Source organism: Chenopodium album, chromosome 17 (assembly GCF_948465745.1).
Source record: "Chenopodium album chromosome 17, dcCheAlbu1.1, whole genome shotgun sequence".
Taxonomy (NCBI): Eukaryota; Viridiplantae; Streptophyta; class Magnoliopsida; order Caryophyllales; family Amaranthaceae; genus Chenopodium; species Chenopodium album.
Window position 1 is genome coordinate 35,577,453 of NC_137850.1, and position 72,089 is coordinate 35,649,541.

The following is a 72,089-nucleotide window of genomic DNA, read 5'->3' on the forward strand; positions in this document are numbered from 1 at the left end:
AAAATCTACGATCTTCAGGATCCAAAAGCATTGTCTTTAGCCAATGGACTGCCTTTCTGGACCTGTTAGAGATTCCTCTTACTCGGTAATTTTCTTGATTCTGGTGGGGCTGTTAGGTTATTAGCTTTGGTATATGCATCGCATGATAGACTGTCCATAAACAAACTTGGTTTGAGACTTGTCGGTTTATCAGCGGTTTAATTTATCTCTTTGTTATCAACTACACTATTGAGTGCTTTTTCTGGAATACTTGTTGCCTATTTAAGTATTCATTAAAAACACTTATAGTACTTGCAGGATAACATTAAATCATGCAAAATAAAGTTCACTGTTATTAGGGCTGCCTGTTAATTTGTGTCACATTTTATATCTGCGCAGCTCTTGCATTGTCTAAACACAAGTACTGTTCAGATTTCAGATGGTAGAGAACTTGGCATGTTTTTTTTAATAGCTTGTCTTTAAGTGGAAAGGCTTGCTGAAAGACCTTGTCTATTGTGCTTGGATGTCGCTGCAATTTGATACGAAGGTGTTTACATCAACACCGTTTTCCAAATAATTTTTTATTTTATTTTATTGTGTATCTGAAGCTGTGTACTTATGATTGACTTTTATAATCTGATGTTGCTATCTTAAGTGATTGGATTTGTGTAATGTACATAGCTTTCTATGGATTGATATTTTTTTTGTACTCAGGAGTTACTTTGGCGTTTTTTTTTTGTACGCAGGAATAACATATCTTTTCTTCGCCTTGATGGAACCTTAAATCAACAGCAACGTGAGAGAGTATTAAAAAAGTTTTCTGAAGATAGTGATGTCATGGTTTGTCAAAATTTACTTTTGACTTTCTATTTATGCTCTTTACAACGCTCAACATTTTCTTAGTATAAATTGTTGTCTTCTAGGTGCTATTTTCTTATATTAAACTTGTATGTGGATAATAGGTTTTGCTCATGTCATTAAAGGCTGGCGGAGTGGGAATAAACCTAACAGCTGCTTCTAATGCTTTTGTCCTGGTAGGTGCTGAATCAGTATCTGTGTTTTGGTTGTTTGATGATTTTCTCGAACACAACAGTGATTATTTTTGTGTTATTGATACCTCTATATTTTCTTAGTTTCTGAATGTGCATTAATCTGAGAATACTATTGGATTTATATAATACTCCGTAGCAATTTTTAATCTGATTGGCAAATGCAATTCAGTAGTTGCTACTTGCTAGTTCACGTTACTATGCTTTTGGTGCCAATAGGCATTTTTTAACTTGTATATCCGTTAAATCTTTGATTCTACCTGGAAAAATGCATCTACATTAGCTGCTAGTGGGTTTTATTTTCCCTTTAATATTTATGTCAGTGAGTAGTTCTTTCTTTGCTCATCACATTTTATTTCTAATACATTTTATGAAACAGTGAAAGAACTTGGAGTTTTAAGAATTCTGTGTTTGATTAATATTATTATTTGCTTACTGCTAAGACATCATTTTTAGCGGAATAGTACAATTTATAATTGATTCTGATGTGCTGCCACGTGCATTTCATAAGCTGTTACTTACAAGACATGTCATCGTTTATATCACCGTGGAGATTATTTGAAGCTTGGATAAGTTGGATAAATTTGCTTTCATTTAGTCTTTTGCCTTATTTACCAACATGGTTTTCACATGAACATTTAGAAGTCAATTTATAATTGTACATGGTAAATCAACACTAGGGTTCAGTATATTGATCAGATTCTAGTTTGTTGGTTTTTTGTGATTATGAGGATAGTACAGGAAGGGAATAAGTTATCTTATAAATGTTTGGACTAGAAGCCTCTTTAATGTTTCGGAATGTATAATGTATGATTACACGGTAGGTCTAGTACTTGCATTATGGATTCTGCAACTTGCTGCAGCTACCTGACGCGAGAAAGCATTGAATATGAGAATATTTTCTATATATATAAAACTGAAACCACAAGTTCTGCTGGCTTTGTAAATTTGCATTTTCAATGTTACGAAAAATCATGGACAATGGCTGCTCGTGAAACTTGTGAATTTTGTTTGCTCTTGCATATTTTACTGGATTGTCCTTGCTGTATTCAGTCATGTGATCTACATCTTACTGTTGGTGTTGTGTATATAGGATCCATGGTGGAATCCGGCTGTTGAAGAACAAGCAGTCATGCGCATTCATCGGATTGGCCAAACTAAGCCTGTAACAATTAAAAGATTCATTATCAAGGTAATTTTTTTCATTTTGGACCTATTTTTTCCTTAAAACAAATGGGTTTTCCCACCATTCTACTGGCATTAGAAGTCATGTTTCATAAGCTGCCCATTTCCTATAGAGTCCTTTCTATGTTGTAACTACTAGAAAGTTTAATTATGGGATTTGCACTCCCAAGTGTTCTACAGGACCATTTACAGGGTTTGTTTATTGCTTTTACGTGGTCCAAACACTTTATCTTTGAATGTGCTATTCAACATGAACGTTGGTTTGACTTTCAGTATTTGGGTTGATTTTGAATGACCACTAACAATAAACTGCATCAGGGAACGGTGGAGGAAAGAATGGAGGCTGTACAGGCTAGAAAACAGAGGATGATTTCTGGTGCACTCACTGATCAAGAAGTCCGAAGTGCACGCATAGAGGAGTTGAAGATGCTTTTCACTTAGAGACAAAAGCAAGATTATGGAGTGGCTGCACATGCACTCAGTGCTCTTCAGGTTCCAGTTTTGGTGATCTTGTGTGGATGCACGAAACATGCCCCTAAATCTCATAACCTTGACTCTTTCTGGGTACCTTAAATTGGTGTTTTGGTCAGACATTGTTATCAGTGTAGGAAATTGAGGCTATAGTTCTAACTGACACCCGCAGGCGAGGGAATTTGTGCCGTTAATGGTTGTTCGATATTGGGGTCTGATTGTGGTTGTTCGATGTAAATTATATTGGCGGGGGAATTTGTGGTTTGTTTGGCGAGTCATAGGGAAGGCTTTTTGGAAGCTGATTTTTGTTGCATATGAGAATGAATCAGATCATTGCTTTAGTGGTTCGCACATATGATGTATATTTCTGATGTAAGATTATTAGAAGTCAATGAAATTCACTGTCATGTTTATTCTGTAATTTCTGCTCTTGCTATTTTTTCTTTTTCTTTTTAATTTTGTCAGAGTCCTTGATAGTTTATACAAATTCAAACTTGTAAAACAATTGCTAGGAAAATACTTAGTACTTGAAGTCATCACAAGCGTATGCTAGGATTTAGATCAGAACAGACTCACAGAGTATTCTAGAAAGGTACAGAAAAGGAAATTAGCTTAAGTAACCGATATTTGTATTGAAGATTAGTGTAATCAGCCATACAATCACCCTTCTTTCGAGAGGAAGAGAATCACAATATAATTTTTGCATACCCTCTTCACCAAGCAAACCTCTATTTAATACAAAATTCCTCATAACAAACTGACTTAGGGAAATAACAAACTAGGAATGAATTACAAAATTGCCTCCAAAGGCTAACAAACTCCATAACTGCTTATTCCAGCTCATCCATCAAGTTGATGCTGAGGCTGATTTAGCTTTCCTGTAGTATATGTAAATTGTATAGCAGGCCTGTACCGATTATTGGGCTGGTTCCTTGCAGCGTATACAAATGTAAACATCAATCCGAATAACCCTAAAACTGTAAAAAAATCTGGAAGAATACTCCTAAACTCTAAAACTATGCATTAACACTTGATAGTATACTACTTACTAACAACTATGATTGGACATTTAATTCCTCCAACTAAGATGAAAGCTGTATATAGCGAATGAACTCCAGAACATCCTTCATACAATGACTGCCCATAAGTATGGTGATTGACTTCAATTGGCTCACCAAACAGTCCGGTAAACTTGACTTGTCATCCCAAAAAAAATCAGTGGCTGCTGCCATATCAACAGTGAGTTTGAGGGTATCATTTTCAAAGATTTTTCCTTCAATTATTAGGCCATTGAACGCCATGATAACCTTAGGATGTAAGGTAATATCACTTGCAAACTTGAATAGATTCAGCGATTCCAAAATCGATAACAAGGGGCATAAGATTTTTACTTCCAGCAAATTGAATGACTTGCTCAAGACCTTAATCAGAATATCCAGTTTTGCATTCAAAATGAATTGGCACAAGTTCGGTGCATCGATAGTGATATTTGTTGGCCGACCTTGCAATGAAATATATACATCCTCAAGGCTGGTGCTTGCAAAATTAAGTTCCATATTGACGTCTTTCACCTCATCAAAATCATGAACACAAAGAAAATTTAACGACTCGCAATTTTTGAGTAATTTTTCCAAAATACCAAATTGTGAAAGAAAAATGTCTACTTCAAGGTTAAGTAGATACGGCAAAGAAATTGCTGCAGCATCATTCATTAGCAAACTAAGATCAAAGTTGTATAGTCCCAAACTCATTGAAGTCAAAGTATTGCTGTTAAACATTCTTGTTGGAAGCTTTAATCGTGCGGGCCCCAAGTCAATTAACTGTATGACTTTAACTCCTTTTGGCATTAAAATTCCAAAATAATCATCAAGGTAATTATCATCATTTGATGAACTTAAAACAAACCCAAAACTCTACATCCAGAAATTCATCATAAAAGAATTGAACAATATGTAATCCCTTCCAAAAAATTTTCCAACGCTTTGACAAAACTTCAGTTCGCACCGCTTCTTTAATGGGAATACGGCTCAAGATAAAATACAGCAAATCTTCTGGCAATTCGCTCAATCGGTTACGACCTTCCTCCATTGATGTACTTTCCAGCAACTTACTCAATTGATTACCACCTTCCTCCATTGATGTACTTTCCAGCAACTTACTCAATTGATTACCACCTTCCTCCATTGATGTACTTTCCAGCAACTTACTCAATTGATTACCACCTTCCTCCATTGATGTACTTTCCGGCAAAAGAACAGGATGCATTGTTGCTATTAAAGACTGCAGTTTTGATGGCCTCGACTCAACCGATTTAATGGGTTTCAAACTTTTAAATCCCTTTGAAATTCAAAAGGTGAATCAATCATCAAGATTCAAAGAATTGTGTTGAGCAAAAGAACAAGACCCAAACTTTCAAAATGCTGAATTGCTGAGTTTATATAGTGCGAGAAGTTTAAGTCGGTACTAGGATTTTGAATTTTGATTTTGAATTCTGACCGTTTGCTAAACCAAGATTTGTTTTATAAGTCTAAACCACGGTTTTTTAATTACTTACAAGTATTATTTTATTATTTAAAGGGTTCAAGCTTTCAAGGGTCATTCGTCTTAAAAAAAAGTCTAAGTGGTCAAGGCGTTTTTTTTTTTTTTTTTGTTTTGGTTTACTTGCGAGTTTTTTTGTTTAAATTTATGGGTTATTAGTTTTTAAAATTTATGGGTTGTTAGGGCCTGTTCTGATTGAATGAAATGAGCTAAATTAAAGTGAATTGAACTGAATTTATTTGAGCTGAACTAAACTGAACTGAATATTTTATAAGAGAAAAAAATTAAGATAAGAATTGAACTGAACTGAACTGAACTTATTAGAGCTGAACTAAACTGAACTGAACTGAAAATAAGCTGAAGAGAACAAACCCTAGTTTTTTTTTTTTTTTTTTTTTTTTATAAAGTTTTAATTTTTAATTTTTTACAACCTTGCTGTAATTATTGGTTTAATAATATCTATCGTACGAAGTATTATTTAAAGATAAAGAGAAATATAGAAAGAAAGAGCTTTTTGGGTGATAAATTGCTTGTTTCTAAAATGCCCTTCTCAATTTGCAAAATTACCTCTCTTATTTACAATTAAAAATAAAAAATTATTTAGCTCTCCCTTGAAAGAAAGGGTTTCCCTCCTTTGCAAGAAAAGCCGTTCTCCGTTTGCCGACTTGGACGCCTGATCTCCGGCAATATGGCCGAGGAACTTGCTTCAAAATGCTCTGCTCTTTGTTTAGAGGACGATGAGGGAGACTTATTTGACCTTGGATGCATAGAGGAACCTGAGACAAAAAATACCCTAGAATTGCTATTGGTAGGGAAATTAATCACCGAACGCTCGTACAATGTTGAGGCCTTTAAAAGAACAATGATGAAGGTTTGGAATCCGGCACACGAATTGGTGATTAAAGCAATTGGCCTTAATCTGTTTGCTTTCCAATTCTTTCACTGGAAGGACAACGAGAAAATTTTGAGTGGTGGGCCATGGTGCTGGGATTGTTGGAAGTTCTTGATATAAAATAAGAGAGTTGGGGAAAAACAAAAGAGAGGGAAAAAACAAATGAAAGGGGAAAATCCCACATTGGTTGGGGGAAAAGGTTTTTCCTAGTTTTTATATTGTAGTGTCTTAGCACTACTTAGTTGAGTGAGTGGGAGGTAAGTGTTACTCCACACACACACGCGCGCGCGCCGAGCCGGGTCGGGCTCGAGCCTCGGGACTTGGGTCTTGGGGAATGCGATGCGCGGGTGTGGGTCCTTGTTATCTTTTTGGAGAAATTTTATTTCCTTTTCTTTGTTAAACAAAATATTCCTTTTTGTCTTTTGGGATTATTCTTTTCCGACTGTTGGGGTTACGGAATTAAATCAGTCATTAATCCCTTGATTGTAGCTGCTGATTCAATTCCTTGTCTATTGCTTCTGTTGTTGACTGGCTTAATAAATCTGGTCGTTTTCTTAGCCAGATTCTTTCCTCGTTTTATGCTTCTTGTCTCCCTTCTATTGCCTATATATACTTGTTGCTTTTCCCAGTCAAAAATACAATAACACAATCACTCTTCTCTCTTCTCTAAAGTTATCTAAACACGAGTTCTTTCTGTTCTGTTTTCTGGGCAAGTATTCTGAGTTCCAGTCGGGTTTGTGAGTTCACATAAACTCCGACGCCGTGCTTATCCTGGAGGGCGACCGCTTCTAGTCTACTGCACCGGGAGGTAGCGCGGAATCGTCTTTTAGGTCAGTGGTTCTCCACGACGCGGCTATTGTAACTTTGGTTCACGCATCAAGAGATAAGTAATTTCTGTTTATTGCTTAGTAGTATAACAGGGAGAACCTATTGCTCGTGCTTAAGGAAATCAGGGGAGATGAACAACCAGAACAGGTCATGCTTGACCACTCGCCGTTCTGGATTAGGGTGTGTAAACTCCCTTTCAATTGCAGATCGAATGAAAGTATTAAAGCCCTAACACCCGGACTTGGCGAATTCATGGAAATATAAAAATTTACTTGCGAGTTTTTTTGTTTAAATTTATGGGTTATTAGTTTTTAAAATTTATGGGTTGTTAGTTTTTTTTTTTTTTTTTTTTTTTTTTTTTTTTTTTTTTTTTTTTTTTTTTTAAAGTTTTAATTTTTAATTTTTTACAACCTTGCTGTAATTATTGGTTTAATTATATCTATAGTACGAAGTATTATTTAAAGATAAAGAGAAATATAAAAAGAAAGGGCTTTTTGGGTGATAAATTTGCTTTTTCCTAAAATGCCCTTCTCAATTTGCCAAATTACCTCTCTTATCTACAATTAAAAATTAAAAATTATTTATTTAAAAACATTACCTATCATAACTACCCTATGATAACTACTCCATTCCTTCCCATAAACCTCCTTCTAAATGTGCTCATTTATGGTATTTTTTATTCTTCTTTCTTTCTCATACTTTTAGTAAATATTTTATCTGTATTATTAGTTTCATAACTCCTAATACACATGTTTTGTTTTTTGTTTTTTTTTTTTTTTTTTTTTTTTGAGATGATTTTAGGTTGATGTTAGGCGTTGCTTAATTTCTTTCTCTTTTTTTTCTTTTGTAATTTCCTTTTAATTTCTTATACGACACACGTATATCGTGCACCTTTTAGCTTGTATAATTAAATCCCTGTTCTATTCACCTTATTTTCACTTATTTCAGAAAAAATAAATTCATATAAGTTCAGATCAGGGTTAATAACTTCAGTTAAATTCAGATAAGATAAGTTCAGATCAGGGTTAATAACTTCAGTTAAGTTCAGATAAGATAAGTTCAGATCAGGGTTAATAACTTCAGTTAAGTTTAGATAAGATAACTCTAGGAAAAATAAGTTCAGATAAGGTGTGATAAGGGTTAATCAGGGCTACCAAAATTCAATTTATAACTAAAATAAGTTCTAATAAGGGCTAATAAATTCAGATTAGTAAAAATTAGGTGAATAGAACGCAAGTATAATCTTTTTAATTATTCATTTATATTTTATACATGAGTAAGTCTTGTGCACAACGGGTGTACATTAATTTTATTGTAAAACGGCCAGTTTGAGCGTAACTTTAACTGTTGGTAATTTTAACCACTTAAAGGGTAATTTTTAATTTGTCGTTGGTTTGAATTTTATTTTAATGTGTAATTTCTTATGGATACGTGATATATATATATATATATATATATATATATATATATATATATATATATATATATATATATATATATATATATATATTGATTAAATATTTAATAATGGTAATTTAATATTCGGATTTTCACCATATACCCCTGAGTAATTTTTTTATTCACCAAATACCCACAAAAATGTCACCAAATTCCCTTAATGACTAACAACTGCTAAATCTGTTTGTCATAGGGGTTAATTATGTGGCACTAGAGCTGTCAAAAGGTGAGCCGACCCGAAAAATTTACCGAAATCCGATTATTAACCAACCCGTTTGAACTTGGAAAAATGGTGACCCGAACCCGATATGACCCGACCTGAAATCAACCCTAGCCCCGAGATAACCCGAGTATTGAGACCCCAAACCCGAACATGAACCGGCCTAATAGAGTTGACCCGACCTGAATATAACCCGTAAATTATTGACCTGAACCGAGATTGACGTGTTTTAACTCGTCAAGACCCAAATTTAACCCAACCTAATTCAACCTGACCTAGTACTAACCCAACTTAAATTCAACTCGATCTATTACTAATGCGACCCGAAATCAACTCGACTTGTTATTGACTCGACCCAAATTCAACTCAACTTGTTATGAACCCGAACTGAAATCAACTCGACTAGTACCCGATCATGACCTAACTTGTTTGGACCCGAGAAAGTGGTGACCTAAACTAGAGCTGTTAAAAGCTGACTTGAACTAAAACTAACCCTAAGCCTGAGTTAACCCGATTCAGGCGACCCATTCCCGATATGACCCGACCAGAACAAACCCTAAGCCTGAGTTAATCCGAGTATTTGAGACCAGAATCCGAACATTATATGACATTTTTTACACTAAAGAGCTTATATAGTTAATTTCTAAACTAAGCCTATTTCCACTTACCTGAAATTATCTAAACTTATTAACTCGAGTGTAAACTAATCAGAAATTATTTCTTAAAATGAGTGGAACCAATGAAAAATGAATATAAGAATAGGGTCTTAACTTATCTTCCAAAAATATTAATTAAACCTATCTTATTGGAATTAATAGAACTTATTATATCTTATCTTAAATTTACATGAACTCATTAGTTGGAATTTGAATTTATATGAAATTATCAATCCTAAAATAAGTGAAAAAAATGTAATAAATGAAGTAATTTATAATGATTAAACGTAAAAGTCAATACATGAACTGTTAATAAACTAACCTAAAAAATGTACCCGAACCCAATATGACCCGATTTGAAATCAACCCGAGACCCAAATTAACCCAATATTTGAAACCCAAACCCGAACATGACCCGACCTGATTATAACCCGCAAATTATTGACTTGAACTGAATCCGACTAGAATCCTAAAATGACCCTAACTCGTTTTAACCCGTTAAATTAAAAACCCGAATTAAACTTGACTTATTCATCTGACCCAAATGTAACCCGATCTGCTATAGACCTAACCTAAAGTTGACCCAGACCCGACTTAAACCCGAATTAGTCTTGATATTGGAAGCAACAGCAAGAACGATATTGGAGAAAGTTTATGGTGGCTCTGAATGTTATGATTCTTATTCCTTAAGTTACAGCCTCTGTACATATATATACTCCTAGGAAGTAATCCCTAAAATGATCCGACCTAGTGACTTAGCTATTACAGCTGCATTATAAGACAACTAACATTACAGGACAAGCAAAGTAGATATTACACCTAGGAAGGATAATACATATCTTCATATTTCTTCATTACTCCCCCTCAAACTAGGAATGGTCAGACATAATTCCTAGTTGGAGAATGATGGCTGTTTCTGAGCTATGTTCATAGGCTTCGTTAAGATGTCAGCTGGTTGCTGTGATGATTGAACATACTCAGGTTGTATTTCTCCAGCGGTAACTTTCTCTCGAAAAAAGTGACAATCGAGTTCAACATGCTTTGTTCTTTCATGTTGAACTGGATATGCTGCAATTGACAGGGCCGCTTTGTTATCTACCTTCAAGATTGCAACACCTATTTTCTTCATGCCCAAGTCTTTGAGCAAGTGTTTGAGCCAAGTAACTTCACAAGTTGCTAGAGCCATAGCCCTATACTCTGCTTCTACTGATGGTTTTGCTACATGTTTTTTTGGATTTCCATGGCAATGGTGATGCTCCCAGAAGTATACAGTAACCCGTGGTTGATCTTCTAGTGATAGGATAGCCTCCCCAATCATTATCTGTGTATGCAGTCAGAATTGCAGCTGATTTAGAAGCTAGAAGTATGCCTTGACCAGGAGCTAGCTTTGGATATCTTAGAATTCTCTTTGCTGCTTATATATGCACTGAAGTAGGATGTTGCATGAATTGGCTCAGTTTGTTCACTGCATAGGTGATATCAGGCCTTATAAGCCCTAGTATAGGTATATCGATCGACCAATGAGTCTCTAATACTCAATTGCATTGGGCATTAAATCACCAGTTTCTGTTGTGAACTTCAAGTGAGGATCTATAGGGATATTTACTGGTTTGGCTTTCTGCATACCAAACTCTTTAATGAGATCCAGAGTGTATTTCTTCTGGGAGAGAAAGACGCCTTGTTCATATCTGTTCACTTCTATTCCCAAGAAATATCTTACATTTCCCAGATCTTTCATGTGAAACAGGGAGGCCATGAATTACTTTACCTCTATAAGGAGTGACTTATCATTTCCAGCCAGTAGTAGATCATCAACATACACCAGAACCACAACAAATGATTGTTCATGTTGTTTGGTGAATAGGGAGTAGTCGGCTTTGGATTGAGTGAACCCAAACTGTTTTAAGGCAGTGTGATAGTTTTGAGAACCATTGCCTTGGAGCTTGTTTTAGACCATATATGGTTTTCTTGAGCTTGCAAACTTTGTGATGTTGAATTGCCTTTTGCTATGAAGAATTCACTTGAACTATGCTTCTCCAATCAGTATATCCAGCAGGCATGGTCATGTACACATCTTCCTCCAAATCACCATGAAAGAAAGCATTTTTTACATCCATTTACCATACTACCCAGTTCTCAATAGCTGCTACTGCCAACAAAGATCTTATTGTACTCATTTTTGCCACCGGAGCAAAGGTCTCATCATAATCAATCCCATACCTTTGTCTACACCCCAACACAACTAGTCTTGCCTTGTGTCTTTCTATGGTCCCATATGGGTTGAGTTTTGTTTTATACAACCATTTGCTACCTATTTCTCTCTTTCCTGCTGGGAGGTCAGTGACATCCCAAGTGCCATTCTCTAGAGAAGATATCTCTTCATTCATAGCTATTACCCACTTTTCTTCTTTCACAGCATCTCTAAAAATGAGTGGGGTCACTTTGATTAACAACTTGAGTCAAAAATGCTGCAAATTGAGGTTTTATTCTGGCTGAATTTGAGGTGGAGACACAGGTGGCATGAGCCCTTTTCTGCCCCATATCATAATATGTGGTCCAAGTCTCCAAGATGGAGCTTTTCTTGCTCTAGTTGATCTTCTCAGATCAATTTGGACAGGTTATGGTTCATCACCTGCTTGATCTGTAGTCTGATCACACATCTCAGTCTGTCCTGTTCCCAGAGTTGGAGTGTCATTGTCATCTGCATCTGCTTCTAGCTGGTGCTCTGCAACTGTTTCATTTGGATCTTCCACATTTGCACCATTTCCATCTTCATTTTATTCTACTTCCTCTTCTTCTGAACTAAGTGCATCCGAGGGAAACTGCACTGGCATTGGAGTCACACAGTTCTGGGTTGATTTCCCCTTACTATAAGGGAATATTTTTTCATAGAACTTAACATCTCTGGACACAAACAGTTGTTGATTCATAAGATTCAACAACTTGTATCCCTTTTGATTATGAGCATACCCTAGAAACACACAAGGAACACCTCTGGCAGCAAACTTATCTTTATTCAAGGTTGGGTTATTGTAGGCCATGGCAAGGCACCTAAACACTTTCATATGAGAATAAACAAGTTTCTCACCAAATATTTTTTCATATGGTGATTTGTTTTTATCAATTATGTTTGGAATACTATTGATGATGTATGTTACTGTTAACACATAATCACCCCAAAATTGTAGAGGCAGACCTGCTTGAAATCTCAAGGCTCTTGCCATTTCAAGAATATTTCTATGTTTTCTCTCCACTCTTCCATTTTGTTATGGTCTATCCACACATGATGTTTGATGAACTACCCCAAGATCATTGAAGTATTTCCTGCATTTTTCATCATCAAATTCTAAAGCATTATCAGACCTTGCTACCTTTACAGTTGCTTGGAATTGAGTTTGAGCAAACTGTATAAATGCCCAATAGCAGTGTAAGCTTCTGATTTCAATTTCAGCAATTGAACCCATGTGGCTTTAGAACAGTCATCAACTTTTGTCAGGAAATACCTGTAAATTCCCTTTATATTCACCCCGTAGGGACCCCATATATCAATATGTATCATTTCAAACAAATTTTGAGCATGAGAATTACTAACAGGGAATGGTAACTTTGTAAATTTAGCCATAAGATCTAACATACAGCATCATCAACAAATTTAGAGTTAGATACACAACCAGTTTTCACAATTTTGCTCATAGGAGCATGTCCTAGCCTATTATGCCATAAACTGCATAATTCTAGACTAGAATTATTACAGACAGAGTTGTTTGCATCTCCAAGCATCTCCTTCTCATCTACACTTTTCTTCAGCTGCTTATTCTTGTCACCATTCTCCAAGTAGAACAGCTCACCTCCAGCTCTACTTGTTGCTCTTACTTTCTGAGTTGCACAGTCCCGAATAATGCACAATTTAGAGCAGAATTCAACTTCACAGTCATTGTCTTTCATCAGTCTTCCCACTGACATCAGGTTATGCTTGAATTCAGGCATACACAACTAACACATTCAATAATTTCAAGCCATTTTTCAACACAATGTAACCTCTACAGGTTATAGCTGCAGTATTACCAGTTGGCAGATTTATTTTAGCTTTACCATTCATAGGTGTACATGAGTTTAAGAGTTTAGCATCACAAATCATATGATGTGTTGCTCTTGAATCAATTATCCACTCATTCTTAGAACTACAGACATTATAGTAAGTCTAGACATCTACTTTTGGCCTTCTGTCCCGATAGGAAGTGCAATGACGATAAATAAAACCATCTTCGTGTTGGATCAACGTGAAGAATACTTATGGATAAGCCGTTAAGGTATCATACCGGGGAGATGTCTGATGCTGATGAATTACGCAGAAGATTTGCAAAAGGTTTTAAAGAGCATATTAGAAAAAGAACCATTACTAATATGGATCAAGCTCCTAAACAGTAAACAGGACTGATTCTAACTTCCTAGTCTTTCAATAATTTCATTTTTAGGAAAACTTTTTACTACTTTATTTGTTCTTCATCCGGATTTAATCTCTGTTCTATGCTTATTTTATTTACTAGCAGGGCCGGCTACTAGGGGGAGCTCATTGAGTGATCGCTCAGGGCCCCCCTTTTGTAGGGCCCCCTTTGTTTTTTTTTTTATATATTTTTTTAAAAAAAAACTATTCTTTGATAAATTATTGAAATGTAGTACTAATGACAAGTATAACTACTTCTTTTTAATCTAAAAATGAATCAAAAGATTAATTTAGTTAGCTTAAGTGATTTTTTTGGGTTCAAATGGAGGAAATGAAGAAGCACTAAAGCAGGGGTTTAGTTTATTTGCTTTATTTTCTTTTTGTTTTGTATTTTTAGATTTTCATTTTCTCTTTTATATGAGCTTTCATTTTCCTTTTTTCTTTTCTACTTTCTCTTTTAGTTTATTTCTTTGCTTTAATTACCTAAATTCTACTTCGTATTATGTTAGCTTTAATTACTGAACTTCTCTTCTTTATTAATTTTTTTTTATTTATTGGTTTTAAATTCTTGACATTTTAAATAACATGAGGTATTGGAAATATAGCTTGTGAGGGTTTGATTGATGAATTTGCTTTAAATAAAATGCTCGGAGGATCGATTATAATCAATAATTTTGGTGAACTTTATAATATAAAAAATTATAAAATACATTCTCATAATTTAGGGGCCTTTTTTATGATTTTGCTCCGGGCCCCTAAAATGTCCAAGACGGCACTGTTTACTAGTATTATCTTTGTAAGATTATTGCATTTTTGGTTCTTTTCTCTCTGAATCGATTTGCGTCAAAATTTGGGCAACTTGATCTAAATAAATTCTAGTCCCTCTATTATTGAATTTTAATTTGTCAGTTCATGAGATTGGTATAATGTGAATAAGTAGGAGAGTTAAAATATAAACAATCCTCGGCAATTAGGCTCTAGCGCCAGTTTAGGACCCTTCGCTAGGGATTACCCTGATTAGCATAGCATCCAAACGTGGCTTTTTCGGACCTATTTTTGAAGTAATACTTTTGAGGCTCAATCTCCACAAAGTACCCCTCAGGTTGCATTTCCGGTCTTTTATCGCTTCCATTTAGACAGCTTAAACTTACCGGGCTTACGCCCAGGGTCCTTACTTGAGCTGAGCTTTAGGAGAATACTTTAAAGCTAAAGCTCCATCTCTCAATAATGGGCGTTACTTCACGTCCTTTCAAACGGGCGTATACACGGCGTTAAAGCTCTCTTCTTTTTCCCTCAGATGTCCAAACGAATCTGTACTTAAGTGAGATTTTGAGACGAGCGGGGCCGCAGCATACATGCTGTTGTTGGAAGCGTAGGAGAGTTAAAATATAAACAACAATAATTTGATGTTGGAAGAGTAAAAGGTGCTCTTCAACACTAAAAAAAATTAAAGCTAATATCAGGTGCTCTTCATGGAAATTATTAGAAAGTATTGAATCTGTGCCCTTCTCTTGACTTCTTGAGTATAAGGTTTGAGGGATGATAGCTGCAAAACATCTGTTGGATCATCGGCCAGTTTTCACCCCGGCCCAGGCAGTACTGAGAGAAATATAAACAGTAATCTGTTGGAAGAATAGGGGAGTTAAAATATACTGAGAGAAATATAAACAGTAATCTGATGTTGGAAGAATAGGAGAGTTAAAATATACTGAGAGAAAATATAAACAGAAATCAGATTTGCCACCAATGTTATGTAACTTTATACACAACATTTTTAAATAACATCTTTGCCAATTGATTCAAAACTAGCGAGGGAAGGACTGATAGCATGCTCAACACCTTTTCTCAATGAAGTGATGAACAACATACCAATTGTATGCAGCCTTTTTCCTAATTAGTGTTCATGGTGGCGAGGCTGTTGAGTGCAGGAAATTTTGGAAACACGTGAGAAAGAAAAGCAGCACATTTGGTCTTTTAGGACACCGGAAGAATCAGCTGTTAAATGGCAACAGTGGTACGGATAATCAGCATGTGCTACTTGGACATATGAGATAACCAAACTTATTGACTTCAATAGGAACACCTTAGCAATAGAACAAGGGAAGCGTTTTTACCATACATCACATGAATGATTATCTCCAAAAATGAATTGCAAAAATGAATTTCAATCTTATATAATAGAGTACATAGAATACACTGTACAATCTACCTAATTATATTTTCTGTTTTAATGCCATTGTAAATAGGCTATCAATGAAAGAATTTAGTACTTCTGAGGGATAATATACATGTTTGTACTCTAGGACTATGATCATGGAATTGGCATCCATATTAGCTTCAATGAACATATTGAAAAAAAGAAAACAGATTATGTATATTTAGCCAAGTAACTTGATAATGATTTCCAAGTACTGTTTGCCACTGAAGACAGCCTCAAAGAATCAGAAAGACGATCCAAGGATTGCACGGCATTAGAATCCAGAACTATCTGTCTGGTTGCTGCAAAGACTCCAATTACCATAATCAACGAGAAAACAAATGCAAGGATGAGATTTATCCAAAAAATGCAACTTCTTTTGGATGGTTTAAACGTCATGTTGAAGAAGATGACAGGCAGGATAAAATCGAGGGGCACGAAGCCAAATGCCCCGATGAGTGCATTCACATCGCCAAAAATGGAAGCAAGCCGGCTATGGTAGTGGCTATCATCACGGAAATGGACCTTGAGATTACTCTTGATGTCACATTGCGGAGGGAAAATGGTTTACATGTTGGATCAACAAACAATTTCTCCAGAAGTATGTTAGCTGGTTGCAAGTACACCTGTTTGAAGCAAGAAAGTAATTACTTTAAGATGATAACGAACTAAGGCTAATACGATCATGACTTTATAAGAGAGATGTAAAGTAATTACCCCAGAAACAGCGGATACTTGTAGGATAATGAAGCTGATTGTGGTGATAATAAACCATTTAGGCAGCAAAACATTGCCATTTTTGTCAACGAAATTGTCGATTAAAAAGCTGTTAGTGCCATTGCCAAAGGCCCAATACCCTGAGGCTGCAACACTGAAGAAAGTTAAGATCACCACTGTATAACAAAGACTTAGCCCCTTGAACATCTTCCCCTTCACTGGTGCTGCTATCGTTGCCTGTAAAATGTAAAATCTTTGGTTAGAAAAATGTACTTACAGACATTACAGTCGTTGTGTCTTTGTTTCAAATATAGAAGAGGAACAAACCTGAATTTCGGGGATGATTCCATTCCCAAATGACGCAGCAATCATGGTGATTGCTGTGAAAGATCCAAATATCTTGTTTTCAGTACTTCCAACTATTGAGTAGTCTTTTGGTTCAGGCGACGAAATCCCTGAAAACAAATTATAATTTATTAACCACTAATGCTAGGATCAAATCCTCAGATTTTTAGAGCAAATACTAGTATAAAGTTGAACTATAGGATGATTATTAATGTACCTATGTAAATGGCACCAGCTGCAGCAAATGCACTGTAGGCGAGGCATAAAACTAGGGAGACTAGGTTAATGTGTCGTAACGAGTGGAACGAAGGTACTTGAGCCACCAAAAGTACTGCACCTCCATACATCATCACAAATTGATAGACTTCCATTTCGCCGTTTGGCCATATCAGAGAGTAAATTGTCTGCAGATAGGCAAAACTAACAGCATTAGTTCTCTGAACTCTGAGGTAGTAGTATACTAATATATCAGTGTTTTACAAGCACGCTAAAAATAAAGTGAAGAGAACAAGGCCATAGTAATATGGAATAGCAATAACCTTCATGCATTGTCCACCAAGTATGATCAAGCCAACCACAGAGCCATAGCATACAGCAAGCTGGAGCGGCCCCACGAAATATCGACCCCATGCCTTTCCTGTTATAGTACTTGGTACATTAGATTACATAACAAAACCTCATCACCTGAAATGTCTCAGAAAATGTTGATACAGAGGAAATAAACAGAGTATTACACTAGGTTGATCTACTTCCTTCACATACTTAAAAACTTTGTCAAATTCATAGTTATTGTTCAAAGGCCATATTTACACATTTCTTCTTAATTTATTACTGTCATTATTTACGGAGTAGCTTTATAATATTATATGCTAGTAATATATACTTCCTTTGTTCTACAAATATTGCAACAAAGATGAAATTACGCATCCCAAAACACATTTTATACACTAAATATCTATAATTATGTAAGAAAAATTATAAAAAGTTTATACTAAGAACAAGTCAAGATAGGAATGCTGTTATGAAAATAAAATTGGATGGCCTACTTCAGTTACTTTTCAACGCGAAAATATAATTTGCTAGATCCACTAATAGTCTATATCATATTTTTCTAGATCCGCCACTAGTCTATATCAAACAGTCATCAATATTAAACAGATTAATTATTAATATCGAATCTGTTAGTGGACCAATTCAACCAAAAGCTTAAACTGATGGTTGAGGCCCAAGAATATGTTTTATACTCTATCACGCCCCCTCATACGAGAGCCCGTTTGGGCTAGAAGTGTGGATGCAACATGGGCCCTCCTCATACCCAACGCTTAATATTCCACTTGGAAGTGGGGGTGGATGAGATTCGAACCCGTGACCTCTGTGTCACGCTGGCTCTGATACCATGTTAGTGGACCAATTCAACCAAAAGCTTAAGCTGATGGTTGAGGCCCAAGAATATGCCAGATATCAGGAAATTTCAGGTGTAGGGGAGTTAGTCTTACCAAGAATATGCTCAGCAATATCTTGAAATCGAAGAAATCGGAGACCTTTAGATGCATAATGCTCCAGAACCATAGATAACAAATTGTAAGTGTAAAAAGTTACAAGAGCTCCAATAATAAGATACATCATTCCTTTGTTCCTTCCAAGTAAACAAACAGCATAAGGCAAGTTTAGAAGAGGTGGAGCTACTATTGATGTTGTTAAATGGTATCCACAGTGTAGCCATGTTCCTGTAACAACATGAAAAAAATGTTAATCAGAATATCAATTACATATCGACCTGTCAAAACTGACTCATATTTGATTACTCGATAATAACAATGACTCGATGACAAAACAAAGATGATAGAGTTGTAATTACCATGAGATTGCATATCATAGAGAGTAGCATCAACATCATCAATTTCTTTGTTGGGAAGAAGAGGAACTACTAAAGATTCTGCTTCTTTACATGTTCTTGTTGTTGGAACACTCTCACTGCCCATTTTTTATTTTTATTTTTATTTTTTATTTTTTATTTTTAATATTTATTTTTTATTTTTTTCTCTCAATTTTTTTTCAGATGATTTTATCTTTGTTCTTTCACACTTTTCTTGTAATGGGAACCCATCTTTTTTTGGCTTTGCTTTTATATGAGTTTGTAGTTATTTGGACGCAATGATAAGTAGTCATTAAGTCAACAACTAACCTATCTTCCACGATCTCACACTGCAAACACGCGAGGAAATTAAAATTAGATATATATAAATACGAGTAATATTAAATGAAATAAACATCTACAATAAACTAAAGGTCCCACTTTGAATTTATCTGGATTATAGAGTACAATGAAGAAAAGTCAGATTATGTATTGTTGACCAAAAAGAGTGCGTGTATAACGAGCATAAAAAAGAACGAAAAATAAATTAATCAAGGGAACAGAAATTTCATTAAACTTTTTAAGAAAGCCAATTATAGACACCTAATGACCTAATTCCTAATATTTTAAGCATTAATATTTATAAGTTTGAAAAATAGAGGTGTAAATGAGCTAATACCCCTCTAAGTTATTGAGTGATTGTTATATACTGTTCTCATTTTGATGATTGTTTTTTTTATTTAATCATCAAATGAAAAACAAAAACTAACCTTGGGTTAGTTGGGTGTACGGTGCACCCGGGTATATATAATAAATTTCACAAATTACTTGGTTAAAGTTTATTTAAACTCATTCCCTTCCAATAAAGAGTATAATATTCCTATGCATTTATTTATTCACTTTTTTTTTTTATTTATTTTTTTTTTTTATTTTTTTTGCGTAGCTAATATGAAGAGCCTTATATGGCTAGATCCCCAAACATGGTAAGGGAATCTCACACCCAAATAGTCATTAGTGGGGATTGAATCTCCAACCTCATAATTAGAATGTGCTCTATTTTTCACTAAACTAAGCTTAGCTTGATATATGTATTTAATATGGAACTTTTTTAATTGCGATTTCTACATTTGATGGGTATATACATACTCCATAGTATATAACAATGTTCGATATCTTTGATGTTAATAACTTCAAGACATTTGGCTTCAAAAAAAGAAGGAAAAAAAAATGTTTAGTCATTTAGTTAATCTATAAAAACGTTTAAAAACTTTAAACCATTTCCTCAAAAAGAACAAAAGAAAAAAAAAAGGGCTATAAACCATAGTTATATAGCTATGGTGACGACCCCCTTAAAATCTTTTTGAGCTAGTTATAGAAAATACATTACCCGTATTTATATTAAAATATTATACCACAATGTTTTTTTTAGACAATCCGTCTTGTGTGTGGTTGGCCATACCGTGTGACTACTTATAAAAACCAAAGTAACCCCTATAACACTGACTAAGTAACCCATGTAATACTGACCGAGTAACCCCTATTACACTAAACAAGTAACCCCTTTAACATTGACCAAGTAACCTCTACTAACAAAATAATCCTTATAATAGTTGGATACACGGTGTAGCCAACCACACATAAATTTTTTTGTTTTTTAGATTTAAGATGTCAATGTGATCTTGTACACAATATTATAATTATTATTGGTTCTTATAAGGTTGACAATTATAGTTAGCTAAAAAGTTCTCTTTTTTTTTTTTTTTTTTTTTTTTTTGGGGGAAACATGATGTTTAGTTAGTGGTTGTATATATACTTGCTCATTTCATATTTCATAATCATCAATAACTTAACTATGTAGTAAAAGATACATCGGTAATGACACGTGTCATTTTCTGGTGTGTCCTAAGGTTTTTTATTTTTTTTTGAATAAAATTTAATTAAGAAAACAAATCTTATTTACAAAAATTCCCTAACCTTACACAATATAATTACTTAAAATAAAAAAGGGTTGACATATCTTTAACACAAATACTTATATAGCTAAAAAACAAAAAAAATCTTAAAATAATTTTGCTCATTTTCTACATCAGTTAATATCTAACATATCTTTCGTAATCCTTTATTTTTCTAAAAATTTGTCAACTATATTTTTAGATTTTTTTTTTTTTTTTTTTTTTTTTTTTTTTTGTTTATAAAAACTAATTATAATGATAGTTTAATAATAGTTATTGAAGATTACCGTGCATGGCACGGGAACTAACCTAGTAGGTGTATATAATATAGTTTCAAAAAAAATTGGCAATTATAATAAAAGTAATGATATACTCCTTTCGTCCCGTAATTAGATGCCTACTTCTAGGGAGTATGTAGTAAGTTGGGATTTTATTACAAAATCACACGTAGATCGGTAAAATAAATGTTAATTTATCCATAATATTTTTTTTTTGTAGCTTCTTATACAACCTTAAGGAATATGTTTATCATTTTCCTTATAATAATTAGCATTTCAATTTTCACATTGTTTTAACCAAAATTAAAAACATTTATCAACTTGCAAGCCGCCAATTGCTGGTCCTTAACCTTTAATTCAACAAGTGTCAATTCACATTTATCATTCCACTTGATCCACTTTTAGCATAACTTTGTTGAATAGTCCTTACTTTTGGGGGGTTGTTGGCGTTTTCGGAGTAGTTGCCAAGGACGCCAATTTGACAATCAACTTGACCTTCAAAACTACTCCGATCCGTACTTGGTACAAAATAATTATGGCGGGTCCAATATTACTAGTATAAGTGGTTGTCTAGTACGAAGTATTCATATATTTTCGAGTATAACTTAGAGTTGTATATATTCAAAGGATCGGACAAGGTCATTTATGAACTTATGCTTATTTAGAGTTATCCAAGAAAGATAAAACCTAGGAACAATTAATAATTTGTAGGTCCGTTGGGTGTTTAGATATTTATGTGTAACATAGTCTATTGCAGGCTTACCTACGTAAGCGGGGCCGAGGACAAGGAGTTCTACTTTGTTTATTGTAAATGTATATGAGCTCGAGGTTTACGAATGTACATGTTAGTTTAAGGACAATTAAAGTATAATTGTAATATCATGAAAATATACTTGTATATAGTTTCATATGGAGTAACCTCTCGAATTCAAAATACTCGTATGTGATTTAAAATTTTGAAACCACTTATTTTTCCCAATAAACATTGGATATATAATACTCCATAACTAGATAATATCTAAACCCTATAAAAGGAAATAAAAGTTAATGAATTATTATGCAATTCTGGTCAAAAAAATAAAAATAAAAATAAGAAAATGAAAAATTATACAATTATCACTTGATGAACATTTTTTTTTATTATTAACCACATGAACTAGAATATCTCTATAATTATTTATTGTATAAACCTAGTTTTTCTTCTTTTAGCCTTTTGATTTTTAATTGTTACAATGAACAACTACATAGGTTTATATAGACACGTTTTAATTATAACCTGAACTTCATAAAAAAAAAAAAAAAAAAAAAAAAAAAAAAAAAAAAAAAAAAAAAAACTCATCGAAAAAGATTTATGTAAACAATTTAACACTTTGTATGCTTTATCTAAGAAACAACAACATCCCCTTTCAAATCCAATTTAGAAGCTTGAAATATGAACTCAAGCTTCACCAATTCATCGAAATTTTCATACATTAGCAAACAATTGATAAGATTTAGCATCGAGAATGATTTGCCATACAGCGGCCACTGATCCAATAACAGCTAATATGGAGAAAACAACGGCAATGCTGAGATTCAACCAAAATATGAAAGTACGTTTTGAAGGCTTGAATGTAAGGTTGAATACAATGGCAGGCAGAACGAAGTCTAGAGGAAAGAAACCAAAAGCTCCAATGAATCCATTTATGTCTCCGAAAAATGGTAGCATTGCTGATGTTATTGTTATTATGGTGACTGAGAGAGACCGCGATATCACCCTTGGGATCACATTTCGTAGAGAGAATTGACCACTCTTCGGATCAGCCAATACTCCCTCTAATACTTCATTTGTGGGTTGCAAATATATCTGCACCAAAAAAAAAAAAAAAAAAAAAAAAATATCACGTAAAAACTTGTAAAATATGGCAATAACCCTACTTTTCAAAGGTCAAATAATCTTGTATGTGTGATAGAGTATAAAACATATTCTCGAGCCTTAACCATCAGCTTAAGCTTTTGGTTGAGTTGGTCATCTAACATGGTATCAGAGCTAGTAGTGTGACACAAAGATCACGCGTTCAAATCTCATTCACCTCCACTTTTCAAGTTGAATATTTCGTGCAGGCTGGGTATGCGGAGGGCCGATGCTGCATCTACATTTCAAGCCCAAAAGACTCCCGATCATCTGAGAGGGCGTGATAGAGTATAAAACATGTTCGTGGGTCTCAACCGTCAGCTTAAATTTTTGGTTGAGTTGGTCCTCTAAAACTATGAAGGTCTCATGATTAGTAAGTTATCGTGAGACAGGAGATTATTTAGTGGTAGATAAACTTGTTACTAAGAAGTATTTGCTTTAGGGCATAATGTTAGTGTAACAATATATTTATGGTGGGGAAGACTGAAGTTGTTACGTACCACACCAACAGCGGCAATTTGGAGAATGACAAAGGCACTAGTCATAAAAACGAACCATTTAGGCAGTAAAGGGTTTCCATTTACAACAAAGTTGCTTAATATCTGGCCTTGGGCTTGGTTCCCAAATGCCCAATAACCTGTCACTGCGACGCTAAGGAATGTCGTTGAAACTATACTGTAACACATGGTTAGTCCCTTGAGCATCTTCCCTTTCACTGGTGGTGCTATTGTTGCCTAACAAATTTATTAGTAAAATGTATCATATGCAATTAGTGATGTACTTATTTGATTAAATTAAGGGTTAGCCAAAAACTTAAGTTGAGTATATCAATTCAAATAACCTGAATTTCTGAAATAATTCCATTTCCAAAAGTTGTTGCAATAACCGCTATTCCATTGAAAGCACCAATTAAGCGATCCCATGAGTTGCCTACTAGTGAATAGTCTTTCTTTGGTCCTTTCGATGTATGTCCTACATGTCACAATGCAACACATTATATATGATCATTACTCAATAGCAACATTAGGATATCATGTCAAAAAAAAAAGAAAAAAAAAAAAAAACTTTACAAATGTAATAAATGCCATGCATGAACAAAAACTCAAATACTAAAAATTACATCTCTTCCTAGTTTAGGACTATTTGATCACATATATTAGTAATTTAGTATTCCGTATCTAATTTATATACATGCATGCTATGTAGTTCTAAATTTATACAGTAATATATATACATTATTCATTGTACAAGAATAAGTAAAGATCAAGGGTATATTAGGTAATTAACGTGGCCACCACACTATCTCACATTCTCACCCCTACTTATATAATAGTGATAATATATGTAGAACATAATTTAACTGTGTTACATTTAAGATATCAGGTGAAATCAAGATTTTTTTTGTTTGTTTGTTTGTGTTTGACGACTGTGTTGTTTGTGTTTGACGACTGTGTTGTTTGTGTCATGTGCAACGGTGTACACAGTGACGGATCTTGAAACTTTTTTTTAATCAAGGGTCAAAAAATTTTAACATGATAAATCATGCATGACAATATTTATAATAGAGTTAGTCAATTAACCTATACTAAAAGTGAACCTAAAATGACACTTGTCACGACGTCATTAATAATTTTCCCTCCTTTATGTACTTTCCTTTTTTTTTTTTTTTTTTTTGCCAAATTTTAATGACTTCCATTTTATAAGCTACAATAATACTTATTTCTATTTTGACAACATATCTAATCCAATCATACTCAATTAATTTTTTTAAAATATATTCTATATACTATTAATCTTTTAGTTACAAATATACTAACATAGATTAAAAATAAGGTATTGAAATATATCATTGTCCAAGATTATTATAATATTAATAAGGAGTATCAATTTTTTCCTCCAATATTAATCATTTGACAATAAAATTTATTTAATTAAAAATAAAAAAATCATTTTGGTAGCGTAATTTGTATGAATCTTAAAATTATACATAACGTTTATACAAACAACTGAACAAAATTATTTTATTATATTATACTCCCTCCGTTTTTTATAGGCTAGAGTTGGATTTGCACTTTTGCCGAGACACAACTTTAATTATCAACATCTTTAATTAGAGATTATTAAAAATTATGATATATATAAAAGCAGACAATATGACAAATCCAACAACATAATATATGATCATATTTATATTGTATATTGGTAAAATAAATTAAGTAAATGATGACACATGAATAGTGTAATATTTTAACTCAACATATATTGAAAACTTCAATCTAATTACTCTACATATTTTATGCAATGTGATTATTAAAATTAAAATAAAAATCGCTACTACTCACTATAAATATATTTTTAAAAAATTGATTACGGAATACTAATTATCCTAAAGTAATATAAAATCAACTAAATTTTCATTTAATGCCGGTCAAAGTGTGTCAACAAAAATATAAGGACAAATGTATGTATATGAGTTCGTATACGGGTACTAACCTTTTATTTTTTTTGAAGACATATACGGGTACTAACCTAAGCTTATATTTTCATTTTCTTATATAAAACCTAATAGCTTCTAAATTTCTATTACTAAATTATTTTTTTTTATAAAATTCAAAATAATAACCTTTACGCATTTGGTATAAATTAAAATTCAAGTTATTTTTTCACAAATATTTTTTTTTTTTGGATAAATTATTGTTAAATTAACAACCATTCTTTATTCCCCTAAAAAAAAAAAAAAACCATTCTTTATAATTTTTGTTGTAAAGTTTAATTATAATCGTGCATGGCACGGGACTTAACCTAGTATTATATAAACTTGGATCATGATACTCCATACTAATAATGATTGAGTTATTTTGCCTAAACCTTATCTTATTTTGCTTAAATAATCTTATGTTATTTTAGTAAAATAATATGTTATTTACTTATTTAGTTCAACAAAAAAATAGCATACAAATATAAAATAACATATACTTATTTAAAAATAACATATATATAAATTGAAATATTAAGAAATTCATATAAGATAACATAGATTTTATAAACCTAGAGTACCTTGTGCATGGTACTCCAGGAGTAAGATAGAAATCGCTCAATAGTAAATAGCACAATTAATTTATGTTTTTTTACTACCTCCGTTTTATATTTTTTGCAACTTTGGAGTATTATTTGAGAGATATAAAATATTTCAAAGTGCAAAAAAAATACGAAACAGAGGTAATATCTTTTTTATATGGTGTGTTAAAATATGAATTAAAGAGTTTGATACCAGTGAATAAATTAATTAAGAAAAAAAATCATATTATAAATAATAAAAGAATAGACGTATTGCTAATTTGGGCTTAAATGACAATGTAGTATATTTGAGCTTTAAGTTATACACCTCAATTTATTTACAAAAACCTTTTAGGGGCCAAGCCCTTGTGAGCCTTCACAAAGGTCTGCCCTGGGTGTACTAGCTGGCTATCAATGGTGTGACTAGTGTTTTGCCTAGCTAGGGTTGAGAATGTTTTCCCTCATCACTATTTAGTTCGATTTGTGTTACTGATCTTACTATTGCTTTGATTTTCAATTCATTACATGGAATTTGTAGCTTTTGTCAAATAGAGATGTATATAGTATACTCGAGCACCTATGAATCTGTTGTTAACATGATAATTTCACTGAATAGAATGTGTATGATAGGCTATGGTGTGTGAGATTAAATGGTACGAGCATGCATGATATTTTTGAAATTGTTAGGTGCAATGTACCTTCTTGTAGATATATAATCAAGGTGCAATATAGATTTTGTGCGTATAATCAAGTGTAGCTTGGACATGTGGTAGCCATATTCACTCTCATTCCTGTAATACCTTACATTTTTAGGTGGACATGTTTGCTAACACGTTAATTTGACTCAATATCTCTTCAAGTGTATTTATCAACAAAAATTGGATAATTTTAAAATACACAACAAAAATCAGCAATAGTCTCATAATACGCTACATTTTATCGCTGAAAATATATCATCAAGAAAGCATATAAATAACATTGCAAAAAGTAAAACCAGGTAAGATATATGAGACGAGGGGGTACAAAATCAATCACGTGTTTAATTTCATCAAGATAAGAAAAGGCAACGAATGATTTACCTATATAGATGGAGCCAACAGTAACAGCGGTACAATAACTAAGGCATAGTGGCAGAGAAATCAAGTTAATGTGGCGGAGAGAGTGAAATGAGGGCATTTGGGCTAGGATTAGCATTAGTGCTCCGAATATGGTTATGAATTCATAGAGCTTCATTGTACCATTTGGATTGAACAACAAGTAGATAGCCTGAGGAATTAAGTTGCATAGTCATGAAGTTATTAGCACGTGTGACTATATCATTGCATCATACAATAGTTTGAATGGAAAACATTGTTTGAAATAAGTTAAAATAAGGTGAGAATAAAGCCTAACCTTCATGCACTGGCCACCCAAAAGACAAGCGCCAACTACTGCTCCATAACAAACTACAAATTGAACTGGGGCCACTACATGCTTTCCCCATCTTGGACCTGCCAATGTTAACAAATTTTGTAACTCCCATTCTCCCAAAATAGTAGCCTCATCTCAATGTCCACAAATGCTTTTGCATAGTTTTTAAGACACAAATATCATTTGAAATTGGATAGTCTCACGATTCATTACCGATTATGCATAAAATTCATGACTTGATTTTTTAATTAAATTTATTTATTGCATATTGTTTTCAAAAGACAGCATGAATTATACTTTCTCCGTTTTTTTTAGTTGATACCGTTTGACTTTTACACTATTCTCACAACACGTTTTGACTCACTTTGTGGTTTAAAGATACGATAAAATATATTCATGTGGGATCTTATTTAATCGTTTTATAATGTTGATAATTAGAGATATTAATCGTTAAAAACATACGTTGGCAAGCGTGATATAGAAAGATGTCAACTAAAAAAAAAACAGAGAAAGTATATATAATGGCGGTAAGGCTTATATTGTTAGAATTGAAATTGGGGTTCCATGTTTATGTCTTATTACTTGAAACACAATTATACTCTCTCCGTCTCCTTTTGATAGTCCTTCATGGGCATTTTTCATGGGAATTAATAAACACAAATAAGAATAGTTAAAGTACATTGAAAAAGTAAATTGATAAGTAGAGAGAGAAAGTAATAAAAGTACATGGGAAAACAAAATTTACATTAAAGTTAAATTTGCACAAATATTGTTGCAAATTGGAGGGAATTTTGGTAAAAAAATTAATATTAAGTTGGAAAAAGCAAATGGGGTGAACATTTTGGTACTATAATTTGTCCATAAGGGACTATCAAAAGGGGACAGAGGTAAATTGAGAGACGACATTGAATGATGGAGAATGGCGCGTGACATGTGAGCTTTCATAAGATCACTTTTTAATATGTATATATCGTATACATATGGTCTTAAACCTATCTTTCATTGTTTGTTTATGTCTCATAACGCCATGTGACTCTCCCTTTTATTTGTTTTAATTACATGTTATGCACTTATAATAATAAAAAAAAAGTTCACCATAAGATTTGAACTCAAAACCTCTAATTCTAGAACTAATTGCCTTACCACCAACCTATGTGATTTTTTGAATACAAAATATTAATATATAACATATGACATTATGAACAACAAATTTAATTAGAAGAAAATTGAATCATAAATTACAACATATATTATTGATCAGTTCCATGTAATAATCCGGGGCATCACTTGGGCCCAAAAACTAGTGAATATATTATAAGAAGTTGATAAATTACAAATACATATTGATTATTCATATGAATCTAACAAATCCGCACACATAATATTTTCTTATGTTTTGATGAGAATTAATGTTTGGTCAAAATTTGTAAAATTGGAACTTAAATAAATCAATGTCATGCTTCAAAAAAAAAAAAAAAAAAAATGAAAATCAATGCCAAAGCTTTACCCAAGTTGCTATAATCACTACTCCTACTAATAAAAATGTGAAGTATAACTACAATTAATTATCATGGCCGATATATAATAATAGTGTTTATATATTACAATAATTTGTTGCTTGTACAGAAGCTAAATTTTTGGGACGTTTTGGACGAATATAAACTAGAGCAGGAGCAATTTATATAGTTATATACTTGTATTCTACTGTGTCATTTTTCAAAAAATGACACCATAAGATGATGATATGTAAGATTATGAATGGTCAATTTTTGATTTATTTTTAAAAGCCTAAATATATTATACATGTATATTTAATTGTAAATACATGTATTTTTTTTTTAACAATACGTAATTATAGTTTTTTAAATTCTATTTTTATCCTTTTAAAATCATTTTCGAAAAATTAAATTATAATTAAAATTTAGAAAATAAAAAATTCATCATTGTTCAACAATGTTCTTCATTCATGTCATAGATTAACCACCCATTCCCAAAATCATTGTTATTTGTTAAAGTATACTCAAATCCGGCCTAAAATCCTCATTAAAATTCGTAAATGAATTGTGTTGTAGAGTTTCGTTTTTTTTTTTTTAGTTTTGATTTTTAGGTCTTGTTCATAAAAAAATCTCAACAACAATCTCATTTGTAAGTATTTGTTAAAGAAGAATTATATGCATAGGTGTTTTGCAATATCATAGTAGTCGGCGGCATAGTGATTTAGGTTGAATGATTGGCGTTCTTCCAACTGTGTAATCGGAGAAGATGACCATTTTTTTTTCGAGTCCCATCAGTTTGATCCGCACAAATTAATTAATTTTTCGCAAACTTGTTTGTGGATTAGGTAGTGACCTAAACTACTTTTGGTCATTACATATAAGAATTATATGCTCTGTTTATATTTAAGGCATTTACCTATGTATACTTTGGGCATGACCTCATAATTATATACAAAACCGTAGCATTGATGGCTACAAATCTACATCAGGGGGTCAAAGGTATAAAGTAGGAAAGAATATCTACAGCCAACTAATTTACAATTATACAAGTCATAGGCTATAAACTGGGAAGGAAAATAATAGACCTAATTAATTCACGTTTACAAAGATATATACAATATATTTAGCATACAATATATTTAACACTTCCTACCATAAATCATAATGGTTTATTGACGGAAGGTATATCAATTATTATTATTACCGAAATTTATCCTACTATTAAATATCAGTTATAATCTTATAGTTTATTTTATAATAACCAAAATTATCCCTATTTAATATAATAGTTATTTTCCATTCAAAAAAATATATTAGTTATTATCCTATAATTAGTTTAATATTGTAATTAACAGAATTTATCCTATTTTAAATTATGTTTCATAATTCTGTGAATGAATAAAAATAGAATGTTTAATTCATGATGAAATTTATATTGTAATATCTTTGTGTCGATAAAAATAATAATAATAATATCACTATTTTAACTAAATAGGAGAAACAAATTAATGCTAGACAGTAGACATGACCTAATATAATAAAATTTATGTAATTTTCTTACTTTATATAAGATGGTTGAATATTTGTTTTAAAAATGAAAAGAAAATTATGTAGCGTACTTACATTATATAACACGGTTCCATATTTATATATTTGTACTCCAGGTAATGACCTAAACATTTATAAGTCATAAAATTTTTATTTAATGTTATTTAATTAGTGTATCCCCGTTCTTAAAGTATCAATTGGAAGTCTAATAGATGTTAGTTTAACACTTTGTAAATGAAAATGTTATCATCTTTAATTCATAGTTGTAACACTTTCCTAAAATAGATTTGTCACAATAGTTACAACACACTATAAAAAGAAGGTTTAGGGGATTTTTCTGTGTGACTGGCCACAACGTGTGGCTGGGGTTACTCGAGTTAGTCTTGACCGAGTAACCCTTCAAGTAACCCCTAACCGAGTAACCCCTGACCAAACCCCTCAAGTAACCCCTAACCGAATATTCTCTTGAGTAACCCCTTAAGTAACCCATGACCGAGTAACCCTTGATTGAGTAACCCCCTGAACGAGTAACCCCTGACCAACCCCTCAAGTAACCCTTGATTGAGTAACTCCTGATCGAACCCCTCAAGTAACCCTTGATTAAGTAACCCCTGATCGAACCCCTCAAGTAATTTCTGACCGAGTAACTCGAGTAACCCCTAACCGAGTAATTTGAGTAACACCGGCCACACGGTGCAACCAGCCACATATAAAAATTTGTGTTCAAATTGAAGAATGTATACTATTAATTCCAAATATAAATCATAGTAGGCAATTATATTATCTCAGTGTCATGAAAGACAATTAACAAGTTTGATCTTATTAGATTTCTTTTATGATAATTTTTCAAAACATCAACTTTTTTAAAATTTTACTTATACGTAGCCAAAGTTATTAATGGTCAAAGATGTTCATTGGAGACCATACAAATGTAAAGTGAATCGAAACATTTAGGAATTGAGGGATTATATCAATTCTCAAAATCTTAAGACCATAATACATTCAATGCAGCTAGTCCTTTTTCCCAACCATTATAGTAGTAGTAGTAATAACATCAACTAAAAGGTAATGACCTATATTTTGTCATCCCATTACCTGAATTTGTTATTTAAAACAATTTTTTACTCCAATAAAACTTATTAAATAATTGTCTTTCATGACACTGAGATAAAAAAAAATTGCCTACAATGATTTATATTTGGAAGTAATTGTAAACATTCTTTAACTTGAATCGTTCATCATTATTAGACTCTATAAATAACATGTACATGATTATTCTATTTATGTGATTATATATATTTTTTTAAAAGAAAAAACTGCATACTTCCTCCATTTCTTTATAGTTATAACATAAACTTTATCACGGTAGTTAAAAAAAGTGGACCTCACATGTTATAATACATTTAAAATGGGATTAAGAGGTTGTTAAGAGCATAATCAAGTGGGTCATGAGTTTTAGATAAATGTAATAATACAATTTTCACCATAAAAACCTAGCTTAGCTTCCTATTATAGTGTATTGCAACTATTGTGATAAATCTATTTTATGAAAGTGTTGCAACTATTAAATAAAGATAGTAATATTTCCATTTATAAAGTGTAAACTAATACCTATTAGACCATTAGACATTCAATAATTCATACTTTAAAAAGGGAATGCACTAACTAAATAACATCAAATAAAAATGTTATGACTTATAAAAGTTTATGTTATTACTTGAAATACTTATAGATAAATATAGTAAGCTACATATATCTTTTTTATGTTTAAAACAAATATTCGACCTCCTTATATAAAGTAAGAAAAATACATATAGTTTATTATAGGGAAATTCTCAATGGTAGCTATAAACTTTTGCACATTCTCAATGGTAACAAAATATTTCACAAATTCTCCCAAATAGCATTATTATTTATTAGTTTCTCTATTATGACATTTTTTTTATAATTAGTAACTAATTAGCTTAATTAAACAATAATTAACAATCTTGTAAAAAAAAATTATCAAAAAAAAAAAACAAAAAATGTACAGACCCCTCTTTGCCAGCCACCCCACGTCGCCGCTAACCCAACAGAACCCACCATCACCTTCGATATTCATACAACTGTACTCGCCTGAACCTCCCACCCTTTCCTTCATTTTCCTTTCCCCTTTCCTCTGCTGAATTGATTCCTCATTAGCCTAGAAATTTTTATTTCAGATTTTAAGGGTTTTCGATTTTTCCCCAATTGACAATCTTCATCAGGTGCAATTGGTGGTGGTGGATTCTGGTGGACAATCGGCGGCGTGGGTGGGTTCGTAGGGGTTTAGGCGATCTTTCTGGTGGTGGACTTTGGTGGCTATTCGGCGGCATAGGGTGGGTTCGCAGGTCCGTTTAGGCGAGCTTGGTGGAGGGTTCGCAGGGTTCTTTGAGGCGAGCTTGGTGGTGATGGATTCTGGTGGCTAGTCGCAGCGTGGGGGTGGGTTCGGAGGGGTTAAGGCGAGCTTGGTGGTGATGGGTTCCAGTGGATAGTCGGTGGTGTGGGGTGGCTGGTGAAGAGTATTGCACAACTTTTTTAATTTTTTTTTTAAAAACCATATAATTAAGCTAATTAGTTACTTAATGTAAAAATATTGTCGATTCAGAGAAACTAATAAAAAATAATGCTATTTGACAGAATTAGCCAAATATTTTGTTACCAATGAGAATGTGCAAAAGTAAATAGCTACCATTGAGAATTTTCCTTTATTATATTAGGTCATGTCTAGTATTAATTTGTTTCTCGAATTTGAATTAAATAGTATCAGTATTGTCATATTTATCGACACAATTATATTGCAATATAGATTTAATAATGAATTAAACATTCTATTTTTCATTCTCAGAAGTATGAAACATAATTTAACATAGGATAAATTTTGTTAATTAAAATATTAAACAAATTTTAGGATAAAACTGATATAAAATAGGTATAATTTTGGTATTATAGTATTTAAAATAAATTGTAAGATAATAATTGATATTTTTAGTAGGATAAATTTCGGTAATTATAATAATAAATAAATTCTTAAGATAATTTTTTCAAAAAATTAAAAAATAAAAAAAATTCTTAGGATAATAATTGATATACTTTCCGTAAAAAAAAAAAACCCACTACCAATTATGTATGAAAGTTGTAAATATATTGCATGTTATATATATGGTATATATCTTTGTAAATAAAAAATAGTTTTATTGATTCATAATTATATACAAATCTGTAGCTTAACTAAAAGCTACAATCAAGGGGGTCAAAGCTATAAACTAGGAAAGCATATCTACAACCAACTAATTTACAATTATACAAATCAAAAGCTATAAACTAGGAAGGAAAATAATATATTAACTAATTTACATTTACAAAGATATATATAATATATTTAACAATATATCTAAATGGATCTAAATGGAAGTAACTAAAACTACAATCTTAAGACTCCATAAATAACGTGTAAATAATTGTGGGTTGATTGTGCTTTTATGTTATATATATATATTCTTTAAAAAAATCTACATATTATTTATATAATTACGTCATAATATATTTTCAGGTAATGCCTAAAGTAAACATAGGTAAATGCCTTAAATACAAACAGAATATATAAAACCCTCATTTCCTATGTAATGACCTAAAGTAGTTTAGGTCATTACCTAATCCACAAATAAGTTCGAGAAAAATTAATTAATTTTTACGGATCAAACTAATGGGATTCGAAAAGAAAAAAAAAGGGTCGTCTTCTCCGATTACCAGTCGGAAGAACACTAATCATTCAACCTAAATCGCTATGCCACCGACCATCTATCATGATATTATAAAACACATATGTGGGTAATTCTTCCTTAGCAAATACTAAAAAAATGAGATTGTTGTTAAGATTTTTTATGAACAAAAATCTAAATTCAAAACTGAAAAAACGAAATTGTACACAATAATTCACTTACTGAAAAAAAAACTGAAACAGAACAACACAATTTATTTATGAATTGACAATTAACAATGATTTTGGGGATGATCGCAGTGGCTAATCTATGACATGAATGAAGAGCACTGATGAAAATTAAAGAACAATGATGAGCAATTTAAATTTTTTTATTTTTTAATTATAAGTATTATTTCGAAAACTAATTAGTTTTTTAAAAATAGATTTTCTAATTTATAATTATGTAAATCTAAAATAATATATGTATTAAAAAGAATACATAATATAAATACAATGAACATTAAAAATATTCAAAAAGAAAATCAAAATACTAAATATGGGCCAATCAAATTTCGCCACGTAAGCAAATTGTGGTGCCTTTTTTGAAGAATGACATTGTAGAATTTTTACTCCTTCAATCAAATGCCATGTCATCTCAATTCCTTTATATATATATATATTTATATCTCCTTCAATCGAATGCCATGTCATCTCAATTCCTTTATATATATATATATATGTGCGTGTGTGTGTGTGTGTGTGTGTGTGTGTGTGTATATATATATATATGTATATATATATATATTTTGTTGTATTTAATTCATTATGTCTTGCGATCATAATAAAAAATTAATAGATGGTTCCCGGAGGCGTATGCACCGTGTAAAGGTGGGCATGGGTCGTGCCGGCACGTGGGCGGCACGGGTCCGGCACGATTCTAGCACGGCCTGACACGGTACAGCCACTGACACGGCGACCTATTTGTGGGCCGTGGGCCATGTCGTGAATAAAAAAATTGAAATCCGGCACGGGCACGGTGGGCAGCATGTTCGTCGACCCGTGGGTTGACACGCCGGCATGGCCACCAGCCCAACACGTGGCACGGCCAGGCATGGCAAGAGGCCCGCCAGGCACGGTCCGGCACGACACGGCCCGTGCCCTATAGCCATTTTCCCAACAGCCATAAAATGGCTAATTTTTGGCCCTTTTCCCACCCAAAACTCCCTATAAATACTTTATTTTTTCCTCCAATTTTTTCACAATTCATCAACTCATCTCTCCTCTCTTATTCTCTCTAATTCCTACTCTCTTTTGTGCAAAGAAAAAAAAAATTTCTACTCTCTTATAAATTCTACTAGTCTACTACTCAAAAAAAAAAAAAATCATATTTAAATTCTTTAATTCTCTCAATTATAAAAATTAATTACAAAAAAAATTATAAGTTCGGGAAATTATTTAGTGCAAAGCAATCGAAGCGTCATTGTAAGATCTAACTCAACTTTATTTTAATTTGTTATTATTGTTGTTGTTGTTGTTGTAGTTGATAATTTGGATTGTTAGTGAGCTCTGTCTAAGGCGGGACTTGGGCTCTGGATATCGTCGTTCCTAACCTCTTATACCTGGGATCTCACTGACCCCACGTAATCTACTATTGTTATAATAATAATAATACTAATTATTATTATTATTATTTTTAAAACTTAATTTATATAAAAACTACTTACTATTCTTATTGTTATTGTTATTATTATTGTTGTTAATTGTTATTATTATTGTTAATTTGTTATTATTATTTGTATTATTATTGTTGTTGCTATTATTATTGTTATTGACTTATTGTTATTATTATTAAATATTAATCATGACGTCAAACACGAACGCTTCCTCCTCCTCTAGGAAAGCCAAGTCAAAACGTAGGGAATCACCAAACCCAAACACTTCAATGCCCCCCTACAATACCATTTCTGATCCCTCCCCTAACATGCCCTTTCCAAACACTTCAACCCCTTTCTTTCATCCCCAAACCACGGGGGGGTTAGAACAAATGGATGATATGTCTCCTTGGACTATGTCTAGTTCGGGATTCAACAAAACCAATTCTCACCTCATTTATATGGATCACAACATGAATTTTCTATTCCTATTAGCCAAGGTAGCCAAACACAAGCGTCCGGGTCGAGTGAACAATCCACCCAATTGCCAAACACCCAAATTCCAAACCCATTAGACGAGTGGTGTACCGAAGAGGAATTTGCCTAAACCAACCGAAAGAGTAATGTTTGGTCACATTATCAATTAAGTAGAGATGGAACCAAAGTCAGGTGTAAGACTTGTAGGAATATTTACTCGGCTGACACCAAGGGAGGGACGGGACACCTTAGTAGGCATGTAAAAAAATGTGGTGGACCATCTAGTGATCCAATCCAACCCAAAATTTCTCAATTCCATCCACAAGGCTTCACTTATAATTATGAGAGAAATAGAGATGAACTTGTGTAGACACCTAAAATGTCTCCCCAAAACCAAACCCGATGATGAAAAACCTTTCACCGCCATTATTGGTCGGGTTGAGTATTTAACCTTTGGAGTGCTTAATCCATATTTCCATTCAATACATTTCATAAAACAACTCAATTCTTAGCCCATTTTGCTAAATCATAACTTATTTTTCACTTTCGTATCCACATCACAAAACTGAGAGAAACTGATTTTGTGGCACTATAATTTTGATCCAATTATTATTTGGTTGGATAGGCCTTTCAATAAGCTTTCCAACGATATATCATAATCCCAATTCCAATTTAAAATGAAGAAGATATGAGCAAAATACTAAACTCGGCCCAAACCGATAAGCTTTCACTAAAACGGCCATATCTTAAAATCTACAAATTATTTTGACCTGATTCTTATTGGGTTGGAAAGTAGACTTGATAATATTTCCAATGATATATTATATGCCTTATTCCAATTTACGGATCAAAAGTTATCATAGTTTTAAAAATGCATAAAAAACTGGAATTACCGTGCAGCATCTGAAATGCCACGTCACGGCAAAAGCTGACATGGCACGATGCATATTTCCGTGACACGGTATTTTTCACCGTGTCACGATGCTTTTTCCATGTATTTTCCGCGTGGACATTTCCGCGTCGCGACATTCTTTGCTGTGTCACGGTACACATACCGTGACACGGTGCTTTTCCGTGTTTCTTTTGGTAAAATTATACACCGTGACACGGCGCCACGTGCCACGCCATGGTGGACATTGCCGCGTCACGGCATTTTTTGCCGTGTCACCGCACAAATGCCGTGACATTCCCGTGTTTTCTCTGCGTACACAACTGCATGTGCTTTTTCATTTTAGGGCAAAATAGGGCACTGCGACACGACAATATGTATCGTGTCACGGCACCCATTGTCGTGTCGCGACAGACACTGACCGTGTCACAGTGCCCTAAATTAGGGTTTTTATCTTTTCTAGGGTTCTGTGTGATCCCCTACTCATTTCCTCTATGAATACCCCCTCTTTTCTGCAGTTCGGGGCATCAAATAATCTCGATTCTATCTTCTATGCTCTAGCCTAAACATTAGCCTACCTTATTCTTTTGCCATACTTCCCCTAAGTACTCCAAGGAGTCCGTACTTTACCCGAGGTTTCATCCTTAAACCAAGGCATGAAAGGTAGAACTGTTTGAGGGTTTGGCCCCAAATTAGATTTATTTAATTTAATTTTAATTATTGTTTTATTAATTTTCTTGGAGTTACTAACACGTTTATAATTTTGTAGTTGCAAGCAAACAAAATCAAAGTAAGGAATCATGTTCCTTTTATTTCTATTATTTTTCTAATGATTTTTGTTATGCTTGTCATATAGTAATTGTTGGATTATTGTTGAATTACTTCCAATATTAATGTTTATTCTATTATATATTTATTGATCGCCATATTTCATGTTTAAAGGGAATATGTAATTGAAAATCACGCCTAATAAGATAATTTGGACGACCGGCTTAGGTTCCTTTTTAATCTTGTTGTTAATTCAAGTGATCACGATATTTTAGAATTATATGTTGCATTAATATTCAACCAATTTAGCCTAATAATAGTTTGGAGCAAATTGAATCTTTGTTTGCATGCCTTTGGGATCGCAGGGAATACTTTTCACTATAAGAATCGAGTAGAGGCCAATACGGGCGAATGTGGCTCCATGACTCACTTTTTACCATCATCCCCAATCCTCCTTACGTGGTTCCGAACCATATGGAATAAGTAATCTCATGGATTATGGATGGGGTGTAACCTTCACGGGTCAATCGTTGTTGCCTATCGTTGTCCCTTTATCGTGGTTTCCTTAAATGATTCGTGAACGGTTTACAAGTTCCTTAAAAACTTGTTGGCGGCTCCCTACTTTCCTTGTCCTTAATCGTATATGTCAATTTCCCACTTCCTATGAGTGCCAATCGTGTTCACAACATGCTTAACGTAGCCGCACTTCAAATGACGCCTACAACTTGGGTGAATGATAGTACATGCCGAACAATTTTTTCTTTTCGCCGAAAATGATGCCTTTAACAATTACATTAACCGAGCACTACAACCCCAACACAAAAAAATCTCCCGAAAAACCGTTCGATCTGCTGCCATGAAGAATTTTCAAGGGTACAAATTGAAATTAGAAAATGAATTGAGTAATCTTCCTAGTAGAGTTTCTTTAATTGCCGATGCATGGGGTAGTGGTTACGGGACTTCACTATTTATGTGTTACTTGTCATTGGTTGGATAATGATTGGTTGTTACAAAAACACATCATTCATTTTAAAATGCTTGAATACCCTCATACCAGTCTTAATATTTCTCATCATTTAATGCAAGCTATTGATGCATATAGTCTTAGGGATAAAATCATGTCTATGAATTTTGATAATGCAACTCCTATGGCATTTAGTGCAAATTTGGTTAAACCCCAATTGACCGATGTACTATTAGATGGAGATACACTTCATATTAGATGCATTTGTCATATTCTTAACTTGTGTGTGAAGGATGGAACACAAGCAATTGGTCCATTTTATCACAAAATTAGAAATGCTATTATGTCTATTAATAGCTCTAACTTGAGATTTCAAGAATGGAAAGGTTTTTGCAGGCAACGAAGGATAAAGGCTATAAAAATAGCACCGGATTGTCCAACTAGGTGGAACTCCACCTATGAAATGTTGAGTAGGGCAATCGGGTACAAGGTTAATTTAACACTTTTTTATATGATTGGGCTAATTGTGAAAAATATATAATAAAAAATTTCCACAATTTGCTTTACTAGAGAATGATTGGGCTAATTGTGAAAAATATATGCAGTTTTTACAATTACTACATAGTATGACACATTGTTTTTCTTCTGTATATAATCCTTGTTCCCATTCTCTTCTTAGGAATGCATGTTTACTTGCACAACTTTTTGCCAAACACCGATCACAACACGATTATGATGGATATTGTAATACCTCGTATTTTTATACGTATTTTATTTAAAATAAGTATTTTGAGAAGTATTTAATTGAATTTAAATGTTTTATTTAAAGTATTTTATTTATTTATTTTAATAAATTGGAAATATTTTATAAAAGGAAAGTTTATTTAATTAATTATTTTAATTAAGTTGGGGTTTAATTTAGGAAAGTTTATTTTAGCAAAGTTTTATTAGGGATGGGATTAGGAAAATTAAAAAGGGAAAGTTTAGGGAGAAGGGTTGTAGAGAAGGGGTATAAATATCCCACATATGAGGCAAATCAAACTTTGCCCAGAGTGGAGAAAACCCAAGGTAAACTTCTCTCTCCTTTTCCTTATTTTCTTTTTTTTTCTTTCTCCTTTCTCCCCTTCCCTTTCTTTTTTTTCGGCCACCCCCCACCACAACTGCCAGCCACCGGCAGCAGGTGGCTGCCCCCGCTAGCAGCACCAGCCGCCGGCAGCAGGCGGCCACCGACGCCGGCAGCAGGCGGCCACCGACGCCGGCAGCCGGCGTGGTGGCTCTTACTTTTTTTTTTCTCTCTCTCTTTTTCGAATAAAAAAAAAATTATTATTAATTTTGTTTTAAAAATCAATTTAATCTTAGATCTAAATATTAATTATAGGTTTTGTGATTTGATTTTGATGTTTGATTAAAGGTATTATGTTAATTAATTTTCAGATTATGTTTTTAATTAAAAAGCCCCAATTTTTGAAACCCTAGGTTCTTGATTTATAAATTATTGAAGGATTATGATATATAATGGTATAAACCTTTGATTAGAGTGTTTTAAGACTAAATTACAGCAAGATTTAATTAAAATAAAGTGCTGGAATTTTTGGTAAAGCATTAGAAATCAAGTTTCTTTAAGGAATTTTAATTACCCATTAATTGAGATTTAATTATGATGTTTTAAATATAATTTCAGCTTATTTTAAATAAATTATGAGGCATTTTATAATAGTATATATTGCTGGAAATTTGTGTAGAGTAGGTTTTAATATTCTTTTATGATTTTAAATTGTAGGAGACTTTGAAGTGAGTGATTTCTATTAATTGTGGCGATATTAAGATCGTATTCAAGGTATGTTCGCGTACTTAGCATAATTAGGTTGATGTAGTAGCATGCTAAATGTGTTTGATTGGTTACAAGTAGTATCATGCTAGGTTTTGATTGGAAATTATGATTTGGATGTTATTGGTGATTGGATTATGAAGCATGATTTATTTGTGATGGATTATTGAATGGAAAATAATAGCTTGGAATATTATTTATGAACCACATATTTATTTATGGCATGATAGAGAGCATATTTAATTAAACTAAATGTTTAATTTGGTTTGGAATATTGAAAAGGAATGTTATTATGGTTCATATAATTTTTATTCATGCTTTAAGCATGAGGAAAGGAGCTATATAAGTGTCTATGTACACGAGGAGTAAATTGTATGTTGGTGCCTTAGTGCACTTAAGGTGTTTTAAACACCGAGGAATAGGATTTGTGGTGCTTTATGCGTTTAAGGTGTCATTGGCACCGAGGTAGAATTAAAAAGGGTTCAACATTAAATATTATGTGGTCACTAATTATTCAAGAATTAAATTGATATATTTGATTGTTTGAATAATTAATGTTGATTGAATGATTATGGTTTGAGAGCCATCACCAAGTTTAATAATCGGTAAATAACGTAAAGTGAAAGAGATTATGCACCAAAACTCTTGGAACGTATATACCTTGAGTATGAACATATGGGGGAGTTATGAGGTTTTATATTTAACCATAACTTCTAATGGAGTACAGGACGCTGTATATTCCTTTTTATTATTATTTTGGGCAGGAATTCCGCCACCTATGTGTGGTTTTTGATGCTGGCACGGTTAGCTCCCGTGTCAGTAACCTCAATTTATTGGGGGAGGCTAGGGGGAAACCCGTTCGATGCGTAATCAATGCTAAATAAATTATTTAGTGTCTAGTGAGAATTTTTATTGAATGTGGTATGCTTGAAAAATAGGTGCAATAAGGTAAGTCGTGTGTTGATAGGAAATTGTATGTTAGTGTGTTAATTACGTTTATGTACTCAGCTTTGCTGATTGTGTGTTTTGTGTGTTTGTTGGCCTTGTCTTTATCTTGGCCCTATGATGACCCATTTATAATGGAGAGTAGTGGAAATAGGTAGAGATAAGCTTTTCAGGTGTTGAAGCATATTCATGAATGGGCATGAGTGAAGAGCGTATCATGCTAGTTTCCATAAGTTTATGATGTGTTATCGCTTTAATTATTTATGATAATATTATTATGCGTAACTAACAAAGAGGTTTTGAGTTTGGTTTGGTTTTAATAAGGGCCTATAATGGTTCCAAGTTGTAGGTTGATTTTATTTTATTTCGTTTGACTTTACTTTCGTTGATTTACTTTTTAAGTTGACTTGTTTTGAAAGGGTTTGAAATTAGTCTTCCGCTGTGTGTCTTTGATAGTTGCCTTAGCCGTATTCACGGTGGCGGTAATATCTTAGATATTCCTAGTTAAAGTTTTAAACAGAGCAAAACATGTATTTTAAAAGAAAGGAATTTCTAGGGTGTTACAAATATCTTCCATCTATGGAGGAAAAATGGCGTAAATATTACACTAATATTCCTATGATTTATATTTTTGCTTCTATTTTAGATTCAAGGCAAAAGTATGATGGTACTTTTTTTATTAATTGATATTTGTTTTACTAACATGGATTTTGAAGATGATGTTGAAACTTTTAAAACTAAGGTGACTAATGATTTTTTCTCTTTATATAGAGTTTATAAATCTAAATATGGAACTGTGTCTCGATTTGCCCCTTCTCAAACATCCAAAAACATAAGTAAAAGGGTCAAAGGTTTATTTACACAAGCTGCTAACATGATGTCTAAGTTTTCTAGTACGGAATCATCATCATTTAGGAGAATACAAAGCGATGTTTTTGAGTTGCAAATGTACTTAAGTTACGACTTCATGAAAGGCATGGACGATGAAGAGAATTTCAGCCTCGACATCCTTTATTGGAGGAAATCACAAAGCACGAAACATCCAATTTTGGTGGCAATGGCTCGTGATATTTTTGCTATCCAAGTCTCCTCCGTTGCCTCCGAAAGAGCTTTTAGTGCGTCGAAACGGGTTTTAGACGATAGAAGAACAAGACTAAAACCCGAAACACTTAAAATGTGTGTTTGCTTCAAGGATTGGTTGGATGCCGAAACTCGTTCCGAAGATCGTACTTATGCACAAAACGACAACGATGAAGGAACGTCGTGTTCTACTAGTTCTCAATCAATTCAATTGGCCGATGAACTTGAACAAGAAGAAGACGAAGAATAATAATTACATATTTACATTAAATACTATTGTACAATTTTTGTATTATCGAACCTCGTATTCCGTATAATAAATGAAGTTATTCACCAATTATTGTGTGATTTTTAATTACCATTATTTTTTGTATTATCGATTTATCGTACCGGCATATAATAAAATAAGTTGTTCATCAATTTTTTGTGTTATCGGCTTATCGCACTCGTAAATTTTTTTAATTATATGCATTGTTGTTTTTTGCTAAATTAATAAAATTATTTATATAAACTTAAACATAAATGATATATATAAACTTAATTAAATTAAAGTTGTTCAAAAAAAAAAAAAATTAACATTAACATAAACATAAATTAATAAAATTATTTATATAAACTTAAGTTGTTCAAAAAAAATATATATCGATTTTTTTTATATACATATATATATTTTAAAAAAAATTCGGTTGGCCCACTGCCCAGCATGACAAGGCCCGCCAGGCACGTGGGCTGTGCCGTAGGCTGGGGTATGCCAAAATTTGGCACGACACAGCACGGCCCGCCAGGAAGCCGGCACGAGTCTCACCCAGGCATGGCCCGCGACGGCCCAACACGGCAAGATGCCCATGTTTAGCACCGTGCTTGGTGCATACGTTTCATTAAAAAAAAAAAGCGAAATGAACATATAGTTACAGTGAAAAAAACGTACTATTAAAATGCAATAAACATATACCTAGAGTGAAAAGAACATACTATTATAATGTAACGAACATATACCTGGAGTGAAAAGAACATAATGTTAAATAATGTTCTTTATCTCCATGTGCTTTTATTGTCAATATAATGTACTTTTATTTGTGACAGAATGTTCATTGTTAATTTTGAAATGTTATTTGAATTTTGTCTTTAGATTATGATGGTTGAATAAAAATAATGTTCATCACATTATATTATCATGTTCATATGGTCTTTATTGATTTAGAGAAGGCATATGACAAGGTGTCAAGAGAGGTGCTTTGGTGGGCAATGTTGAAGAAAGGTATCCCACAAAGGTACGTCGACCTAATTAAGAATATGTATCGAGATGTGTCACGAATGTGAGGACATGTGGAGGGTTGACTAAAGATTTTCCTATTACAATTGGATTGCATCAAGGATTTGCATTAAGCCCTTTTCTTTTCACAACGGTTCTATGAAATAACTAGACCAATTCAAGATGAAGTTTCATGTTATATGCTGTTTGTGGATGATATCGTTTTGGTGGATGAAACTAAAGATGGGATAAATTCCAAGTTAGAGCGATTGAGGCAAAGGTTGGAATCTAGAGGTTTTAAGTTAAGTCGGAGTAAGACTGAATATTCGGTATGCCGCTTTGGTACTTAGAGCGGGACAAGCAATGATGTGGTGAGTTTGGATGGAAAGGACTTGACCAGGAGTAAATATTTAAAATATTTGGGTCAACCATCTAGAAAAATGGGTATATTCATCCAGACGTGACCCACAGGATTAAGTCAGGGTGGCTTAAATGGAGAACGGTGATATGTCTATTTTATATAGTGTTTTACCCTCGTCCCTTGGTCATAATTGGTAGTGTTTTTGGCTCTTTACAACCACTTTTATTACTAATTGGTGTTTTCTAGTGTCTTCGTAGTTTTGGTTGAGTTTTGTAGGGAATTGCACATTTAGAGCATTTTCCCGGGATTTTATGGAGCAACTACGAGCATTGGAGGAGCACGACCACTTTTCGTAGCCCAAGGCAGTTTAGAGTCATCGAACTGGTGATTAAGGGCTCGACATATGAGATACCGAGGCATTGGACACTAAGTATTAAAACCCCAAAGAGGAAATCCGGATTGGGCCGAAGAATCGGAGCCCAATCGAAATCCAATCCCACGCCCAAGAACCTCGCCCGACCAGGCCGCCCTCGCCCTAAGGCGCGCCCACCGGACGGGGCGGAAGAAGAAAAGAACCATTCGCCCGATTTCGCGCCTGGCCGGGCGCGAGAGATGTTTTACGAAGGAAAAGGTGCGCCCGACCGGGCGGTGTGGCGCCCGATCGGGCGCGTATTTCTGGAAGAAGATTAGGCGTCGTTTTAGTTCATTTAAGCTTAGGATTTTCTAGTTTAATATAAATACGTTTTTGTTAAGAAAGTTTGGTACTTCTTAGATCTCTTCTCTTAGCTTTTCTCTCTCTACTTAGTTTTTCGATTAGAATTCTCTCATTGTTTTTCTCTCACTACAACTCTACAACTCTGTTCTTAATTCAGTCCATTATTGCCGTTAACTTTGGTAACGATTTCTTCTCTATTATTTTCAGTAATTTAATTTCTTTATTTCATCATGTCTTGTTTAATTGCTTTGATTAGTTTAGATTTAATCATGTGTGAGTAGTTTTCTTTCTAGGGTTTATGGGGATCCATAAATAATATGAAGGGGTAATTTGTTGTTGTTGATTATCAATGCTTGATTAATTTCCTATTGATTGATTTGATTCTATGCAATTAGATTAGGCTTGCTTTAATTGTATGAGTTATGCAATATTGATCCGAGATTCGAGAGATGAGAATTGATGTTAGGCTTAGTTTCAATAGGCGGACTAATTTTATAAATGGTTAAGTCGAGATTCAAGAGATGAGATTTAATACCGGTAAATTAACTCTGTGATTGTAATACGTAGCGAAAGCTCTTTATGATCTGATTAATTGATGCATTGATGATTGATTATTATGTTTTACCCTGAAATATTATTTATTGGTGAACCTATGCCCTACGCTTTTATAAATTGATTCCTCCTTACTTTTATCTCCCTTAGTTTAATTTCCTCGTATCTATAATTTAGTTACTTTATAATTTAGATTATTTAAATTAATTAGGAATAGGAAAACTTGTTTCCCTGTGGTTCGACCCTTCTTCCCTATCTGCATAGTTAGAGGAATCTAGGAATTATTTTTTATCAGGTGATACGACTTTATCCTGTCAAGTGACCACGTGTCCCGGTCCTTGAAATTTAGGGATTCCTGTTCCGGTTCGGATCCTATCTAAACCCGGGGGTTTCAGGTCCGGACCTGAAAACCGGTATAAATGTTTTTTTTTTCTATAAAATATAAATATTATACTAAAATTTCAACCCCAATTCTCAATCTCAACCTCCGCCTCTCTCTCCCATGGTCTCATTACTCTCAATTTGACCTTCTCTCTCCCCACCAAGTCACCAGTGACTAACTGACCACCACGAAGACTTCGACGAACTGCAGGTTCGCAACAAGCCAGTAACCTCGCGCGACAATAGAGACCACGACCACCAGATCGCGCGACTCAAGCAACTGCAGCCACCAGATAGCGCAAATCCAGTGACTGCCACCACCAGATCGCGCGACTCCAGCAACCGTAGCCACCCAATCGCACATCGTTCGCCCTCTTACTCGCTTCACGATCTACCCCGACCTTCCTATGCGACCACCTACTTTGAAGGTGGTAGATCTGGTGGTTGTGGTTCTTCTGTACATTGTAGTGCGACTCTTCCTATGTTACATGATGCAGGTTGTTTAGTATTTTTGGTGTTTGGGAATTGGGACTTTAGTCACTTTATACAATTTATGTAGTTTTTGTGATTGCTAATTTCAGATTTTATGTTATTATTAAATTATGCAACAAGTAACAGGTCCATAAACAGGTCCAACAGTTTATTTAGTTTTTTTTTTTTAAAAAAAATATTCACAAAACAAGTCTGTTCAGGTCAAAACTTGGACCGAACCTGATTGTTCAAGTCTAACCCGGAATAGAACCCGATGAATAAAGTCCGGTCTCCGGTCCTGCTGAATCAGGTCCGATCTCCTGTCCTCAAAATTCGCTGATTCAGGTTCCGGTCCCAACAGGTCCAGTCCAGGTCCGGTCTGGTTTTGGATCGGTGTACAGCCCTATCCTTGTGCTTCCAATGGTTGCCTCTTTTTTTTTTTTTTCCAACATTTTCCATGTGTCAGATAGAACTAAGAAAGAAAAAAAGCCAAAAAAAAAAAAAAAAAATCAGTTTCCATGTGTTCTTTTCTTTATCTTAGGCCTAAGCATGCCCATAATCAGGGTAAAGCTCTTTTATTCTCTCTTTTGAATCAGCATCTTAATATATTCTCACATTATTCTCTCTTTTTATGCTCACGCAGAATGAGCAACTAATTGCCTTACTCTTCAACTTCCACGCAAAATAAATGAATTAGATGAAAAAAAGTACTCCATATAACAATAAAACATACCTAGTATATCATGTGCCATATCCCGGAAACGGAGATGACGGCGACCCAATTGAGCGTTGTGTTCAAGTACCAAAGATAGCAAATTGTACGAGTAAAACGTGACCAATGCTCCTAAAATCAGGCACATAATGCCTCCAGCCCATCCCAGAAATCTAAACGCATATGGTAAACTCAGTAATTGTGGTGCTACGATTGATGTTGTTAAATGCTATCCACAATGCACCCATGACCCTGTCATTAAAATTTAATCACAAAAGCTAGTGTCAATAACTCATACAACACGTGAACCATATACATTACAGATTTTTTTAAAATTTTTTTTTTATGCAAGTGAGGGTAAGAAACCCGTACAAAGAACAAAGAAACTTAAATAATAAGCCGAGGTATAGCCACCGCTATGACATAATGACATTACAAATTATGATAAATTATGATGATAGTAATAGTACTTATAATCGTCTTTATTTTGTTGAATTGAACTTTATTTAAATACATTTAGCGTGTTATATATTTATATTGTACTAACCATTTTTTAAGAGTGATTTCATATGCTGTTACTAGAAAAATTGATTTCCTTGTGTAGTTTTTTACCTTATTTTTAGAATAGCTTTCTTTGTGTTTAATAAATAAGTCCATATTCCTTATTTACTTATTATTAACAGTCTTGTATAATTAATACTTCTCACTAATGTTTTATTATTAAAATACGGGTTTGGGCTACATTTGCACCACAAAAGTCCACTCCACATGACCAAATAAGATTTCATCTAAAATCATATGACAATAAGAAGAGCAGTCTCACTCTTAACCTTATAAAATATTTAATTGATCTGGATAACTTATGTGTTTTTTGTGAAGATTGTACTTCAACAATTTAGCTATGCACTCAAGTTATACTAATATCCCTCACCCCCATTTATAATTTGCATTGTGCATGGGATTTATTCAATACAAATAAAATAAAAATTAGATGGTATGCTATTAAATGGTGATTTAACAAAAAAATTAAAAATTATGATGGTGGTATTTCACTAATTTGTCCCTACTGTTAGACAATAATTATGTAAATATTATTGTTCATATATAGCCTAATTTAATGTAATTATGTGAATTGGTTTATCTTGTACCCTATATATATTGTTAATAGTAATACGTGCCTCCTAAGGGAGAATTCTATCATTTTACATTGTATATTATCAAGAACTAGCGTGACACAAAGGTCATGTGTTCGAATCTCATCCACCCCTCCTTTTAAAGTGGAATATTAAAACGTGGTATGTTGGAGCCCATGCTACATCCACACTTCAACATGTAAGGGACATGATAGAGTATATAAATTGATCATGGGCTTTAATAATCAGCTTAAACTTTTAGTTGAGTTGATCCGCTAATTTTCCTTTTAACCAACCTATAAAATAAGAAATTACATACCAAAAATAATAGATTAAGATATCTATAGAATCCAATCGATTTGATAACAATCTTGTTATTATTATTTCCTTCATTATTATATTTACATACGAGTAGTATTTTGCAAATTTTACACAAACAGCGAAACATGCCCAAAGACAGACATTTAGTAGTTGGAAGAATAAAAACCGAGATGTCCTATATATATACTTTCTCGATCCCCTACAACAATAATTAGGAGAGGATTGTAACTTAACCACTTAAAATTGATTTTTAAATTCAAATGAGCTCAAAAGGTAAATCGGGTGAAATACCAAGTTTTTTTAAAATTTTTTTAAATTTTTTTTTTTGAAACCTTATTTATTTTTTATTTAGTTCCGTTCATTTTTTGTTTTCTATCAATTTTTTTTTAAAAATTTACCATTACCTTTACTTATTCCTTTTAACTTTTATAATAACCTTTATTAAATTTAAATATAATTTTTTGGGCCCAACTGTATGAAATAAATATTTTGCTCTCTATCTCTCTCCTCTTTAAAGCAAAAATTCCTATATGACTAGTCTCCATTTTCATTTTTTTGTTAACTTGTGTAGTTACGTAACTTACGTTGACTGCAAAGAATTCAGGAAAATGGAGAGAGTAAAAGATGTCTCTATTTTTTTTTTCCAGTGTCAATATTTGTGTCAATTTTTATATATTTGACCATTAATTCCGTCTAACTTAAACATAGTAAGAGATTTTGTTGAATTCATTTCATTGTATATTTTTTGTTAATATCAATTTTTATTTTTATTTTATTTTTGGAAATTTACGTGTATAAAAATAAAAATGTATGCGTCTTAAAGATTGTGTAAACTTAAATATAGTGAAAAGAATAGAGATAGAGGGAGTAAATAGGTTTTCTACTATGATTTGAAAATCAAAAGTACATTTTTTTAAATCTCATCTTAGATATGTGCAATGAGGTGTGTATAAGAAATAATAACTCATAAGTGACTGTGCTACAACTAATTATTGTAGTTATTATTGCATCAAAAAAATATAATTGTAGTTATTATAAAAGAAAAAAAAAATTCATGATTCGCCAATGAATATTGTTGATAGATTGATAAGAGAAATCGAATTGAACATACCTTTAGATTGGAGAACAAATAGTGCACCAGCATCAAGCTCCTCACTTTTGGCTTGTGTAGATTCTAGTACCGGAGGTTGGACAACATATGTCCTCATTCTCTCTATCTTTCTTACTCTTACTCACTCTCTCTTCTTGAACAAATAAAATAGGATAGGCCAATGTACACTTATATAGAGCAAGCACTAATTTATCATGGAGATAAATAATTTATGCAAATGTAGTGTTATTATTATAACTATAACAACAAATTCACTCAATCAATATGATATCTTTGTAATAAAATTAATATCTTTGTAATAAAATCAATAAGTGTGGGACCCATTATTAATAAAAGTTATTGACTTATTATTGAAGCTCATACCTAAATTGCATTTTTTATTGGAAAAATTGACATTTTCTACCAGCAAAAGAATTGTGTGTCACATTTGGTACCTGTTTAAATTTTTTTATTTTTTATTTTGCTACCACCCAAATCTCTAAAGTATTTATTTCACTACCAACTGACTTACGCCGTTACTATTTCCGTTAGTTGGGTTTAGCCACCGTTCAACCACCTTGCAGCCACCCCTCTCCTCAACTGCCACCCCCTCCCCTCTGCCGGCGCGGGCGCCGGCGCGAACCAACTGTAGGAGTTTATGGGTACTATTAAGCGGAAAATCATATTCAATCAAGTACCTAATCCCAAGATCACATGCATAACACACAAGACACATAATCATACCTTTGAAGCGTGAATTCCACGTAGCAATTTGACAGGCAAATCAAGGAGAGAATAGAGCCCCAAGCGTTGCTCCTTACTTAGTCCACGAGCTTCGAACGAGTCGTCCACCAATACTAGATTGGTCGAGTGAAAGAGGAAAACCGCGATCACCACCTTTAATGGACTGACCGACCACCACGATCCACCACCACCAGGAACCACCACACTGGCGCAAGGTAGGAGGAGAGAGCTGTGAGATAGAGAGAGATTTGAGAGGGCTTGGTCTCGTGTTTGCTAATTCGGGTTTGATCAAACTGATCACTGAATTACTGTGTCATGCAAACCCTAGGCACCTAGTCTATTTATAATCACATTATAATTAGATTAGGGTTAGGAAGCCCAAAACCCTCTTATCCTCATCATATGGCCGGCCATTATTAGGGGATAAGGATCATCATGGGCCTCGTCCTCTCGTGCTCGATCTAGGCCCTTTGGGCTTTGGCCTATTTTACTAGTCCAAAGATTGTTAGTACCTCTAGCTATGATAAAACGATGATCCAAATGTCCGAACTTAATTATCTCCATAATTTGATCCATTTATATATCTAATAACTGCACACGACGAAGAAATAAATCCTTCAATCTCCCACTTGTCTGAGACAAGTGTGCAATATTCAAATTCCTTAAGTCAATATGTGTCGATTAGATAATATGATTGCATCACATGTCGAGATTATATTAATCTACAAATTGTTTTTTGAAATATGAGTTAGAATTACAAAACCAAATGATTACTGAGTAATGTATTTGAACGCGGCCACGTATTTTCAGAATTCTCCCTCTTCAAGCGGCCATGACACATTTCCTAATTTAATAGGTAGACTCAATCTAATCTTGTGGCAACAAGGCTCCCACTAAACTTTTGAAATAACCAGGAAACACTCTTTATAATGTCCAGTTACGGGTAGACGTTTGAGTGTACTACAGTCATAAAATCCATTGAATGAAATACATGTTCCACTCATGTCAAAGGAATCCACTAAAATATCCGGAAGCTCTATATTTTAACTTTAAAGTAGGTTAATAGTTCGATCATGCATCATTCATGCATAGCCAAGTGACTGGCCGAGCATCACTATGCCCCTATAGCCCATGAAACAGCGCTATCCAATCAATCTTACATGCCAGTCCATTTATTGAAATCATTTATGTCCACTTTAATGATTTCGAATTAGGAACTTAAATAATATATGAATTTTTTTCACCTGTGGGGTTTCATTCACCAAGTCATCAATGAGCCCATCAATTTATAATTATTTTGGACATTTTATTTAATTTCTAAATCCATAATTAAATAAGAGAAATGATAATTTCTGTTTAAACATAATTCTGCAAATATATGCATTCCTTATGTAATATGTTTTCTCAAAACATACACAACTTGAATTATATAATTTGCTACAATCCAAGTCTTTAATATGACTCTCATATGTTAGTCTATGGAAGGGGTTTAGTGATTTCTCACTCATAATAAACTTTGCAGATCACGACATCCCGTTTGTCATTGATCTCCTAAATGAGGTGATATCTCATATCTATTTGTTTGGATTTGTGATGTGACTCTGACTCCTTTGTTTTAGCAAAGGCGTCCGTTTAGTCACATGACGATTTGATCCAAACTTCCTCCTTAACTACTCTTACTATAGCTAATCACACATATTTTGACATTGAGTATTCAACAACATTCTGCTTTGAACTCTTCAAGCTTACTATACTTCTCCATTCAGACACAAAATGTATCTAGATCAACATCTAAAGTCATCTTGCCTGTTTGGAAAACTTACAACCGTGTAACCTTTTGACAACTTGTTTACTTTTAACACCATAAACTAGAGAAATTCCTTTAGTCCTTCTCAAGTACTCAAGGATTTGCTCTTGGCAACTTTCAGCATGCTTATTCTGAATTTGCTTGGAACCTACTACACATGCACAAGTCATATGTAACATCTTGCATTGTACATATCATGGCATATATAATGGACCCTTTTGCAAAAGCATGAGGTACACTATCCATACAACTCAACTCTACAAGCTTTTAAAAGCACTGAGTTTTGAGTGTAATACCATGAAACATGGGAAGATATCCTCTCTTAGAGTCTTGCTTCATGAACTTGTCAAGATCCTTATCAACATAAGTCTCTCGATTCATTCCAATCATTCTTCAAGATTCACTTTGTGGATCTTGATTCCCAATATGTACTTAACATCTCATAAGTCTTTCATATAGAAATAACTCTCTAACCACTGCTTGACTTATTCAAGCATTGATATGTCATTTCATATGAACTGTATGTCATCTACATACATGACCAAGAAGATCAATTGCTCCCACTAAACTTCTTGTCTCTACAAGAATCCTTTTCGTTCTTTGAAGGAAATCAAACTGTTTGATTGCCTAATCGAAATGAATGTTCCAACTCCCTTATGCTCACTTCAATCCATTAATTGAATTTCTGAAGTTCGCAAAACTTTCTGTAATTTCTGGATTTCAAGACTCTTGGGTTGTATCATATACATACCATCCATCAAGAACATTTCATGAAGGTGATTTTTGATATCCAATGCTAAACTTCGTAATCGAAATTAGCAACCACTAGAATAATCCGAATAGGCTTACGCATCTAATAGGTTTGACCCTATTTGTAAGACTATCATGGACTAGCACATCTTTACAGACATGGAGTCCATACTGGATTTCTTGGCTTCAAGCCATTTCTTGAGTTGGCACTCACCCAAAGCTTGCTTGTAGGGTATGGGTTCTAACCATTCCAATAGGAAAATTTCAGAATCCATCTTTTCTCATAATTTCAACAAACTGTTTTTTTTTATCCTAAGTAACCTACAATAGGTATGAGCAACAATAGAATTATTCTCTTCAACTCTTTGAAGCTTTTCATTCAAGCAGGACGATAGAAGCATCGGGGGGCACCCCAGTTGCTCTTCTTGAGAAACAAGAAGAGTTTCTCTAGTGGCAATTGTGTAATAAAAACGCTTTGGGAATTGTAAAGAATTGGTATTTTATCTGAATAATTGATGACTGTAAGTTCCACTGAAGCTGGTGAAGTGGACCATTGTAGACGACGTTAGATGGTGAAGTTAACGACGTCAAGATTATCGTTAAAACCGAAATAACTCAGATTACAGATCTGAAGGTGGGCTTCCATTGCAACACCATTGGAGCTACGTCTTTCACCTCCACCGACAACACCATCACCTTCCTCTTTCGTCACACCGACAACAACCATCAACACCATCTTCTTCCTTTATCGTCTAAATCGTCTCCACCGACGACAACCACCATTTTTGGCGGCGAACATAGGCGGATTTGCCACCAAAATCAAATTAAAAACCCTATAAGAAAGGGTATCATTTATGGCATGGTCAACCCAAAAGGGTAAGGTGACCGTCCTCCATTGAAGCTTCGCCGCCAAAGCTCGAATTCCTCCATTCAAACTCGAATGCCTCCATGAATGGCGGCTTCGCCGCCGGAATTTAACGAAAATACCCTAAAGAAAATATTGAAATTAAGAGTATGTTTAACCCCTAATGGATAGGTGTTTGACGCTTGTGGAGCTTTCCCTCCTCCATTGAAGCTACTACGTTTCTGGGTTGTCTTAGTTTTGAGAAAAAAATGGATCTCTATTCCAAGTTAAAACAGTAACTTTCCATCAAAATCTAGGCATAACAGCAGTTGCTAGTGAAAATATGCAGTCATATGAAAAAGTCACTTATACCCCCAAATTCTTGCAAAAACAGACCAATTTACCCCCTTGAGAAACGCTCCTTGTTTCTCAAGAAGAGAAACTGGGAATTACCCGAAGCATCGCTAGTTGAATTAGCTTGCTTCGACATATGATTTATCAAATTAGCCGATTTCATACGCCCTCGTCTCTGATGTAGTGTTAACCACATCCATTTGTTGCTCGTCTCGAATCTCATCGAGATCTAACTTTACTCCCACTTGGCTTTGAGGAAGAGATTTCTTTCTATAAAGACACTATCGCGAGCAACAAACATTTTGTTATCTACGTGATTGTAGAAATAATACCTCTTAGTTTCCATGAGAAAACCCATGAAGAACTATTTACTTGATTTAGGGTTCATTATGTCATCTTTGTAAACATTTTACATTGATTTCATAACCCTTAATCTTGTTTAGAAAAGACAACTTTTGGAACATTTCCAGTCCATAACTCTTATGACGTCTTTTCTACTGCTTTGGTTAAGTTTCTAGTTTAGTATATTCGCAATTGTTGTTGTAATATATCTCCTTAAAACGATATTTGTAAATCATTAAAGCTAATCTAGGATCGAACCATGGCAAGAAAGGTTTGAATCCTTCTTTAAACATACATTTTAATTGTAATGTTTCTGGATTGTGAACTAATTCAACAATTCCCTTTTAGATGATTATTGATTTTGAGTTAATTATTTATCACAACAATCATATTGTAGTGTTATTTATTCATGTCAAACTGATTTTACATTTCATTTTGGAATTTTGAACTTTTCAATGATTCCAAGCTTTACTTCATTAAGTAATTATCGATATAGTTACTTAAATCGTTAGTAAAAGCAATGAAATAGTTAAATCTCTTTGCTAATTCTTGAACTTATTGGTTCACACACATCATGTGTTTGTGTTGCAAAAGGTCATTAGCTCTTTTACCCTTTCAACTAAAAGGCAACTTGGTCATCTTACCTTATCAAGCATGACTTCTAATTCTCAAGTGATTCATAATCAAATAAGAATAAGAGTCCATCCAATGTAACTTTGGATGTGCAAATGGTTTACGTGACCTAATCTTACTTGTTATAAGTAAGTTTACTTTGAATCATCTAATATTACTTTTGTGATCTACTTATATCAATGTCATAAAACAAAATAACTCATATCTAGCAAAATGAAAACAATTTATTACCTTGGTCATGGATCAACACTTGTCCAAGCCAAGTAAAAACCAATTCAGTATTCAAACAAAAAACCGAAATATTGTCTCATCAAAACTGGAATTGTTCTAAAATCATGATAAACCGATTAGAAAATAAAACTATGAAGCTATCTCTGGCCACTCAAACACTTCTAGTGCACCTTCAAGCTCCATTTCCATGCTAGCCTCACTTGTTTGCAGTTCCTGCGCAACATTAATAATGTTAAGCACTGCAACTTGGTATCACATACCTAAGTGAAAGTTAAAATGTTTATAACATAGGATATTAGGTTAATCTTACCTGTCACTTCATCCTAGTGAGGACATCTTTGTTCAAGCTCTGACTTATTCTCCTTTCAGGTAATTCTCTACATGATTCTTGAGTAAATTAACTAGCTTGGTGTAGGGAATATTTCAAGCATTATGATAACCCTAAACTTGAACCCCACTGTGATCATACACTAAAGTACGGTGGCGTTCCAAAGGGAAAGACAAAGAGCAAAAAGAGTCGCCAACAAGTTTTAGGAACTTATAAACCCAAAAGACAATCCAAAAGGACCATCAACTACTCCATAAGGTCTTGAACCAAATAGGGTCCGGGGATGAAGGTACGAATCCAATCTACAAAAGAAAGGACCCGCCCTATAAAATAGGCCTCTACTTTGTTCTGCTCGTATTCATGTGCGCTTTTCGAATAACATACAAACATTATATTATTCCTACCCTGTATATCTATGTTGGTTGAAATTAATGCACAAACAAATCTATTATTGGCGATCACTTGAGTTAAAATCACATTACCCTAAACCAAATTAATAATTATCTTATTAAGCGTGATTTCAAGTACAAATTCCCTTTAACAATCATAAAAAGGTGTGATCAAGCAACATAATAATAAATCAAGCAACATAATAATAAATCAAGCAACATAATAATAAATCAATAACAATAATGATGATAATAGCATGATAAGGCATAATAAAGCTTAATAATAATAGCAAGATCCTAGGCATGATACTAACAAGATTAATAACAAATCCTAGCATGTCACTAAGCAATAAAGATCAAAGCTTTAAACCTAACATGGTACTAACATGATATTAGAAAGAGCAAAGGCATCCTAAACACGATACTAGAAAGCATAAAATAACATCCTAACATGATACTAGAAAGCATTAAAAGCACCCTAACATGATACTAGGAATCATAAACAATAATAAGCATGCAATCTACATTGTTAATAAAATAGGGAGTAAGCTAATCTACTTACTTTGAAGCCTCGTACCTCTTTCTAATAACAAAATACACAAGTTAGTAAACTTCAATGAAAATCAATAAAGAATAATTAAAGAATTAAATTGAAATCAAATTAAATAAAGTTTTGACTAGTTTTGGACCAAACCCTCAGAAAATATCAAACCTTGCACGTCTAGGGCGAAGGCAACTTCGAACTTGGTTAAGAGATTCAAGATCTTGTGAATGCGGAATATTGTGTTTAATAAAAAGGTAGTTTAGAAATAGAGAGAAAAATAAGAATTAAGCTAGAGTTAATGAGAATTGTGAATTGAGAAAATTAAAGAATAATTGAATGTGAATTGATGATTCTGAAAACAGGGAGTCGGACGCTATTTATAATGAAAATAGTCCGGAAAAATCATAGAATTTGATAAGGAATAAAACTCCACGCTGTCGCCAGGAATTAACTCTGTCGCGACGCGACAATGTCTGTCGCGAGGCGACAGGGTCTGTCGCGAGGCGACAGGGTCTGTCGCGCGGCGACAGAGTCTGTCGCGTGGCGATAGACTTGTCGTTTGGCGACAACCTGTATTAGCGCGTTTTTCTTCACGCGGAATCCGATCTTTAATCAACTTGATCTACGGAATCCGTACAGAAGATAAAATATATATTTTTAAGATAATAAAACGATATTTTATTCCAAATAAAAATCTATTAAAGATAATTAATTATTAAATCTAATAATATTAGAATTAAAAAGAACCTTCTAGAAACTTCTAGAAAACTATAATTAATCCTAATAATTTTAGGAATAATAATTAACATTGGGCCCTCCTCTAGATCATTGGGCCGTATTTAAAATAATTAACCAGGACCAGTTTAGTACTTTGGCCATAACTTCCTCAATATTCATCGAAATCGGGCTTATAATATATCGTTGGAAAGATCTTTTCGAGCCCCATCCATCTACACTATTATTGGACCTTAATTATGGACCAAACTAAACTGGTTCGGCTATAAAGTCATTTTCAAAAACAGAGAGAAAAGAATTTAATTAAAACTAAACCGCAACACTCGACTTTTCACACTTTCACCTCATTCGATTATGGTTCAACGTGAAAAGGTGTTCATCACTGGGTTTGGTTTTGGGGAGACACAAATTGGTGTCTACAGAAGCCCCCACTTTGACTGAGTTTGAAGAAACTTAAGTTTCAAAAAACGAAAGTCAAAGTATCGATAGGGACGGAGAATGATTCAAAACGTTATGCGATTCCAAATCATTCTTATAACGCCGATACTTGCAAACTAATCATTAGTTAAACAGATAAAAGAGTTAAGAAACGCGTATCTTGCACCGTCGAGCACACGTCTCTGAGCGTAACCGTTTTGTTGTTGCTTCATTTGTTGTTTGTGACAACACCCACAGTGCCTTGTGAACGCCATCGTTGAAGATAACCATATGTCGTCGTCTTCAATATTCTTGGTGACAATCCTCCACAGTATTTCGGGAACATCGTCGAAAATAACTGTATGTCGTCATCTTCTAGGTTGTGGCCGTATGTCGCCACGGCAGTACGTCGCCGCTATAGACAATCTCTTCTTTACCTTGAGGGACCGTCGAAGTTGACGTTGCTTCGCCATCTCCACTATTTGTGACACTACCTCGCCACGGCCGTGCTTCGCCACTAGACAACTCCTCTCTATGTTGGGACATCGCCAAAGAATCATTTTACCTATTAACCCTTAATATATTGTTGTTATTATTGCTTTTGTATATTTGTGCCAGTACTTTGGTGCTTTTGCCTTTGTAAACCATTACTTTGGTGCATCTATTGAACCAATATTTCGGTATATCTGTTGAACCAATATTTCGGTGCCTTATTTGTTGAACCAATATTTCGGTGCTTTATTATGAGCCAATACTTAGGCGCTTTAAGCTAAGTGAGACGATCTTCATCAAGTCGATCACTCAGTGTATTGCAATCAAGCTGACTAAATCATGTCAATTTTTCTTAAAGGGGCTAACTGGCGTACCAAGGAACCCAAATTACTAAACTAGACCCACAAAACCATAAGGAGGGGCCCAGCACTCTGTCGCCGCTCCAGCGCTGGCCAAAAATGCCTGTCGCGAGATTTTGCATCTGTCGCCGCGTGACAGAGTCTGTCGCCTCGCGACCCGTCTGCTTCTTCATTTCTATTTCGCTGCTCTGCTTCTCACAAATTCACGAAATCTTCACTTCACTTGTTCTCGCTCATTTCTCAACCAAACTCGCTCAAACTTGTTGCAAATCGAAGCTTTTCTCATCTACTTTCCCGATCTATGTAAGTTTTGCTCAAAATCTACTCGGTTTTTGACGAATTATGCATTCTTGTTCGCGAATTTTCGAAAAAATTCGAAAATGTTCTTGCTTAATTTGCTTTGTTTGTTGAATTTTATGCCTTGAATTTGTTTAATTATGCTTGTATATTACCTTGGGAGTATTTTGAGACTTGTTTGACTCAATTTGGTGAAGAAACGAAGGATTCACCATTGTTAGACCTCTTAAGGTCGTAAATAACAATGTGGGTCGTTCTTTGCATTTTTTACTGCTTTTACTTGCACAATTTGTCACAATATTCATCATATGTTTGCAAGAAATTGTTTATTGGCTTAAAGAACATTTCCATGCTTGTTTGAAATTTTGCTCTGTTTTAGTACTACGTACTCTGTTTTTGCGAACATAGTATCACGCGGCCTAGGCGAACTTTAGATACTGTAGAGCCTTTAAACTTAATTAATTTTACATACTTTAGCATGGCTAAACGACGTGGTTCCGGTTCTCGGTCGAGGGACACGCGTCGAGAGGACGAGCCCACCAGCGAGGGCGAGGACGTGCCTTCTACTTCCAGGCTGGGTCTCATGCCGGATTGGGACGAGCGCACCCTGTTTCATGCGCCGATTCATCATTTGTCGGAGCGGATCCGACGAGGTCTTGCGAGTGGGAGGACCCGTAGCCATGGCTCGGGTAATTCCACCATCATTTCTCTGTACGACAACTTCATCAGTCGCGATGAGGGTCTTCGTCGTCTTTGGGAGTCGTGTGGATTGATTCCCCTGCTGTAGGCCACCCGGGCCATGTTTTCATACGATGGGGGTAACCTCGTTGTCCGAGCTTTGGTGGAGTTCTTTTGGGACACCACCAACACTTTTCACTTTTCCTGGGGTGATATGACAGTTACTCCAGCTGACTTCAGTCTCATTACGGGGCTAGAGTTTCAGTCTACTCCTCTGCCTTTCGATGCCGGTGTTACTGTCTATTCGCCGGAGGTTCAGGAGTTATTGGGGCCGATCGTTGTTCGGGCCCAGGCTGAGGCTCAGTCGGGACAGCTGAGTTCCCGATGTATTCGTCGCTGCACGCTGGCCGCAGCCTTTGAGGATAGTGCGACCACCCAAGAGCAGCGGGTGCGCATCTTTGTACTGATCCTGTTATCAGGGACGTTTTCCCCCGATCGAGGTAGTAGAGTACTACTTTACTACCTGTCTGCTGTTCGCGACCTCCAGTTGGTCGGGACATATGACTGGGCCAGCATGGCCTATGCGGATTTTCTACTGGGCTTGCGACGCTCCTGTCGTCACAAGGCCCTGTCTGGAGAGATAGCCCTTTCCAATTTCTGGAGGGTCGTAGAGGTACATCTAATCGTCTTCGGTGTCAGTATCTTACTTAGTAATTTTTCAGGAGCCTAGCCCGGTTTATCGACCTTGGGCTGCTTTCCCTATCTCTGCGCTGGCGGCGCAGTATACAGCTGAGCGTCGTTACTTTCTGGGGACGTACGACGCGGTGGTCTACCTAGGGGAGAGGGTAGCCATCCAGCACTCCTCAGATACCTTTGTTGTTCCCGCTCCTCCACCTAGGCATATGTTCCACGATGCCTCACAGCGGGATCGTGCTGGTGGACCTACTCGGGGTACTCCTTGGAGGTCTTACGCTCTCCTCGAGCAGAGCTACGAGGAGGACCTGCTACCGTTGCTAGCGCCGGCTCCCTTCCTTTCAGAGGAGGCAGCGGTATGCTTTCATTTATTTAGTTTATCTCTTTTTTAGGTAGCCCCCAAATATTTTTCTAATCTTTTCATTCTTAACAGGCTGGCCCTAGGGAGTTCATCCCTCCAAGGATGTCCATACGCTACCAGGGCATGTATGGGCCGATCGAGGAGCTTATTCCGCCAGCTCCAGAGGGAGAGCAATTCGTGGAGCGGTCTATTCCTCGTCACCAGACTCGAGTAAGTAGCTTCTCATATATCATCTTTATATTTGCTTCGTGATTGTTATTGACTTAGTTATTTTGACAGTTTTCTCGCGAGGTGGTGACGGCTATGGCTAGGTGCATAGACGCCTTTCGCAGCCAGCTTGTGAGGTTGCGGAACCGGGCTACCTGTCGTAGCAACGATGCTGAGGAGGTATTGCTTTTTACTTTCATCATTTTTGACTTTATTTTTTCATTTGCTCTTGCTAACTTTGATTTACTTTTGCAGGGGCAGCCTATTCCTTCTCCACGCACTCGGTCGAGACCCGAGCCTAGGAGAGAGACTACTAGGTCCGACTCGAGGCGCCGCCGGACTACTTCAGATGGCCGGGGTGGTCGTTCTGAGGCCGCAGCGGTAGAGGACTCGGCGTCATCACTTGAGGAGGTCCCGACCGGGCCGACCGTTCGAGGTGGGATGGGTGGTGGGACGTTTGAGTTTGGCTCGTCGTCGCAGCAGCCTTTGCAGCCTCAGCCTTTTTCCGTCGGACTTAAGGGTGAGGTTAGGTGGCCTGGCCCTGAGTTGCAGTTCGCGCCGCCTGGTGGTTCAGGGGGCGGTGATGGACATACTCCATGGAGTAGGACATTTTTCGATACATTCGACATCCTTCGCGACTTGCGACCTCCGGCGCCATAGTTGTACCTGTGTTTATTTATTTTTGACTTTTGTAGGACTTTGTCTATCTTATTCATATGTCTTATGTACTAGGCACTTGTATATATATGCACTTTATTATTTATCAACATTTTATTTGCTTGATTTATTATTATTTTATAACAAATGTGTTGTGCATATGAGTGTGTGAGAAAGCGTAATTTTTGCGCGAAACTTCCGTCATTTTCCGTCATTTTTAATATTAGTGGAGGGTACCGACTCTCTCCCCCAAAAAAGAAATAAAAAAAAAGAAAAATGAAGGAAGAAAATATGATAAGCCTAAAAATTAATTAAGCTTAATATGATATAATAGTAATAATAATAATAATAATAATAATAATAATAATAATAATAATAATAATGATAATAATAATAATAATGATAATAAGAGTGTATGAATAGGAATAGAACAGTAAGTCAAGTCAAAGTTGAAATCAAGTACGTAAAAACACGATTTCCTACGCGTAATAGGTGTCGCTGCAAAGAAATAAACCGGTGTCGTGTAATTCATCCTGTCGCCACGTGACAATTTTGTCGCCTGGCGACAGACGCGCTTTCCTGTTTCCTACAGGATTTGAAGTCTGCCATGAAAGAAAAGTTATAAATAGCCCCCGAATCATCCGTTTACTGCATAATTTAACCAGTTTGTTAATTAGCTAATTAACTAGAAATCATGCCTTTAGCTAAAAGAACTTTTTGTGGATACATGGATGAATGGTGTCGTCATTTAACTGCTAAAGATAAAAAAGCATTAGATATTTGTCATATGGGGGGTATGTTTGGAATCAAGGGGATGAGTCTTGACATTGATTTTATTCATTCTGCCATAGACTATTGGGATATTGATACTCACTGTTTTAGATTTTTCCATGATGAAATATGTCCTTTACCGGAAGAATTTGGAGCCATTATAGGTTATTATTCCACAGGTCTTGCGGTAATGCCTAGAATCAATGAATATTATTATAAAGATTTTGAATGCTTTTTGATTTGAGGGGTACGGCTTTAAAGCATATAGTGCATGGTAATATAGTTGATTTGACGGAATTTGCACATTATTTTTATGATAATCCTAATCCCGATTTCCGTGTCTATAAGAGAAGGGCTTTTCTTTATTGCTTGTTTAACCAATTACTCTTAGTTAGTGGTAAGGATAATGAAGGCCAATCAATGATTATATCTGTTATAGAACAAGTTGAATCTGGGAGGAAGCAATGCCGCTAATTGTTGGAGAGACTATGCTATGGTTGGATGCATTAAGAAAGAATCCAAGAGCACCTTTTCGAGGTTCTCCAATTTTATTACAGGTATGAAATAATGCTATTTTTAATTTACCAAGAATTAAAGAATGTTATTTTTCACTATAATACTAATTAAATACATATTTTTACAGATATGGCTCATGGAGAGGTTAAATCTTATTAATCCTCCTGACGATATACACACATATGTTCCGAATTGCATAGTCCGGCAAAAGAAACGATTTTTGAAAATAGGTCGCCATGAGTGGAGCAAGGTGTTTGCTGCCGGTGACTTTACCATAAACTGGATTGTTCCTTGGTGGAAGATTGAGGCGATGGTTGGTTGTAGTAACCAAGCATATTGTCGTCTCCCGAGCTTGTCGAGATTAACTTTTTATGTTCCTTGTAGAGTTATGATACAATATGGTCTCGCACAAACCATTCCTACCGGAGATCTCCGTCGTCCTTATGAATTTCCTGTGGCACAAGAGATCGAGCGTTTTGACAGATATTGGAGTGGTAGGCCCTTATGGGAAGTGATTACCCACAAGGAACCACCTTATTTGTCAAATAAAGTGAAACAGTGGCTTGATGGAAGATTCCAAAAATCTCAAGTCAAAATTGAGAAGACCAATGTGAAGGATCGTTTAGGCGACAAAAAGGTCCCTGCTAAAGAACGTCTAGGGGAAAGGATTGAATTTAAAACTCCTATTATGCCAGGAAAGAAAAGTTCTAAGAAAAATCAAGGAAAAAGAAAAGTTGACTCTACAAAGAAGGAAGCTTGGGTAGAAAAGAAACATGGAGTTCTAGCGGAGAGAGAAACCATCTATACTAAGATAGAGTGTAGGTCTTCTAATGGTTGTCTCCTAGCAAAGGTTATGGATCAAGAGGAAGAGAATGAAGACACAAATTGGAAAAGAATCAAGAAAGAGAAAAAAGATTAGAGCATTGCTTTTCCTTTGATTTATTAGACAAAGTTAATTTGTTTTAGTTAATTTTTCAGCTTTTATTTTATCAATAATGTACTTTCTTTATTAATTAATAAAATTCCAGCTTTTATTTTAATTAACTTTCAATTAAAGCAATGAAAACAATTACAATATTTATTTTTCGGAGAATTAATTCGAGTACGGAAGTCGAATAAATTTCCAGAATATGTGAAACTGGTCTAGACACTCGCAGAAAGCTGGCGCTGCTATCTGATTTACTGTCGCTGACGATTTGGCTCTGTCGCCTGGCGACAAAATTGTCGTCTGGCGACAGAGGCTATCGTCTGGCGCCAGTTTTGAGATTTTACAAACATGCGTTTTTTACTTCGGGGATACAGAATTTGAAAAGATTAAAGCGGCTGCACCCTGTCTGGGTTGCCTACGTATCCTTTGCTTAAGGAATCAGGCCAAACGTAGCTCTCTTGAGTATTTTACTCAAGTACTTATGGGTAGTATTTCTTAAGTTGGTCAAGGTTTGTCATGTTTGAAAATTCATTACCATCCATGTCAGTTAATTTAGCCGCGCCTCCTGACAGGATTGTTTTGACAATATATGGTCCGGACCAATTAGGTCTAAATTTGCCTCTTGGGTCCAAAACATTTTTTCTTAATGCTTTTAATACCAAGTCCCCAACCTTGATATTTCTAGTCTTGACCTTCTTGTTGAAATGTCTGGCCATGCGGGTTTGATAACATTGATTATGATGTAGGGCTTCTAGTCGCTTTTCATCGAGTAGGATTAGCTCTTCATATCGTGCTCTAGTCCATTCGACTTCATCAAGTTTACTTTCTAATGCAATGCGTAGAGAAGGTATTTCTAACTCTACAGGTTGTACGGCATCCATTCCATATACTAAGTTGAATGGCGTATTTCCTGTTGATGTTCGGATTGACGTGCGATAACCCCACAGTGCGAAGTGAAGTTTGTCAGGCCAATCCTTATAATTTTCGGTCATTTTTTCAATGATCGTTTTCAAATTTTTATTAGCGGCCTCAACTGCTCCATTTGCTTGAGGTCTATAAGGGGAAGAATGGTGATGTTGAATACCATACTTTTGTAGCAATTCTTCACATTCGGCTTGAAAGTGAGTTCCATTGTCACTTATCATTTCATGTGGGACTCCATATCGACAAATTATGTTTCTTTCGATAAAAAGTGCTACATGTTTGGCAGTGAGCTTGGCATATGATTGTGCTTCCACCCACTTTGTGAAGTAATCTATTGCAACTAAGATGTATTCGTGACCTCCTGTTCTGGGAGGTGTAATCTTTCCAATTATGTCTATTCCCCATGTAGAGAAAGGCCATGGTGAAGTGTAGGTGTAGAGAAGAGAAGGTGGGATATGTTGCAAATTTGCGTAAATTTGACATTTTGGGCATCTTTTTACATATTGATGACAATCTCTATTCATGGTGGTCCAGTAATATCCTTCTCGCATTATCTTTTAGACTAGCATTTTGCCATTAACATGTGTTCCACATATACCTTCATGGATTACTCTCATAACTCTTTGGGCATCCTTTTTGTCTACACATAATAGAGCTCGACCCTTAGGTACCCTTTTGTGTAGTTCATTTCCTATGAGTACAAACTGGGAAGCTAAAAGTCTTAATGCTCTTTTCGCTCTTTTGTCAGCATGAGGAGGATATTCTCCTTTGGTGACATAATTTAATATATCTATGAACCATGGTTCTTCTTCAGGTTCTTCTTCTCGAATCATTTCATCATCTTCTATTGCTTGAATATATGCTGGTTTATGCCTTTTTTCTATGGTTAAAGGCATTTGCTCAATTTCCTTAGGTATTCTGACCATTGAGGCTAGTCTTTCCAAGGCATCGGCGAATTGGTTTTCCTCTCTAGGCAGGTAAGTGTATTCCACTTTTTCCAATTGATCGGTGAGAGTTTCCAAATACGTTTGGTAAGGAGCTAAGCTTTCACTCCTAACCTTCCATCTTTTGGAAATTTGATTAATAATTAGGGAGGAATCTCCAAATATCCGGAGTTTACTTACGCCTAAGGCTAAAGCGGTTTCGAGGCCTACCACACATGCTTCATATTCGGCTGCGTTGTTGGTGACGTCGAAATCCAATTTAATGGATATAGGGACATGTTCTTCTTTAGGTGATAATAACAAGACTCCTACGCCGCATCCCTTTTGGTTTGAGGCTCCATCAAAATATAGAGTCCATGTATCATCCTCTGTCATCATTAAACTTTCATCTGGGAATTCATTCTCTTCTAAAGGTGTCGAATCTTCTATTGGGAAATCTGCTAGAAAATCCGAGACCACTGATCCTTTAATCGCCTTTTGAGGAATAAACCTTATATCGAACTGGGCCAAATTTACTATCCATCTTGAGATTCGCCCGTTAAGTGTAGATCTTTCAAATAGGTATTTAAGGGGGTCCATTCGTGAGACTACGTAAATGGTATGCACGAGCATGTAATGTCTTAATTTAGTTGTGGCCCACACCAGTGCGAGGCACAGCTTTTCCAATGGTGTGTAGCGTGTTTCATACTCGAGCATTTTCTTACTTAAGTAGTAAATAGCATTTTCTTTGCTTTCTACCTCTTGTGCAAGCATAGCTCCCATTGTTTCCTTTGTGACAGTTAAGTATAGTCTTAAGGGTATTCCGGGGAGTGCTGGAGCTAATACGGGAGGATTCGAGAGATAGGCTTTGATCTTTTCAAAGGCTTTTTGACACTTATCGTCCCATATGATTGGTAAATTTTTCTTAAGCTTCTTGAATATTGGTTCGCATATCGTGGTTAACTTGGATATGAACCTACTTATGTATTGCAACCGGCCAATAAATCCCCGAATTTGCTTTTCGGTTTTGGGCGGTGGCATGGACATGATTGCCTTAATTTTGGTGGGATCTATCTCTATTCCTCTAGAGCTTATGACATATCCCAAGAGTTTCCCTGAGGTAACTCCAAAAGCACATTTGGAGGGGTTTAATCTCATGTTGTATTTTCTTAGTCTTTCAAAGAACTTTTTTAAGGCTATTGGGTGTCCTTGGCGGTCTTTTGATTTTACAATCATGTCATCCACATAGACCTCCACTTCTTTATGCATCATATCATGGAGTAGGGCAGTTGCTGCTCGTTGGTAAGTAGCACCCGCGTTTTTTAACCCGAATGGCATTACCGTGTAGCAATAAGTACCCCAAGGTGTTATGAATGTTGTCTTTTCCATATCTTCTTCGGCCATGAGAATTTGATTGTATCCTGCGTACCCATCCATAAATGAGAGAAGTGCATGATTTGCTGTGTTATCTACCAAAATATCGATGTGTGGTAAAGGGAAGTCGTCCTTTGGACTTGCCTTATTTAAATCTCGATAGTCGACACACATTCGAACTCTACCATATTTTTTCGGAACCGGGACAACATTGGCGACCCATTCGGGGTATTTGGATACCCTGATAAAACCTGCAGTTATTTGTTTTTGTACTTCTTCTTTTATCTTAAGAGCCACGTCGGGTTTCATTCGACGTAACTTTTGTTTTACAGGTTTCATTCCTGGAATTAATGGTATTGTGTGTTGAGCTATTTCTCTGTTAATGCCTGGCATATCTTTGTATGACCAAGCGAATACATCGATAAATTCTTTAAGTAGATTAATTAAATCGATTCTTTCTTCTTTGTTTAGTGTTAGTCCGATTTTAACTTCTCTTTTAATGGTTGGATCTTTTGAGATATCAATCGTTTCTGTATCCTCAATTATCGGAGTCTTATTTTCAAGTGTTTCCACTGCTTTAATTATTTCTTTATCATTTTCATCATTAGTTAAGCAATGCTCGTCATCTTTAGATAAAGAAGAACAAGAAGAATACGGGGAAGAAGACATATTATTAAATTCAGAAATCATTACATCAAATAAAGAAATGTCCGTCGGGACTTGATTGCTAATTATCCTAGGAGTAGAAATAGAAGATGAGGGTGCTACAACTAAAGACTTAGAAGACTCGATAGAGGAAGACTCTAACTCAGACTCTGACTTACACGATTCTTCGAACATTGGTCCTTGTCCTGTAGTCATTGAAATCTTCTTTCCATTTGTAGTGGTTACCTTCACCGTCTTGCGCCATCCACGCTCTTGATCTTTTATTGGAGTGATAAATTCGGAGGGGTCAAAACTTTCACTTTGGAGAACCGCTTGGATAAGTGAAGAATCATCCTCCGTGTATCTTGATTCATTCTTTTCTCTTCCAAAGAGGAGTCCCATGACATTAAAGTCGAAACAAGGAGGTGCTTTCTCCTTATAATTGGAGCTGGGATCTCGTCTAGGAAGCAACAATCCAAAAAGATTTCGAACCCAGGTTGTCTTATACCATTTACAATGAAGGGTTCGGGAAATTCATGACAAGGATAGTCTTCTCCTTCTCTTATAAATTGTCCATTTAAAGTGAGAGGATATTGGTCCATGGGTATCTCCTTTTTTTGTGTGCGGGCATTTCTTCGTGCTCTTGATTTTTCCTGGGCCCGCTTAAGGTCTTCGCGAGTTGGTTCAAAACCAAGTCCGAAAGTATCCAATTTAGGGAGGCCTGGTAAGCCCATGTGTTTAGCTATTCCTTTCTTCTTTCCTAGAGTTATTCCAGGAAAGTGTCCTTGCTTTCTTAGGATAGCATTCGTTGTCATGTTTGAGTGGAGGTCGTAATGAAGAGGGGTCCTTTCATCTTCCTCTATTAAGGAGACCTCTTCGCTAAAGCCCCACAAATCTTCATCATTTTCATCATGTTCCACATTAATTAGTGGATTTTCTACTGTTTTGATTCTCATAGATGAAGCATCAATTGTAATTGGAATGCCTCCAACTATGGCCTTTACTTTTGATGAAGAGATGAAGGGACGGCCTTTAAATCATGAAGCCAAGGGCGTCCCAATAGCAAGTTAAAAGATGCCTTGATATCTACTACTTGAAATGTAGTGGCATGCTCAATTGCACCCGCCGTTATATTCATGGTAATTGTCCCTAGTGCTTGACAACGTGAGTTATCATAAGCTATTATGCCTTGAGTTGATGGGGATAAATCCTCATCTCTTATTCCCAACATTCTTGCGGTTCTAAGTGGGCACACATTAATTGCTGAACCGTTATCCACAAGAGTCATGGGGACATTCATTCTTTTTCATATGACTGTGAGATTTAGAGCTTTATTGTGTTTGTCACCTTCCGGTGGTAGATCTTTATCCGAAAAAGTGACTAAATTGATTGGACTTGGAAGGTCACTCGTGAGGAAGTTAGCAAGTCCCTCAGGAGTAGTGTCCGAATCTATGCCTACTTTAGCCAGCGCATCCATGACTGCAACTCTATGTTCTCGAGATGTGGCTAAAAGTTTCCATACATTCATTTCCACTTTAGTCTTTTTTAACTGTTTGACAACATCGTTGTCTTCTATAATAGGCACGGGAATTTTCTGAATAGAAGGTATAGGTTGTGTTGAAATGGGAGGTTGTATTCTCCCGGACCTAGTGAGGACATCTATGGGCGAATCCTCCTCGTCCCAAATGTCACTTACTGGGTATATTGTTGATAGAGGAGTCTCCTCAATATCTTTAAGGTAAACATCCTCATCATCACTGTCCCATACTCCATTAATCACGGTATCCTGTGGAAGTTGAACTAGCTTCTTCTCATCAATCAAACGTTGGACCAAGTCCTTAAACTTGAAGCATTGCTCTATTGTATGTCCCCCTGATTGATGATATGAACAATAATATTTGTCTATTCTTTTCAGTGATTCAAATGGTCTTGGTTCGAGAGGTTAAACTTTTCCATTCTCGAAGAGTATTTTGAACATGTTTGTGTATGACGTCCCAATTGGAGTATATTTTCTATTATTCTTTTTGGGAGTGTCAATTACTTGGAGAGAAAAAGGTTTCTTTTGTTTAGGTGGGGGTCTACTTTTAAGTAACTCATTTTTCTCTTTTATAGCCTCAAAGGTTTGTGAGATCAACTTTTTCAATTCTGTCAATATTAATGTCAACGCCACTACTTCTTGCTTGGTTGCAGATTCCTGGCCATGGAATTCGAGAGCATCTTCGAAGATTTCTTCTTCAATGGTCTCGATAGGCTCTATGAGGCTAGATGGATCCTCTTGGTTTTCTTCGTCGGAAATAGCTAAGGAATCCGACAGCGGTGCGGTATTGATACTTGGTTTCTTACTTGCAGGAGGCAATGGGAGCTTGTTACTATCGATCAAGTCTTGAATGGCTTCCTTTAGTCTCCAACAATTTTCTGTAGGATGACCCCTACCTTGGTGATATTTGCAATGTGCATTTGGGTTCCAGCTAGCCGTTCTCCTTTCGATAGGTGGGTCCCCAAATGGTCCAATAGGAGTTATAAGACCTTTTGCATGTAAGCGATCAAATGCGGTGTCATAACTCATACCAATAGGAGTATAATTCTTCCTAAATGGTTTCTTTTGTCCTTGATTATTATTCATTGCCAAAACTTCGTTTAGAGGAAAAGTGCTAACATTATTTGAGTGGGTAGATTTGGATGAAGAAGGATTGTCGTTCTTCTTATTTTTCCAGCCACTACTTGAGTTGTTATTAGCAACTTTTTGTTTAGCAACGTCATCTTCAATATTATATTAATTCCAATATCATATACAGCTTTGAAAGTGTTTAAGTTGCTTTGGTACTTAAGGTGCTTAGAGTATTTTTCTTGAAGGTTCTTAATGAACATCCTAACAGATTCTTTTTCACTAGGCACTTCAACCATTTTTGCAGTAGTTTCCCTCCATTTATTAAAGAAGGAGGTGAAACCCTCATTTTCTTTTTGTTTTAGCATTTCTAATTCTCTATGATCGGTTTCAACTTGTATATTGCATTTATACCTTTCAATGAAAGCGCTCACAATGGATTCTCAACTAGAGGTTTTTTCTTTATCAAGTGAAAAGTACCACTGTTGACATACAGCTTCTAAGGATAATGAAAATACAGAATGAAATGCTTTTTTATCTATCCCCTTAATACTCATTACAGTTTCAAAAGCTCTTAAATGAAAATAAGGATTGTCCATAGCCTTGAACTTAGGGATGTCATTGGGATTGAACTTTTGTGGGAGAAGGTCCTTATCCACCGAGACCCCTTGGGAGCTAATCTCTTGAAATCTAAAGTCGTTGGACAGTTTGCCCAAGCTTTCCTGGATTAGGTCTATTTGTTTTTGTTTTTCAGGATTACTTATTTGCAGCGATAGGTTTTGCAACATTTCAGCCAAGTTGGCTACCTGTCCCTTGACTTCATTAAGTTCTTCTTGACTAGCCATTGCTTTCTTAGCTTTCCTTTTCCTACCGATTGGTTTGTTAAAAAGTAAGACTTGAACAAAAGTGTTGTCCTTGATTAAACGCCCTTCCTTTCTTGACCACGCGCTGTAATTTAAACCATAATTGTTTTAATACTCGACTCTAATTGACTTGACTTTATGTTCAAAAGATTAAAAGAAAAAGAAAAAACGGGGTATATATTTTAAGGGAATTTAAAAAAATGGAGGATTAATATCCGACTTACCCCCCTAAAAAAAATGACGGAAAACACGCATTCAAGACTCTCTAGACATGGTCATAATGTGACAAACATGTTATGTGTGTGCATTATGTGTATGTGAGTGACATGCTTTGACTGCTAGTGTATGACCATGGGACTTTAAGTGCCTAAACTCAATTTAAGACTTAAACATAGTTTGAACCATTAATAAATTGATAAACTGATTAGTAGACTGTGAATTAGACTTGTCGTGATGACTCGAGCAAGAAAACTGGACTGTCGCTAAAACAACAGGACTGTCGCCACTATTTAAAGCCTGTCGCCATACGACAAAATTGTCGCCAGGCGACAGACACTAAACTGCAGCGCCACAGTCCAAATTCCTGTGCCATTGCTGGAACATTAATCTGGACTGTTTCCAGTAATTTTACTCTAAATGGACATGCCTAAAGTCGTACTAATTCGAATTGATTGATTTATTAGCCTTTAATTAATTCAAAATTAATTAATTAGACAAAGTCCTTTTAGTCATTAGTCAATTTATTTAGTCTTAATCACAAGTCAAACAAACGGTTAACACATATATAATATATACAAGCAAGGGTGCACAAGTAGTTCACATAGTCACAATATGATGAGTTTGCAACCTAACCATGGCTCTAGTTCTCTAAAGTTCGAGGATATGGGTTAAGTCAAA

The 72,089-nt window shown here is 34.8% G+C and overlaps 1 protein-coding gene and 2 pseudogenes across 2 annotated transcripts in view; 1 reads left to right on the forward strand and 2 right to left on the reverse strand.

Moving 5' to 3' along the window:
• LOC145587855 (DNA repair protein RAD5A-like) overlaps nt 1-3,105 on the forward strand; it is a 9,494-nt gene extending 6,389 nt beyond the window's left edge. The window contains exons 16-20 of the mRNA XM_081644529.1: nt 1-85; nt 726-819; nt 942-1,013; nt 2,122-2,220; nt 2,532-3,105. The exon at nt 1-85 is cut by the window's left edge and continues 116 nt beyond it. Coding sequence (XP_081500655.1) covers nt 1-85; nt 726-819; nt 942-1,013; nt 2,122-2,220; nt 2,532-2,654 — 473 coding nt within the window. The 3' untranslated portion in view covers nt 2,655-3,105. The remainder of the gene's footprint in view (nt 86-725; nt 820-941; nt 1,014-2,121; nt 2,221-2,531) is intronic.
• Nucleotides 3,106-15,869: 12,764 nt separating this feature from the next.
• Nucleotides 15,870-19,155, reverse strand: LOC145587856 (GABA transporter 1-like; annotated as a pseudogene). The gene is made up of 7 exons (XR_014101453.1): nt 18,838-19,155; nt 18,476-18,706; nt 17,519-17,616; nt 17,197-17,383; nt 16,962-17,089; nt 16,635-16,871; nt 15,870-16,543 (listed from the first exon to the last, which is right to left on the reverse strand). The product of XR_014101453.1 is annotated as a GABA transporter 1-like (transcript).
• A 3,374-nt stretch (nt 19,156-22,529) lies between these two features.
• On the reverse strand, nt 22,530-49,899 carry LOC145588876 (GABA transporter 1-like; annotated as a pseudogene).
• Between the last annotated feature and the right edge of the window lie 22,190 nt (nt 49,900-72,089).